Source organism: Chrysemys picta, chromosome 23 (genome assembly GCF_011386835.1).
Source record: "Chrysemys picta bellii isolate R12L10 chromosome 23, ASM1138683v2, whole genome shotgun sequence".
NCBI lineage: Eukaryota > Metazoa > Chordata > Testudines > Emydidae > Chrysemys > Chrysemys picta.
Genome location: NC_088813.1, coordinates 9,426,330 through 9,482,848, shown reverse-complemented (window position 1 = coordinate 9,482,848; position 56,519 = coordinate 9,426,330). Strand labels below are relative to the sequence as shown.

Here is a 56,519-nt window from a genome sequence, read left to right as displayed (position 1 = left end):
GCCTTCCTGGCCGAGACCCAAGTCTGTATGTTCCACCCACACCAGGCAGCCTGCGAGGTTCTGCCAAGCTCTCCGGCGTGGCCGGATCAAAATCTGCAGACTCCTCAATTAACTGACCCTCCCGGCCTGCTCCCCGGGGAGCAGGTTATTTCTGCCCTCTGACACAGGCTGCTTTTCCAGGTTGCATTGTTGTCAGCATATGTCAGAGCAGAATGCGTTCCACCACAGCTCACTCCCAGCTGTCCCGGGGAGCGTAGCGCGAACCGCCGCATACGGTTTGCCTGCAAGTCTCTGAGCGCGTGGGGGTGTGGGAGCCCATTACCGGAGGGGTGCAGCGTGTACCCACGCAGAGGGGTGGGTCTGCAGGCTGGCCCTGCAGAAGGGAGGGTGGCAGGTCATTCGTGCTGGTAAAATGCCTTGGATCTTCTATGGTCAGGGTCAGCAGAGCTCCCCGCCCCGTGCCAGCACAGGCTGGTGCTAGCGGCTGTTTTAGTTGGATTCCTGCTCCCTTTGCCCCCATCCATCCACCCCGCACAGGGGAGGCATCGCAACTGCCGGATCTACCTCTGACCCGCTCGGGCCCGGGAAAAATTCTCCCTTCCTGCCTGTACCCTTTGCCAGCCCGGCTCAGACTGACGCCCATTGAGAAATGGTAGAACAGGGCCTTTCAACAACCCCCTCCAGCTGTCACTCCTCAGCACCCCACCTGTGAGCAACCTGAGCAGGGGGTTAACCTCGAGAGTGCTGGTGATCAGGCAGGGCCTCTGCCCCCTCCCATCTAGCCCAGAGTCCTGCCTCTGGCTGCAGCCAGGAAGACGTGAAGGGAAGGCAAAACCGCCTCTCGCAGCTGACGCGGCGTGCTGTAGCTGGGGGAGGCGGCGTTCCTTCCTGACCCAGGGAGCGGGAGCTGGCTGCCCTGAAGCCTGAGAGTGGCTCCCTCCCTGCTCATAGAATTGCCCAGGCCTTCCCCACAGTTCCCTCTGCATGCACCTCTGAACCCTTCATCCCACAGATTCGCTCCTGCTCACGGAGCTCCCCAGCAGCAGCTGGTCTGGCTGCATCAGGTCGGCCTACCCCCATAGCCCAGCAAAGGCCAAACCCAAGCTCCCAGCAGCCACAGGGCCTCCCCTCAGGTGGCTGCTGCCTGCTGGGGGTAGGGCCCGGCAGAGGGGATCGGGAACACTCAGTCACACACCTCGCCGGGGAGTCTCCCTCTGCCGCAGCAACGGTGTTACCCACGCTGGCGGGGCTTTCAGCCAGGGCCACGCACCCTCCCAGAGCCCAGCAGAAGCCACCCTTGTCTGCAGCGGCTCCGCGCTTCGCTCCCTATTAGCGTTAGTGAGGCAGGCAAGCCCCTCCGGCGCCGCCGAGTGACGAATCCCCAGCGTGACGCGGTGACAGCCTCGCAGACACAGGGTGAGTCGCACACACGGAGCCAGACCTGGGGACTCGGCTTCCGAGCCTCATTACCGGGCCTCCCTTCCCTTCCCAAGCGCGGCCCGGCTGCTCCACTGCAAATTAGACTTTAATGAAAGCAGAAGGGAAATCAAGAGCCTAAGTGTGAGGTTTGCAGCATGTTGTTCCAGTCCGCGCTGCTCTCCCTCACTCCCCGCCACCAGGCCCTCTGCTCCATAGCCGTGGTTGAGGCAGGAGACCGGACACTCTTCTGCCGGGTGACCTTGGGCAAGTCTATGCCTCAGTTTCCTCTTTGGTTTTTGCATTGTAAGCTCGGTGGGGCTGGTTTGTCCAGCACCTTGTAAATAGTAACGATGGAGCTGGTACCCCTCTGCCACCCTACTATGCAACCGGCTGCTATCCTCCCTGGGGCTGTATCCATAAATGGGGCGCAGAGCTGGTGAGCACTGCTCCTTGCCAAGCCCTGGGGGACATGCCTGGCGCTTCTTGGTGTCCCCTGTTCATTAGGTCCTGGCTCCTGGTGCCAAGTTTGGCTCTGTGCCATGCAGCAGCAGCTGGGGCTGGGGCACTTAGAGGGCAGAGAGGAGCTGAGGGATTCTTTAATCAATAGAGTCCTGGGGCTGGGCCTGTAACTGGGACAAGAGATTTTTCAGGCCTTAGCAGAAGTCTCCCGTGATGTGAGCTGCCTGGGCCTCCAATAGCACAGAGTGCAGCCAATCGCAGCACCGCCTGCCTGGCACAGACCCAGCAGGGCCCGGCCCCCATTTCCTCCAGGACAGCAGCGATACCCTGGGCATCCGTGGCAACGTCCACCAGGACCCCAAAGCACTTTGCACATTTTGCTGCAGCTAGTTTCCCAGCCCCCGGGGAGGTGGGCATCACCCCCTTTACAGATGGGGAACCCAGAGGAACGGCTAAGGCACAGCGCCTCAAAGGGATTTAGGCACCTAAGTCTCTGATTTCAGTAGGATTTAGGCACTATACCATTCAAAATCTGGTCCTACGTGCCTGGCCCCTGGTCACCGCGTGAGTCCGGGGAAGAACTGGGAAGAGAACCATAAATCAGAGCCATGGAGATTGGGGGCCAGGGTACCAGGAAGAGGGGGAGGGGCCTTTCTATAACAGGGATCCCATGTGTCCTACTGAGAGACACAGCAGGGCCAGGGCCAGGTTGCAGGGGGGCCGTGCACACTGGGATTCCCAGGGCTCCTCCAGCCCCTCCCCTGAGCGCGGCATCCACACCAGCACTTCGGACGACCCCACCGGGGGACACCAGGCAGCGCGGCCTGTTCGTCCGGGAGCCAGAGAGAACCACAGGGTCCGACTGTGTCCGGCAGCCTCACCTCAGCATCCCTGGCATGCTCCTTCCAGCCCAGCCTTGTCTCTCAGCGCTGCATCTCCTGGACAGGCCAGGAGCTGGGCCAACAGCCGATCACTCCGGTGGGGGACACCCAAGTTGGCAGAGTGGGGGAAGGAGCACTCAGCGCCTGGGACAGCCCCTCCAACATTTGTCCTGGGCCCTGACACACAGTTTGAGGAAGCAAGAGACACCAGCCTGCTCCCTGGGAGCGGGGCAGCAGTCCGTCAAGGGGAAGGACCGCAGGCTCGGCCCGGCATCACCACTTCCCTCCCTCCAAGTCGTTTGCCCCGACCCGGGTAGCCACCATCTCCTGCGGCGTCAGCGCGGCTGGTTAGCGACGCTGCCTTCCCCAGAGCTGTCGCTGACAAAACTAACCCCACTGGGGCCTTGAACCTGGGACTCTTCAGATCTAAAGGCAGAAGCTGCTACCCTGGGAGCTACTAAAACAAGCCCCCTAGCTAGCAGCAGTGGTAGACTCCACCCTCTTCTGTGGCCCAACATCTCGAGGGGGACGAATGCACCCTCCCAGTGCATGCAGCCCCTGCATTAGGGAGGTATCCGCATTCCCCCTGGTAACCTGGCCTGGTGGCCGAGCTCACCACCTGCCAGAGAGCACCCCACGCACTAGTCAGCTCAGGCACTGGGGTTGGAACAAGCAGATGGAAATACAACTGGACCCGCCAGCCAACGGCGCCCTCAACAGGGGCTCAGGAAACACACAGCGCACCAGGAGCCTCCTCCAGGGAGCCCGGAGCCAACAGGGAGGCTGCATTAGCCATGCAGCCAACTCACTGACCCCGGCCCCTGGCTCAGACCCGCACCGGACTACAGATCCCAGCAAGCAACGACCAAGCCAAAAATAGCCTCCCGTCCCCTCCCCCTCGCGTCAGAGGCCGAGCTGGAGGGGGGCTGCGTGAAGCCTGCACTAGGGGAGAAAAACAACCTGGCTCCCCCCAGCAGCACCAAAGCGCTGGATTGACCAAGTTCATTCATCTTTTCTTCCAGGAGCCCCTTTTCCTGGCTTCCCCCCTTTTCTCTCCCCTCCCCGCAGCTCGGTCCCTCCCTTTCTGCCTTCCTCCAGGAGCAAGAAAGAGCCTTTCAATAGAAAGGTCTCTTTGAGGAATCTCTCACCGATTCCGTCTCTGGTGTGGAAAGAGAGTGTGTGCGCTTGGGAGGGACCCCAGCGGGATCCTCCTGGCAAAAGTGTTTGGCAGTCAGGGGAGGGGGCCCAGGCCTGGAGGAGGGGGTAGGGACCTAGGCACATGCTGTCCTCTTAGACTGACTTTTGTCCAGGTTACTGGTAAATTCTTCTCTCAGTTACACCAGGAATTCAAGTGAGGGGTGAAAGCCCCTGTGGACTGGGGAAGTGGTGTCATGCTGATTACCCTGTGCAGAGAGGTAGGGGGGCCTCGGGGTTCAAGCAGCAAGCTAAAAATGGAGGCGCTGGAGGTTGAATATTTGACTCTGTCCCAGCCTCCCTGCTTGCCCCTGGATCACTCTGGGCCTCAATGCCCCACGGTGCACTGGGATAACAATCCTTTCCCACCCCCCTTTGCAAGCTCAGCGAGTCACCCACTGTACAGCCCCTAGCGCAGGAGAGTCCTGCTCGGGGGGGGGGGGGGGGCTCTAGGTGCTACTGTTATAATCACCCACAGCACAGCCAAGCAGCAGCTAAATCTCCTCTCACAGACGTGAGAGTGACTGCAGAAACCTCCTCCACCTCCCCAGTCCCCTGCCCTGGGGCCAACGCAGGGCCACTTCCTTAGGTATATTTTCTAGCGCTTTAGCCACTCTGGTTTCCCGTTTCCCACGGGAAGGTGCCTCCAGACAGTCCCCTGGGGTTACTGATCTCCCCGACAGGCCCGAAGAACCAGCCTTCCCCTTTGTGCATTTCATCCCTCGGAGCAGCCGAAGCAGCTCGGCTCCCTCCTGGTTTGGGACACCCCTGCTCCCTTCCCACCCACGGCAGTGCACTCTGCTGGGTGCGGCAATATCTAGTCCTTCTCGTCTGCCCCCTAAGGCTCCCTCCCCCCACCCCCAGGCCGTGTGACTGATCTCCTGGCATCCCAACCCGTGTAGGGCCAAGCCACGTATGCAGCGTCCCCCGAGCTCTTTTGAAAATCCAGGGGCCGAGCACTTGGAAGTCTATCCCATCTCTCAATCTGCCTGGTAACCAGGGGCCCAGAATTAACGCTGCCTCTCTGCCCTGATTCATAGGCTGAGCCAGGTGTGAGTGGGGGCAGAGCTCAGCCCCCCTCCCCCCCTCCATTCACGGGCTGGCAATGGAACATGCTGTGCCCCTGGGAAAAGGGGAAGGGGAAAAGAGAGGAGGGGCGCTACGGATCCTCACCTGCTGGGAGGCAGGGCCTGCAGCAGCCAGATGCAAAGGAACCCCTGTAGGGCGGCATCTGGTTGGGCCCCAGCCCCAACCCCAGATTTAAAGGGCCAGCTGGGAAAGGTCCCTCTAAGAGAGTGGTCCCAGAGTGGAGAATTCTTTGGTGTTCAGGCACTTGTTGCATGGAAAACGGCTGGCAGGGAAAGGGGTTTTCCGCTCCCCTTGGAGATGCAGAGGGAAGATGGCTTGAGCAGGGGCCTTCCCCCAAGCATCAGCGACAGGGGTTCGAAGTGCCAGCGGCACAGAAAAACAGCAGGGTGTCCTGGAGAAACGCTGGATTAGGTCCCTGTACAAGGCCATAGCCGCTCAGTGGCTCCCGAGGCTGCGTCCGCACATACCCCCAAAGGCCCCCGCTAGAAAACCTTTCAGACCCTAGGACTGCGGGGCTTGCTGGACTCTTGCCCTCCGTCCCACTAAGACAACTGAGACCAGCTGTCCTGAGGTTCAAAGTGCATTGGCTCAGGGCTGGGCTGGCTTCATGGGGAGCTCTCTCCCCTTAGGGACACTTGCTCAGCCCCGCTGTGTCTGGAAAGCCTTCAGACTACAGGCACGTCAGCTCAATCATCCATCCAGCAGCCTGCCCTGCTTCGAGAACGGTGCAAGAAAATTCTCCCTGCAGATCTGGGACACTCTGTCCCCAAGGAAGGTTACTTCCGGACGGGCTGTGGGTACGGGTTGGCTCATGCTTCCTCTGTGGGTTGCTTATTTGTGTAACTCAGGTTCACATCCCTGCCTGAGGTCAGCAGCCGGCCCACAGGCCTCGCCTGCCCGAGGGAGCTGCTAATGGCTAATTAGAGAGGTGTCCAGGGTTGCCTTTGCCAGCCAGTGCCCTTTCATGGCTGTGCCTGGTGCCGGTGATTCTGCCTCAGTTTCTCCCACCAACAGTCATTTGGCCTCATGCCAGGTGGCTTTCCTCTTATGACTCCAGCCAAGTTATTGATGGTGTCTCCCCTTCCGGGGCCAGGAAGAGACCAGGAATCCAATGACCCTAGCAAAGGGTCGACAGCCCCAGCCCACCACAGAGTCCTGCCTTCTTTGCTCCAAGGGGTTTTACTACCCCCCTTTGCTAGGGATGGCAGGGGACCCCAGCCAGTCCTCTGGGTTCCAGCCCATACCCTGCATTAAGCAGCTAGGCTTAGGTTCCTCACAGTCCCTGCCTGCTTCCCACCCCCCTTTCTTATAAGCCATTTTCCAGACTCACTTTCTCAGCTGTCCAACTTCCTGGACCACATCTTACCACTCCGCTGCTTCAGGAGTCCCTCAGGCCTCCCTCTTTGATCTGCAGCCTTCTGATCCCCCTCGCTCTGGCTGGGCCAGCAATTAGCCACAGCTGCCGAGACAGCTAGCCCATCTGTTAACCCCTTAGTGGCCACGGTAGGACCGGGCTCTATATGGCAGGCCAGGTGGCATTACCCCATGAGCCCCATGCTCCACCCTGGCAGCCACACGGCTCCCTGGGTACCTTCCCCACAGCTCCTGGAAGCACAGGACTGTGGGAGATTTCGCCCGGCTGCCTCCGCAGTGACTGGTGCATTGTGGGAAGACCCTGTGCCATTGCTTGGGGCTGGTAAGCCATCCCACCCAGGCTAGCACTGACCGGCCCCCTGGCCCGTGTTTTAAAACTGACAATAAACACCATTTCAAACGTTCCATTGACGCTCATGAGACGGGCAGTGGAAATGGCCACTTGAGAGAGAAATCCACGATACGCCACGGGAAATGAGGTTTCCCTAAAACGTCCCTTCAAATAAAGCCGTGTCCCTTCTTTTCCACGCGGTTTCCCCTTATTTCCACTCAACAAAGGTGGTCGCCCTAGCCCCGGCTCAGCCTGACGCCCAGGTTTGCTTTGCTGGAAGCAAGTCCAAGCCAAACGGCGGCAGTACCCTGGAGGGGAGGGGGCTTCCGGGCCACCGCTGTGCCAGGGGCTGCTCACGGCGGTGTTAAGTCATCGCTGAGGGATAAAAGACCCACAGCTGGCCTGGGTTCAGCTGACACAGGATCGCGGGGTATGGGCTGGGGCCCCAGCTCTGGGACCCTCTCCCCTTGCAAGGGCCCAGAGCTCAGAATGTCTACACAGCTGTTTTTCAGCCCTGGAGCCTGGGCCAGCTGACCCAGGCCAGCCACGGGCTTTTTATCCCGGTCTAGACGTAACCTCAGCGCTTACGGACGGTGCTGCAAGAGATGGGCCTCTTTCTGCGGCCACGTCCACAACCCAGCCCTGCCCAGACTCACAGTCCCCAGTCCGATGCAGGCTTGCCCTCCCTAGTGTAGACGGGGCCTTCCTGTAAAGGGCAAGACACACACCCCGGGGAAGGCTAACTCACCACTGGCCAGATCGAAGGGAGGGGAGTATTAATTGAAAAAGCAGCCATGTGGAGAGCGGTGGTGGGAGGCAGAGGGAAGATGCTCTCCTGGAGCCAGGCCACTGCAGCGAGGGGAGGGAGAGGGTCTCTCCTAGGGAACGCACAGAGCAGGGTGCTGGCCAGACGACAGAGCTTGTGATGCCTTTGTCCTCAGCGTCCCAGCATCCCACCCTGGGATGGCCAGAGAGGATGGCATTGCCCATGGAGCAGACAGGAGACATGGCACTCTTGAGTCGGGTGGAGGTCCCTCCAGGGAAGGGGCTGAGGGCTTCCCCCGTCCATCAGGGGCTCAGACGCACCAGGATCTCAAAGAGCTTGGTAAATATTGACAAATGAACTCTGACAGCTCCCTCTGCTAGGCAGAGAAGGCTCCTTCCTCCCTCCCCCCTTGTCCCCCCAGCTTTGCAGATGGCAGAGGAAGCGGCTGGTCCAGATCACATGACGAATCCAGGAATAGCACCCGGCCCTCCTGAGTCCCAACCCTGCTGCTCTAACCGCTAGATCTTGCTCCCTTCCCCGAGAGTGGCGGGGAGCGGAGCTCAGGGTCCCCCCTGCCTGATGCAGAGGGTTGGACCGGGTGCCCCAAGAGAGGCTGTCTGAGAAAGCGGAGAGCGCGCGCCGCTTCTGATCAGGCGCGAGGGTTGCCCCTGGGGATGTGGGGAACGGAAGCAAACAGCACTGTTCCCCGCAGTGTCCTTCTGGAAAAGCAGCTAACCGCGTTCGATTTCACAGCTCCAGCCTCCAGCCCCAGCCAGCGGGCCTGTCGTTAACAGAAAATCAATCCCCCAAACAGCAGCGCTTCTGTGCAGTCTGGTCCGGGGGCAGTGGGGAGGCCAGGCCAGTTCCACGTGATTAAACCAAACCCTTTCATCCGCTCCTGCCTCTATCGGGGACTGGGAACGGGCTGGGCACAGGCCGTGCGCCAGGGATGGTGGCAGCAGGTCGGCGTTAATGCAGTGGCTGGCAGGCAGAGGGGCCTGGAGATCCTCCTGCCTCCACAGCCCGTTTGGCGTGGGCGGGATAGATGGCAGGCTGCATGCGTGGGAACCGCGGGGCAGTCACCCGTTCTCAGGGGGCTGTCCGAGAGCAAGGTCAAGGCGTGTCTGTATTCCCACGCCTGCTAACTGCTCTGCTGCGTGCTAGTTTAGTGCTTGATGTGGCTCCTGTTGCTGCCTGTGTGACAGTAGCGCCTACTGGGCGACAACTGAGATCGGGGCCTCGTGCTAGGTGCGGTACAGATGTAGCCCTGCCCTGTGCAGTCTCAATAGACAAGACAGACCAAGGGAGTCTGCGGCAGACCCAGGAACCTGAATCCCAGACTTAGCCACCCTCCTCAGGAGAGTTCACACGCTTGTACCCAGGGCTTGGCTGCTGGCGCTGATGAGGTGCGATTTTAAACCCGTTCCGTTCAATCGGTGCAAACCCCTGGGCGGAAGCTCAGATTTCAGGCTTGCTGGAGTTTAGATTCGGCCAACGGGAACAGGGTGAAGCTAAACGGAAACAAACTGCTTCAGCTGAAAGCAGAGCGTCCACACGGAGATTTACACTGGCTGAAGTAAGTGGGCGCCCCTACAAGTACAGACAGCCCACAGCTAGCTAGCATGCCTTCTCCCAGCGAGGCCAGTCGCATGCCTCCTCCCAGCGAGGCCAGTCGCATGCCTCCTCCCAGCGAGGCCAGTCGCATGCCTTCTCCCAGCGAGGCCAGTCGCATGCCTCCTCCCAGCGAGGCCAGTGGCATGCCTTCTTCCTGCGAGGCCAGTGGCATGCCTTCTCCCAGCGAGGCCAGTGGCACGCCTCCTCCCAGCGAGGCCAGTCGCACGCCTCCTCCCAGCGAGGCCAGTCGCACGCCTTCTCCCAGCGAGGCCAGTCGCACGCCTCCTCCCAGCGAGGCCAGTCGCACGCCTTCTCCCAGCGAGGCCAGTCGCACGCCTCCTCCCAGCGAGGCCAGTCGCATGCCTCCTCCCTGCGAGGCCAGTGGCACGCCTTCTCCCAGCGAGGCCAGTCGCACGCCTTCTCCCTGCGAGGCCAGTCGCATGCCTCCTCCCAGCGAGGCCAGTGGCACGCCTTCTCCCTGCGAGGCCAGTCGCACGCCTCCTCCCAGCGAGGCCAGTCGCACGCCTCCTCCCAGCGAGGCCAGTCGCATGCCTCCTCCCTGCGAGGCCAGTCGCATGCCTCCTCCCAGCGAGGCCAGTCGCACGCCTCCTCCCAGCGAGGCCAGTCGCACGCCTCCTCCCAGCGAGGCCAGTCGCATGCCTCCTCCCAGCGAGGCCAGTCGCATGCCTCCTCCCTGCGAGGCCAGTCGCATGCCTCCTCCCAGCGAGGCCAGTGGCATGCCTCCTCCCAGCGAGGCCAGTGGCATGCCTCCTCCCAGCGAGGCCAGTGGCATGCCTTCTCCCAGCGAGGCCAGTGGCACGCCTTCTCCCTGCGAGGCCAGTGGCACGCCTCCTCCCAGCGAGGCCAGTCGCATGCCTTCTCCCAGCGAGGCCAGTGGCACGCCTCCTCCCAGCGAGGCCAGTCGCATGCCTTCTCCCAGCGAGGCCAGTGGCATGCCTTCTCCCTGCGAGGCCAGTGGCATGCCTCCTCCCAGCGAGGCCAGTGGCATGCCTTCTCCCTGCGAGGCCAGTCGCATGCCTTCTCCCTGCGAGGCCAGTGGCATGCCTCCTCCCAGCGAGGCCAGTGGCATGCCTTCTCCCTGCGAGGCCAGTCGCATGCCTCCTCCCTGCGAGGCCAGTCGCATGCCTTCTCCCAGCGAGGCTATTTTATGGATTTGCATTTTTATCCCCGTTTCAGTGAATTTCACCTGGGCAAAGGTGCCGAACTGACAGCCCCTGGAGAGCAGGGGTCAGGTTCACCTTTCTGTCGCAGCAGGGTACGACTCTGCAGTGGAGTCACGGTGAATCTAGCCTGCCGCGAGGGAGAGCAGGATCCGGCCCTGGAAGTAGAACTGCAAAGCAGAAATGCAATTGAGTTAAGCCCGGGCGGCTGTGCCGACTGGTCCCTCTTGCCGGAATCGAAATAAGCTGTAACTAACTAGTCTTTCTGGTTCAGCTCCTTTTGGGCCAACCTGAGATCCCACAGTGCCTCAGGCTGTGACCACAAATGCCAGGGGCTGCAGGGAGATTTCAGCTACTGGCAACATCCCATCCTGCGATTTCTCCAGGGACCCCGGAAATGCCCGTTGAATTTCCTGGAGCAAATGTCTACATGGGAACCTGCATGATGGGAGCGCTCAGCCCCCAAATTGGTGAGGTACGTGTAGTCTCTCCTCTCATAGTTTGAGGGGAAGCTCTGTGGGGCAGGGGCCATCTCTGGGGGCTATGTCTGTACAGCGCCTGGCACAGCAGGGCCGGGGGCCCCTAGCCACTACCGCAATACAGAGCCATAATAATCCAAGTGTTCCCCTTTGTGCGGTGCAGTTCGCACTGAAGTGTGCTCTTACAGGTTTGGCCTCCGAGATGCTGAGTGCGGCCCCCCTGCCCCACAACTTGGGCCTGATTCTTCACTGCCCAGCACCTTGCAAGGGGCAGAGGAGAGTTTGGTCTGTATGGCCCAGCCACCCGTGGCCTCTGTGCTAAGAAAGGCATCGAGGCAACCAAAGAGTGCTGCTGCAGGGCCGGATGGAGGCACAGACATCGTGGGGCCCCAGCTCCCGGAGTCACGTGACTGCCTCCGGATTAAGGGTTTGTCTGCCCAGGAAAAATTAATCCAGATTAATGAAAAGTGTGCATTTAAACTGGGTTAGTTAAACCAGATTAAACCCCTCTGTGGACCCGCTCATTTGGAATAAAAGTGGCCTTAAGTGGTGTAGTTACTTCCAAAGCGAGTTAGACCTGGTCCACACTTGAAATTTAGGTGGACCTAACCCCAGTGTAGACGCAGCTAGGCTGACGGAAGGATTCTTCCGCTGAACCTAGCTCCTACCTCTCGGATAGCTGGATTTACTCCAGCAAAGGAAAAGCCCCTTCCATCCCTGTAGTAAGTGCCTATACTCCAGCGCTACAACGGCCTTTGTAGTGTAGACATACCCTGACACTGAACCGAATTAAAGCCACCGGGATTCCAAATGAGAATGTCCCCACGGGGTCTGAATCCAGTTGAATTAATCTGGTATAACTACACTGGTCTAGTAGCATCAGTACGTAACGTTTCTCCTGTGTAGACAAGCTCTAAGATTTCTAGCCCTCCAGCTGGCCTGTGCCTGACCCCTGGTTAATTGACAGAGCCGCATGTAGATGAGTCAGAGGTGTGGCCTGCCTCCTACATCTCAATGGGCATTAACCCCACACCCCGCTGCGCCGGGGGAGGGATGCTAACCCCTCCCCAGCTGCTTGGGTAAGTACGGGGGGAAGAGGGGAAGGCCCTACTGACACTGTCTCCCCAGGGGGAAGGAGAGACTCTCCTGGTGTGAGCAGGGGACCCCATGCTGCTGCCCTGGCCTCGCTCCGTGTGGGGGCTGAGGTCACGCTGAGGGTGGAGGTTCATGACAGCCCTTCTAAGCCTATGGTGCTATAATTCTATGATTGCCCGTGGGCTGCCGACAGGACGGGCCACCAGCTGGCTGGGCTGTGGGTTTTGGTCACTGCTGACAGGGGCGAGATCTGGACAGGGACAGTCCCAACGCACTGGGCCGCCCAGTGTCCTTGCAGCCTGCCCCTCCCACCTTGGGATCCCTAGCTGGGAGAGGCCCCTCTGCTTTGCTGGACACGGCCACGCAGCCACCGGGGACAGAGAGGCTGAACCAGGAGGAGTCAAGTCAGCAAGACCAGGGCGAGGGCAGTATAACCGCCCCTACCCCACCATTAGGCTGTGCTGTTACGCCGCCCCAGGCTTTGTCTCCCCCTGATCTCTCCCGTGGTGGGGGCAGAGCTAGGAGGAAGGGGCTGAAACTGACCAATGGAAATGCAGGCTGAATCTAGGGCGATGGGCCCGGCCTGAGCCCCTGTCTCCACCACCCCCATCCCGTCTGGGCTTTGGAGGAGTTCCAACGTGGCCATCGCTGGCTGGAACGCTCCCCTGCCCCTGAGATCCATGGGGCTGGGAAACAGTCTCCCAAGGGAGCAGCCGCCCCATAGCTGGGAACAATTCACGAGAGCCCTGCAGGCTGCACCATAGGGCAGGGTCCTGCCTGGGCTGGGCAGGCAAACCCAGCCAGGGCCTGTGATTGCAGGGCATGGTGGGCGCATGTGCAGACAGCACGCAGGCCTGGCATGCAGCCGGAGGAGCCTTCCCCCTCATCACCCGTTTGCTGCCTGAGCCCTGCTCCCTCCTTCCCATCTGCCTCCCTTTATGGCCCCTCTTTACAGGTGCCCTACATGGCTGCCTGGCCGGGGTACAGATGGGAACGACATCAATTTCCTCTGCCCCCTACCCTGGAAGCCAACCCTGCTCTATAAATTCCTCGGTGCAACAGGAAACCGCCAGCTGCAATTAAGCATCCCAGCCTGTTTGAGACTTCAAACAGCAGGGCTGAGCCCAGAATGGCTGCATGCCCACTCCCTCCCTCCGGGGCTGATGGGGGGTGGGGAGCAGAGAGGTCAAAGGTTCTCTTTGTTCTTCCAGGAGGTGATGAGAGGCCAAGGACTTGGCTGTGCAGAATTTTGAACGGGGAGGGGGGGCAGCTGCAGTGTGGGCTGAGGGGGGGGGCGCAGGCCGAGCTGGCAGGGAGAACTGGCAGTGCCCTGGATCTGCATGCCCCTGGGATGGGTGACCTCACCCTCTGGAAGGGCTGCTGACGTGGGGCGCTCTGTCTGACTGGGATCCTGGGAGGGCACACGGAGATTCCCTGGGTCGGCAAGCAGGGGCCGGAGGCCAGTGCCAGCCCATGCAGTGCGTCCACTGGTGGGGATGTGTGCAAGAGACATATGTGTGAGCATGCGTGAGTGTGCGCGCACGCCTGGGCACTGTGCGCTCGTGTGCATGGTGAACATAGGCATGCGCGCACATCTATGTACGGTCTCATGCACGGTCTGCGCATGTGTGAGTGCGAGTGTTTGCATGTACACGATATGTGCTTGTGCACCTCTTTTCTGTGCACACATGCATAGGGTATGGATATGTGGCTCTTCACGCCATGAGAGTGCAGCACACACCCGTGCAATGTGTCTGCACACGTGTAATATGTGACTGCGCCTGTATACTGCATGTGCCCATAACCATGTGTGTCTATGGTGACGATTACTCGGAGGCAGGCACACATCTGTATGCACAACCTGGATGAGAAGCTCTTTCCCACAGGGCCCACGTGCCCCCACGTGTATCCTAACACTCCGAGTACACTTCTGGCCCTCAGCAAGTCAGGAACAACAACAGTGCCGCTGTGTGCTCACCTGTCGTGTACACAGGAAGGTACGGCAGTGTGGGGAGGTGCACGTCGGAACGCCAGTGTGCGTGTGAGTGTGTCTTCGTGCACACTTGTGCTTACACACCTTCTGAGAGAGAGCCTGCAGACATGTACACAGGCTTGTGTCTGCCTGGACGTGTGCTCATGTGTGCGTGTGTTTGCAGCACTCCAGCCCCTCAGCAGAGCCGGCACGTTGGGCTTTGCCAGCCCGTTCCCCTCACTCCTACGGCCACTGCTGCCGTGGACCGGGGCAGTCCTTCGAGTTGTCCTTGCAAGACCAGCCGCTTTCCTAGCCCAGCCCCCTTGGCTCTAGGCCGTGCCCTGGTTCCATCACCGAGGCGCTGCCCTTGGGTGCTTTCGGAGCCTGCCTGGGCAACGCTGGCCCTGGGGAGCTGGGCGGGAAGCAGGGGCCGAGGCTGGGAAGCTGCAGGGATTTCATGTCTCTCCCGGGCCGCGCCCAGTGCCTGCTGTCCCTGGGCTTTCGCAGCGCAAAGCGCGCTCTCCTGCCTGCACTAACTCACGGCTGCCCTGCTGCCACCGGGCAGAAAGCAGGCGGGCGAGACGCAGGCAGGCTCGGGGGAAGTCTGTTTGCCAAACACAGCCCAGGGGGCCACGCCGCTCTGGGGGCGCCTGCTCACCGGTGGGGTTGGGCAGCCGTGGGGAGAGGCGTCTCCCCGGGCAGAGAGTCCCAGCCCAGCACCACAGCGATGCCCCTAGGAACTAGGCAGCCGTGTGCCCAAGGGGCAGTGAGAAGAGCTGTCCCAGCAGGAACGTCGGGGGGCAGGCGGCCCCTCCCTACAAGAGCATTGGAGCCCATTTTACTCAGTTACTCCTAGGAGGTCTCCCATTGAGACACTTTTCAGGGTTACCCGAGGTGTATGGGTGAATCGCTACCCCCTGCTTACAGCCTGGGGGAGTCTCGTCTGTGTCCGTATTTTCACCACCCGTGACAACCCATGTGGCACTCAAGGCTTCTCCTAACTCTGACCAGGGCTCATGGAGGAGGCCAGTGGGTCAGAGCTGGATTGACCAAGCATAATGATAGATGCCGGTCGTCGGGATCGAACCTGGGACCTTGGGAGCTTAGTGCATGCGCCTCTAGTGATGAGCTAAAAGCCAACTGCCTGTAGAGCAGACTCATTTAATTCTCTCTAAGTCCTCTTGGTGCCACTAGCTGGGCCAGCACACCCCACCCCGGAGGCGTGTGGGTTACACATGCAGGGCTGCCCAGGGGTCAAAGAGGTGGGTTTCAGTGTAAAGAAACCAGAACAAGATCCTGATTCCTGCTCGTTTCAGAGCCGGGGCCTGGGGTTTCTAGGGGTGTCTATTGAAGGCTGAAAGCCGCACAGGCGCTGAAAACCAGGCCAAAGTCCCCCTGGGCTTTCTCCAGCCAGCGACCCCCATAGCCAGCCAAGCTCGCTCCAGAGCCCCCCCAGCTGATCCTGCCAGATGCACCCTTTGCTCCTATGCTGGGGAATGAATTAACCGGCCACAGCTGGGCCCTGCAGCCAGGCCTGGCTGCACAACAGGTTAACCCTTTCCCCTCCCACCTCGAGACGGGGGACCTAGGGCCCCTTCGCTGAACGGTAAATGCTGCCACCCCATGGAAGGTGACACGTCTCGGCCTTTTCAATCCTCCCCACCAGGCTCTGCTCAGCGCCCCAGGCCTGGTTACCGGACCCCCCAACGGACACGCCCCAGGCCTGCTCCCCCTGCCCAATAAACCCAGAAATACTCCCCAGCCCTGCCCAGACCCGTAGGCTGACTCACCCCCGGAGAGGAGCAGCGCAAGGCCCGCGGGATGCCCTGGCAGCGAGCAGCTGTTTCCGGGTGCTGCTGGCGCTGCTCACCCCCAGCTCGTGACCTCACAGGCAGGTCGGGAATTAATCTAACGAGCCCACGGCAGGAAGCCTCCTGTGGGGAGCTGCACCGAGCCCACAGGCCTTGGCCAGAGCGGGGCTTAAGACGTGGCGTCAGCATGTGGAGGTAAACGGGGGCTGCCACGCCTAGTGGGGACGAGACAGGTGTTAACTCACGCCAGGTGATCCCTTCAGAGCCGTTGAGGGAGCCAGCCTAGCCCGTGGTAAGGCAGGGGCTGTGTCTACAGTGGCCAGCGACCATCCCACTTTGAATCCCCGTCTAAGCAGGGCCAGAGAGAGCCAGTGATTCCAGAGCGAGCGTACAGGCTGGGCCGGGGCCTGGCCTTGCTTCTCGTGGGCAGAGCCCTGGCCTGGGGGCAGGAACAGGGCCTGAGTCTGGTGTAACTGCTAAGCACCAGCATTCGTTAGCGCTTCCCTTACCCTGCCCTTGACACTCCCTGGCTCTTCAGAGCTTCCTACCGGGGAGCAGCGCCCTTCGGTCCTGCTCTGCGTCAGCAAACTGCCGCCAGCTCCCTCACGGCGCAGTCATGACACTCCCCGCCCTGCGCGTTACTACTGCGTTTGCTTCCGCTACAGCCTCCTCCATGAGGGAGAGAGAGCTCAGTGGTTTGAGCATTGGCCTACTAAACCCAGGGTGGTGAGTTCAATCCTTGAGGGGGCCACTTAGGGATCTGGGCCAAAATCAGTACTTGGTCCTGCTAGTGAAGGCAGGGGGCTGGATTTGATGAACTTGTGGGGGGGTCCCTTTTAGTTCTATAAGATAGGTATATCTCCATATATTATGACCCTTCTCCTGGGGGGGCTGCAGGGGATGCGAGTGACAGGGAAACAGGGGGTAGGTAGAGGCGTAACAGGGAAAGGACTGTGGCAGAGAGCTGCTGGGAAGGCTGCCAGAGAGAGGAAGGCAAGGGAGGGATCAATCCGTGCTGTGGGTAGCTGAGATCAGTTACCTCCTGTCTTTTAGACATCCCAGCCTGACAGCTCAGGTCAGCAGGAGGTTGCCCGTGCTGGGGATGACCCCATGGCTGCTGAATTCGCTGCCTCTTAGCCCTGTCTCTGATAAACCCAGCGTTTCCAGGGGTGCTTTCGAATGCCAGACCCTGCCTGAGGCCCCGCGGTCGCAAGGAGAGTTATTTATAGGGTGCCTTGTTTGCTCAGCCCTGGGCCTGCACAGCTCCCCCGACAAGATGGCCGTGTAATTCCAAGGATTAGAACTTCCTCCCTTACTTCCACAGCAAAAATACCAAACAGCTGCTCTGTGCCAGGAGGCAGCTAGAAAAATAACGTTTATGGTGCAAATCTGAGTAGGGCCACTAGGGGGAGCCTCCTGCCAAACAGGTGGGGGGCTGTAGCCTTCCACAACTCTCCCCCCACCGGCACAAACGCACACGAGCGTGCGTTGCACAGGGGCCGCTCTCTGCCGCAGGGTTGACTCCTGCCAGAAGGGAGGTCGCTGGGTCTTGGCCTCCGTTGGCCCAGCGGGCATAAATCGGTGTTCACTGCGCGGAGGGCGATGGCCCAGCCAAGGAGGGCCTAGGTTTAACCAGCGTGGCATTAACGAACAGTAAATGGGGGGTCTTTTTATTTCCTCGCTGGTGTTTGAGCGTTCCAGGGGAGAGAGTTACAGATTTTTGCCAAAGTCTGGAGGGCTAGAAACTTATTTAAAAAAATAATAATAATAAAGCAAGCGGCTGAGTGTCTCGCCTCTTCCCCTGACGGCAGGAGCTGGCAACGCCACCGGTGCAAGATCGATTTCCCCCCAAATCTCCCCCTGCGGCGAACGCAAAGCCCTCGGCTCAGAGGGGCAGCGGGTTCTGGCTGGGAGCACGGGAGCCCTGGTAGAGCGGCTAACCAGCCCCGCCAACCTGCCTGACAGTGCATGCGTCATTGTGCATGCATGTGGCTCCCGCCGTGTTAGGCAACTGCATGGAACATGCTCCACCACATTTGGGCCTGCTAGGAGCCAGGTGGTCCAGCTGTTTGCAGTGCACGGGGCCGGCTTTTCCCTTCGCCAGCCCCCACTGCTCTCAGCTGGGGCGCTAGCCATTTGTATTCGAGCCTGAGAACCGGCCCCCTCTCGCCCCAGCAGCAAAGCCCAGCTGTCTGGGGCGCGAGGGGCTGGTGTTAGCCGCGGCTCCCTCGGAAGCGTCTCTGCACCAAATGGCCTCTCCGCAGATGGTTTTTAGGGAGGATTTTAACACCCTGGCAGTTGGGGGAGGCGAGAGAAGTTTTAGGGCCTGCTCCTCTGAGTCACCAGCTGCCAGGCAGCAACCGCAGCCGGTGCCAGAGCGCAGCGGAGGAGATGGTGGCGGACCGGTGGTGGTGGGAGCCGCCGCTAGGAGGGGGAAAAGGCCGGGAGCTGGGACCACCTCGCTCCCAGCTTCCCTCTTACCGGTGCAGCGAATTGTGCCGTTCTGGGCGCAGAACCTCCTGCAAGCTGCTCCCTTACCCGAGGGGAACGGGCTGGCTGCTCCGGGCCTTGGGCAAGGGGACGGGGAGGCCGGGGCAGAGGAGGAGTTCAGACCCGCATTGCCACATCCCCAGCCTCTGCACTTCCAGCTGGGTCTGCACCTGCTTGGCTCTTCTGTCAATGTCCATGGGGCCTGCCAGCCAGCAGCCCTGGGCATCCCTCCCCAGCTTAGCCGCTGCCTCTCAACCAGGCCCTTCCAGCTCGGAGCCTCCCTGGGGCGGGGGGGCTGGTTTAGGCCAGAATCCCTTTCCTGCAACACAACCTATTTTAATCTCTGACTTAACCGTGAGCCCCTAGAGCCGACAGCCCGGTCCTTTAACCCCTGCGGGCTCGGAGCTCCCCGCTCCAATCCCCAGCAGCGCCGTACGCCCGCAGGGACCCCAGGGACCCACGCCATGCCCCACTTGTTAGAAAGGTTTATTTCTCTTTATTTACAGGATCAATTTTAAAAAAACATCGCAGCGGGGGCAGGGAGCCTCGAACGCTCTGTGTTGGAGCTGGGCGGCCGGAGAGCTGGGCCAAAGGCTGGCTCGGGGCCCCATGGCCATCTCCCGCTCAAGGGCCAGAGCCCCCCCCGGCAGGGAGCGAGCCCCCCTTGGCTGGATGTCATCAAAGGAGAATTAAAGTGAATGGTTATAAATTACGCCCTGGAATAAAGAGGGCTCCGGTACCACGGCGCCTGGCTCAGAGGGGCTCCACACCCTCTGGCCTCTCTGAGACTCAGGCCGAGTGGGTGGCACTTTCCCCCGCGCCAATCGCGTTCACATTCTGCTCCTGTCCCCCCAGCCCTCCATCGAGGCTGGTCCAGAGTGGAGCCTCGTTCCACCCTTAGCATGAGATGCAGGGGCTGGAGGGGAAATGACCTCCCTGCCCTGGAGTGCCTTCTGCTGGGAACAGGGCATGGGATTCCCGGGGGGGGGGGGGGGGGGGGGGGGGGGGGGGAAGGAAGAGAGAGAGTACACACCTGCCCCCCACAGGGCTAAATCCCCCCAGCCCAGCCTTGGGGTTGTTCCCCCCAGTTTAAGAAGCATTTGGCACTGCCTGCTCCCCTCCCCTGGGCAGCAGTTTATGGCTTTAACAATTTGGCTCTGGCTAAGGAAAAGAATCAAAAGCAAGAATTACAAGCGGGGACAGAGAGGAAAAACACAGAATATCCTCCACCCACCCCCCAGCTGGCTCCCTGAGCCCCAGGGAGCACTGGGACCCCAGGAGGAGGACAAAGGGATTTGTTAGTCTTATAAATAAACAAACAAACAGCTTGGGGGAAAGTTACATACAAAAGGGTGCAAGGCCCCGGGGGCATGCAGGCGGGAGAGGAGCGCCCCCTGCTGGTGCACTTGCTAGGGCAGAGCCACAGCGCAGGCCCCAGGGCCGCTCTGCTCAACGGGGGGCCACATATGGGGAACGGAGATGGGAGTATCTAGCTCCCCCCACCCCACCGCCGTGCTAGGGCAGAGAAGACATGGGGCTCGGCTTCCATCTGTCAGCAGGGGATGGCCAGGGGGGCTGGGGAACATGTGAAGGGCCAAGCGTCTCGGCAAAGAAATCGGCAACTCGGTCACCCCTCCGCCCCGTCCTTCACCTGTGCTAGCCATCTGCCCCACAGGCCCCCTGGGCAGAGGCACAGGACAGGGGCCACGCCCAGGTGGCCCTACATCCAGCCACCCCAAGAGCCCAGAGTACGCCCCTGGCCTCCGGTACGCCAATGGCGGGGTGGCACGTGCTAGTCCCTGCCCCAGGAGATGATTAGACGAGCCAGCGGGGGGGTGCTGCCTCCACCCGGGAGACACTTCCTGACCCCCCGGCTTTGTAATGCTACTGGAGGAGGCTTGAGGACTGGCTGGGGGAGCGGCCGGCAATGGGCTTCTGCCCCCACAGCACATTAGGACTAGCAGCGAGGGGCGCACAGTGGTGGCCCAGGCTGGGCAACAGCCTCCCCAAGGCCCCACGTGAGACATGGGCTCCTAGAGATGGAAAGCCCCCACCCCCCCCAAACCTGTCCCCCCCTCCCAGGGGTCAGGGCACATGGCTGGGCTGCGAGAGGGAGGGGGGGACTAGTTACCTTCCACCCATCCCCTCTCCCAGCCTCCATCCAGGCCTTGCATGGCCGGTGGAGAGCATCCCGTGGCCTGGGCACCCTACAGCCCCCCCATACTGAGTCAAAGACTCTCTCCTCCGCCCCAGGCACTTGTGGCAGATGACGGCACCAACTCCAGGAGGGGGGCACCAGCAGCCGGGCGGGGGGAGCGGGACGACGCTCAAGAGCAGGGGGGCCGGAGACGGGGCGCAACCGTCAGCCCCAGGAGAGAACGGCCTGACGGACACGCTCCAAAGCTGCTGCAATCCAGTTGGGGGACGATAGGCCTGGCCCCGTCCAAGGCCACTGAGGTGCAGCGGGCCTGGCCACTGCCACCTCCGAAGCCCAGGGCACCCACATTGGCCCCCTGAGGTTGGAGAGACGCTCCCAGATGCTCCCTGCAGGCTGGGCTGGCCCCTGCGGGCAGCATGGCCTCATTGCTCCCCAGGGAAGAAAAAAAAAAACCCACATCTCTCAGGTTAAGAGCTAGGTGTTGAAGGCAGTTGGAAAGGGGCGGGGAGGGGATTTCTCCATGTGGGACCAACAGGGGGGCTGCAGGGCAGCCTCACTCAGGCCCCCCCCCCCGAGAATGGCCCTGGGCTGAGATCCTCATTAGAATAGGAGGCATTTGTGCAAAGCACCCCCCTCCAGGGCAGAGTGAGGGGAGCGCAGATGGCAGGAAAGTAACAAAACCCCCAAAAGGGGACTGTAAAAAAGGGATCTGGCCCAGATTGTACAAAGAGGGAAGTCCTGGCCTGGGGCCGGCTGGCATGGCAAGTCCTGGCCCAATGCCGCCTGGGAAGTCCTGGCCTGGTGCAGCCGCTGCAGGGAAGGGGCCCTGGGCACGGCTGGCCGGCTCAGAGAGCGGGGCTCACTGGTTGTCCCCCGGCTGGTACTGAGGCTCTGTGGCAGTGAAATAGTCTTCCAGGAAGGACTGGAGATATTCGAAAGTGGGGCGCTCCTCGGGTTCCTTCTTCCAGCACTGCACCATCAACTCGTGCAAGGATGGGGGGCAGCTGCTGGGGCACTGCATACGGTACCCCCGCTCCACCTGCTCCAGCACCTCCCGGTTATTCATGCCTGCGCAACAAGGACAGCGGCTGAGTCGGGGCTGCGGCTAGGAGGTGCTTTGCGGGCATTAATGATGGGTATTTCCATGGGGAGGGGGGACTTGCTATGGCCCCACCCTGCTGAGGCATGAGGGAAGTGGTCACATCAGTAGTGTCAGTGATGGGAAGAGAACCCAGGAGTCCTGACCGGCAGGCCCCACTGCTCTAACCGCTACTAATGCTGCCTAGTTCCTCTATAGAGCTTCTCATCAGTAGCTCTCCGGGCACTTCCCAACAGAGTCAGCAACATTATCCCCGTTTTACAGATGGGGAAACTGAGGCACAGAGTGGGGCTGTGAGTTGCCCAGGATCACCCCACAGGCCAGTGGCAGAGCCAGTCATAGACCCCAGTGCGCTACCTGCTAAACACCACTCCCCTCCCAGAGCTGGGAATAGACCCAATGCCTAGACTGCTGCTCTAACCACTAGACCCTGCTCCCTCCCCTGGACCAGCACAAGCCCCAGCAGCCCCCACTAACGAACACAACCCCAACAGGAGGGGGCAGAGCCAGCGGCTGCCTCCTGGTGCTAGACAGCTGTACCTGGGTAGGGCACGCGGCCCTTGGTGACGAGCTCCGTCAGGAGGATACCGAAGGACCACACGTCTGACTTGATAGTAAACTTCCCATAGAGAGCAGCCTCCGGGGCCGTCCACTTGATGGGGAACTTGGCACCTGCGGGGAGACGAGGTAGATGAGATGGGGCAGGGGATGAGACCACCGCAGGGGGCAGGTTCCCCTGGGGCAGCATGCCCACCGCCAGCTAGGGCGCAGGGCTCCTCAGGTCTGATGTCAGCGGGGGATCCGTGGCCCCTTTGCCTCCCCCAGTGTTGACACGTGGGTGCTGCGGGAGGATGGGGTTGGGGAGGTCACTCTGCCCCATGGTCCATCTGGGGCAAAGGAGAGCCCAGCCACTCCCAGCCCTGGGCACAGCCCGAGAGCCCAGGCCCACCTTGGCGTGCCGTGTACTCGTTGTCCTCGATGAGGCGGGCCAGGCCGAAGTCCGCGATCTTACACACCAGGTTGTCACCCACCAGGATGTTGGCGGCACGCAAGTCCCGGTGGATATAGTTCATCCGCTCGATGTAGGCCATGCCGGCCGAGATCTGTGGGCGGGGAGCACGTGGTGAGAACGCCGGTGCCCTGGGCAAGCCCCTATCCCCTCTCCGCCCCCTCCCCATGGCTGGCTGGGGTGCAGACCCTCCCTCACCTCCTGGGGGTTAGTTCCAGCCCCTCCCCACCCAGGACATGGCTGTGCTGGGCAGGTTGCAAGGAGCCCCCTCCCCCGGCCAGTTGTTGGCTCTCCGGCCCTGGCGATTCCCGCTTCCCGCCCGCTCCGGGACCCATCAGCCGGTACCTGGGCCGCCATGTCCACCAGCTGGGGCAGCTTCAAGAACCGGCCATCCCCGTCCTTCAGGAAATCCAGCAAACTCCCTGGGGAGGGGAGAGGGAGCATCAGGACGTGAGCCTCCAGCCCTGCCCCCCACCCCCGGCTAGAAGTCGCTGTGTTCTCCAAGTCCCTTGCCCTGGTGCAGACACAGCTGGGGCAGGAAGCCAATCAGCCAATCCCCTCCCCCCGCCCCCACACCGCCGCCCCCGGTTCTCACCCTGGCTCATGAACTCGGTGACGATGTAGATGGGCTCCTCCGACACCACGGCGTAGAGCTGCACCAGCTTGTCGTGCCGGAGCCGCTTCATGATCTGGGCCTCCTCCAGGAAGGCCTCCGGGGACATGGTGCCCGGCTTCAGCGTCTTCACCGCCACCTTGGTGGTGCCGTTCCACGTGCCTGGAGCCAGCGGGAAGGGGGACAGCGTCAGGGCGCGCCCGCCCCGACCGGCAATGGCGATGCAGGTGGGGGGCAGTCAGTGCCAGCTCCAGGGAGGGCGGGGGGGGAGGGGGAGAAAGGGGGAAATGCCTCCAGGATGAAGAGCCCAGTAGAGAAGCCCTTGTCACTCCCAGGGCAGGTAGCAGACCCTGAGTCACTCGCACCCCTTCCCTGCAGAGATCCCCAGGTCAGCCCCCGCTCCCCCATGGGATGGGCAAGGGATGCCTGTGTCTCACGCCCCCACCCCCCACAGGACAAGCAGTGGGTGCCCATGTCTCACCCCATTTCAGGGACAGGGGTCTGAAAGTCCCCCCCACCCCCCCGAGCCTCCCCCCAGTGTAGGAGCCCCACTTGGAATGGGGCAAATTCCCTTCCCCCACTCCCATATGGGCTGGAAAACTTCAGAGAGGCTTCCCTGAGACCCCCTCCCCACATCTGACGGGCAGGGGCCCTCAGTCCTGCCCCTATGTAAATAATCAGAACCTGTGGGTTTGGTGGGGACCAGATGGATCCACCCTCCCTCCCACTCCCCGGCCTCTCCCAGCCCTGCAATAATCAGCCTCTGGCCCCGGCCCCATCCTCCCGCTGCACGGTGCCCGCCTTACCCATCCACACGTCTCCGAAACAGCCCATGCCAAGCTTCTTGTCCAAGCTTACGGACTCCCGCGTTATTTCCCAGGCGTCTTTAGACAGGCTCATAGTCTGGGGCTTCATATTGGGGCATACCCGGGTTAGTAGATGGCACAGACCGTCATTGAACTCTGCAGGGGATGGGATGATGGGGAGGAGGTGGAAGAGAGGAAGGGGGGAGTGGAGAATGGGATGAATTCGGCATGCACATGCACAAGGGCTGAGAGGCGGAGGAGGGGAGCCCAGGCTTGGATTGATCGCCTGCCTTGGCGCCGGCTGACTTGTCCACCAGCTGGCGCTGTTCACCTGCGTTCCCGGGATGCAACGGGTAGGATCATAGCAGAGGTGGGTTTGTCCTGCCAGGGCAGGGTCTCCCCGTGGGTACACGGGTCCGGCCTGGATCTGCCCTGCAGCCCCCACCTCCCCGACAAGAGGACGGGTCAGTTATGGGTGCCCAGACCCGCCCTCCAGACAGGTGCACAGAGAGGAGTTACTGGCTGCCAGGTCTGGCTGCTTAGTGGGGCAGAACCAGGCGCAAATGGCAGTGCCATGCAGCCAGCTTGGAGGCCAGGCTGAGTCTGGATTAATTGATTCATTTGTTCCCTCCCTCCACAGATTCGCTGTCCCGGGCCCTAGAGCCAGCAGAGAGCGGTTAGACTCCGACAGAGCAACCCAGAGCAGGCGATCAGGAGCTCCCCACCACCAGGGGAGGGGTGGCACTAGGCTGGATCCAATGGCAACTCCCCTGCTGTGTAGAAGGAACAGGCCTGATGGCTTTCAGCAGCACGTTTCCTTGAGCCAATTCCCATGTGCGCGAGCAAGGCGCTCGTGCTAGAGAGAGTCTGGGGAGGGAAGCCCCCCTCCCTCCCATGCATCCACAGCAAGGAAGTGGCCCCCCCCGCACCCCAGGCCTGGCCAGCCCGCGGGGTAAGAAGCGACTTCAGTCCCCAGGGCTCAGTCAGTCCTGCTGAGATTGCTAACCAGGAGACCCTGCGGATGGCTCATGAAGTCTCCCGCCAATAACAAGCCTGGTCTCTTCCCGCCGCGTCCCTGGGATGCCCTGGATGGATCCAGTTGGTGGTGTGCCTCCCCTCGCCCTGGCTGGTCGCCGGGCCTGGGGTTCTCCCCTCCCCTCCTGGCTCAGCCCCCCCGCTCGCCTGGAGAGTCCTACCCATCCACACTTCCCCAAACTGCCCATTGCCCAGTTTCTTGATCAGCTGCAGCGACTCTCGCGGGATCTCCCACACGTCTTTGGTTTTGACAGACAGGTCTGCCAGCTTGGGCATCCCCTTGTGGCACGGCACGGCCAGGCGGCAGCACAGGCCCGCAGCTCGCTCTTGCGGACAGAGCCGAGGGAAGGAAGGAGCGAGAAGAAAGAAAGAGAGATGAGAGCACAGACGGAGAGACGAGGCACTCGAGGGCAGGGAGAGAGAAAACATCCCTGCCAGCCCCAGGGGGCAGCACAGCCACGCCTCTCACCTGCCCCACACAGGGGGGCACGCCGGGGCCCTGCTCACGGGGCAGCAGGCCGGTCCTGCAGGAGAAGCAGCGGCAGGTGGCAACGCTAGCCAAAGCGGAGGGCAGGAGCTGGGGGGCTCGTTGCAGGGGATCCCCCTAAGGAGTCACGCCTGGGCTTTGCAATCGGGAGGATCGCGCGGGGGTTCAGTGGAGCTCCTTGGGTGCGCGTCGTGGGGAGGAGCCCGCCGGAGCTCTGTACCCGATGGGCCCCTTCTACCCGCCAGTGGGGCCTGCTAAGCTCGCGCTGCCCCAGTCTGAGCCCGGCCTGACTCCCTGGGCAGTCCGGCCCCGAGCAGCGGGTTTCCCAGCCATCCTGGACCTGGCACGTTGGTCAGCACTGAACAGCGACTGCGGAGCTCGGCCATCTCCCAGCCGGCGCGCGGTTGCTGGGGGGCCCTCACTGGTCTGACCCCCTTGGTCCGTGTATTGCTCCCACGGGCTGGCTTCTGTGATTGGTGCTGGGGTGGGGTGGGCAGTGACCAAAGGAGCCACCCCACCCCCCCGCTGCTTTGGCTGGTATAGGATGCCAGGGGGTGGGGGGTGCTGCTAGACGAGGAGGGAGGGACGGTGGGAGGAGAGGGGCTGCGGTGAGCCTGAGCTCGGCAGCTCCAGCCGGGGAGAGTTTCATTGCAGCACAAGGAATTTGCAGAGGCCCATCAACCCGGGCACAGGTTCCCCAAGGGCTCCTCCCGCGCAGGAAGGAGACGTCTCCCAGAGCCCCCGCTCTGGGGCATCCCCGCTCCGCTCCGAGCCAAAGCCCCTGCTTCTCCGGCTGCCACAGGCTGGGATCCCCCCAGCTCAGATTTGGGGGCTTCTCTCAAGGGCTGGGGATGGGCCGAAGGTGTCTCGGGAAGGCCAGGCTGGTGGATTTCATTGCAGCTGCTGGGCAGGGTGCAGAAAGGCCAACGGCATCTCCAAGACACTCAGCAGGCCCCCTCCAGCTCACCCACGTCCCTACTTCGGTCTGCACAGGCCAGCCCCACAACTGCCCCCCTCAACCTCCCTAGGGCCTGGGGGCTCCAAGACCCAATGGAGCCCTCTGGCTGAACCCATCTCCGCACGCCACGCTCCCTCCGGTGCCATCCCTGCCCAGCCCTGGCTCGCCCTCCCCTTACCTATGTAATGGTGGACCAGCTCCTGGATGGTCTCGAACTGGGCCCGCGTGGTGATGTAATAGCCACCGTTATCCAGCTTCCGGATCTTATAGTGCTTCACGTGGTCGCCCTTCATCTCGTCCCAGTCCCGGATGGACAGGGAGTAGGCACCTGGGGAGGGACAGCAAAGGGGTCGGGCCGGAGACAGACACAGGCAGGGAGTGGTGGGAGCAGCTAGTGGACACCAGCAGGGGGCACGGTGCTGCTGCATGGGAGAGCCACGGGGGATTCAGATGGGGGCTATTCCCCAGGCACGCGGGGCTGGGGGCAAAAGAAATCTCTGCTGCTGCGTGCTGGGAAGCGCATCCCCCCAGCTGGCTGCCGGTGTGGAGAAGCATCCTGGCCCCTGCTGCCTCTCCCAGAGCACCCCCGCTCCATACACACACCCCCCGGGTTGCTGAAGGGCGCGGCCGCTACCTTTGGTGGTCTCGCTCTCACGGATGAGGAAGGTCCCTCGGGGGTTGCCCTGACACAGCAGCTGCCTCTCAGCGTCCTTTCGCCCCATCTTCCCAAAGTACCACCTGGCACGGAGGGCAAGGAGAGGGAGGGTTAGTAACGTGCCCGGGGGCACCTGGCAGCCACGGCTCACCTACGCCCCGCCTGCCGCGGGGATCCCGAAAGGGGAGGGAAGGATTTGGGACTCTCAAACGAAGACAGAGGGCCAGGGGAAGGATGTTACGGCCCAGCCGTGAGAGACTCAGAGAGCTGCGTCGGCTCCTGGCTTCCTGAGAGCACTTGGGAAGATCACCAACTCCCCCGGAGCCTCAGTCTCCCATCTGTAAAATGGGGAGAATGTAGCGTCTGTTCTCCCAGCCTTTGTCTCTCTGCAGCTTCTCTGGGGCGGGACGCTCTCTTACTTCAGTACATACAGCACCCTGCATAGTGGGGCTTTAATCTCGGCTGGGGCCTCTAGGTGCAATTGAAATAGACAGAATATGGTAGCTGGGCAGCTGATGTACACACATGCACAGGAGGTACTGGGTGGGGCAGTATGTTTGAGACTTAGAACAAAAATCAGGGAGTCAGGACTCCTGGGTTCTATTCCTGGCTCTGCCCCTCAGAGTGACCTTAGGCAAGTTGCTGAGGCCAGATTTTTCAACGTTGGTCCCTGCCATTAAATACGAGTTCAGGTGCCCGATCACAGGATGGAAGCCTTTTATCCTCTCTCTGCCTCAATTTTCCCTTCTACAAACTGGGGATAATAAACCTTACTTACCTTACCTACCTCCCAGCAGGGCTGTAGGGATGAATTTACTAATGGGTGCAATGCGCTTGGGGATCTGGGAGCAGAAGGTACTACAGCAATATTTATCTAGGTTAAGCTAGGGGTAATCCACTCTCATGCTTCAGGGCATCAGATGACATTACAGAGGTCAGGAAGGAAACTCCTCCCACTTGCCAGCAAGGTGCATCACGGGAGATTTCACCACCTGAAGCATCAGGCACTGCTGGAAGCAGGTTACCACCGTGTGACCCAGCTGGTTTGATATGGAGAGGCAACTCCTAGAGCTGGGGTGCCTTGGTACAGATTGTGTGTGTGTGTGTGTGTGTGTGTGTGTCGGGGAGGGATTGGCTAGGTGTCTGCAATGCCCCAAGGGTGCTGGCGGGGGAGGGGATGGAGCATCTCTTGGACGTCCCTGGGTCACTGGCTCCCTCCTCTGCCCCCAGCCAGTACACCGGGCTCTGGCGGTCAAATGGGCTCCGTTCCCCAGTCAGCCCAGGGCTGCCCTACTCACTCTTCCGCCTGGATGGAGTCCACCGGGGCCACGTAGTTGCTGGGGACGTAGCCCGTGGCCCCTGTGTTCAGGGACCTCGCCTCCCACCAGTCGCCCTCGCTGTGGAACCAAAGAGACGGGGTGAGAGTCTGCGAGGAAGCCCCACCCCTCGAAGGCAGGCATGCAGCCCATCTTGGAGACCCCGCTGAGCCCCTCTGTCCCTCTCCCACGTCATGTGGCATCCAGCATTCATGCCAGAGGACGAGCCACTCCTCAGCTGCTCCCAGCCTGCCCCACCAGGGCTAGCCAGCTTAGACCTGGGAGCAAGGTCTTCCGCAGAAAGCAACAGGCTCAGGCCTGGGTTTGTCACCTCTGCCCCCTGCCCGGTCCCCAATGGGTTTAACTCGGCCTAGCTGGTTAGCTGGGCTTGTGGTGCAAACGCCAATGGGCTGTGAAATCCCCCAGCCAAGCTGCTCTCGGAGCAGGGCCGCGTGAGGCAGGGAGCCCCAGCCAACATCAGACCCGGGTGCGTTTGCACTTCGTCGTGGGGGGGAGGGGGGCAGGGTTCCTGGAGGAGAGGGGCCCAGCCCCGAATGGGACACTCACGTATTGTTGATAATGTGGAATTTCTCCCCCTTCAGGAACGTCAGGTCATCCTCCGTCCGGGCTTCGTAATCGTACAAGGCAATGAAGAGGGTCACGCCCCCGCCTGCGAGACACAGGGACAGGGCAGTGAGGAATCTGCCATGGGCAGGAGAGCCTGGGCAGGCTGCTGTGAGCTGCCACTGTCACTCTATGTATTACAGTCGTGGCTTGAGGTCACGTCGCGCCAGGCACTGCCCCTGCCCCGAAGAGCTCACAGTCTGATTGATGCAGGGTGAGAGGGGAAACTGAGGCACGGGGCAGGGAAGTGATTGGGCCAGGTCACCCAGCAGGCCAGGGAATAGAAACCCAGCCCGGTGCTCCATCCACTAGAGCCCCACGGCAGGGGCACCACGGAGACTGACCTGTGATCCCCCCTCCACACAAGGTGCTGTTGGGATAGAGGCCGGGGCCCATGAAGGCGGGGGCGCCGGCGGGCGTGCTGTGGAAGTTGTTAAAGTCGGGGATGCGGGTGAAGCTGCTGGAGGGATTCTGCTGCGTCGGGTCGGGGCCGTAGCAGGATTTCGATGCCGAGCCATCGATGTTCTCCGTCTGGCCTTTATTCGACTCCTTCTCCTTGCAATACACACAGCCCATTCTGGGCAAAGCCTGCAGGGGGAGGAGAGAGAGCGCAGGGTCAGCCACGGGGCAAAGAGACCATGCCCTTCCTCCAGGAACTCCGCTAGCACACGCCACGGACTGTGCACCGCTGCCCATCAGCGACTCCGGTGCGCTGCTGGACTAGAACGGACCCATCACTCGGAGCGGAACCACGATCCTCCCAGATGGAACTGGACTGCTCCCTCCTCCTGCACTGGCCAGCAGCCCGGTGAGTCCACCCCCCCCCCCAGCAGCCCACCCCACTGCTCCTCGCCAAAGCAAACCAATGCCCCCTTCCTGCCCCACCAGATGCACCCCGCCAGAGAGCCCCACCTTCCTGCTGCGCTGCCGCAGAGCAACGGTCCATGCAGCCGGGCCCCACCCGCCTCTTCCTTGCACATGGCTGCCCGTGCGGGCAACTTGGTGCCTCTCCCGCCTGGGAGTGCATGTGTCTGGCTGCCTGTGACGGCACATGTGTGACCACACAGCTCCATGTGTGTGTGTGGGGGGGGGGGGGGGGGATATGGGGCGCTCACTGACTTCGCCCTCCTCCCCAGCTGTCAAACTCCACTTCCTTCTCTCGCCATCTGCCACATGCTGGTTGCCTGGCAATAAGGTCAGTGGGTCAAGTTGTAGGAGGAGGGGGACAGAGGTGTGCCCAGCTGCCAGGGGGTTAGGGAGGGCACAGGAGTCCGGCCAGCAGAGGCAGGGAGCTGGGCTGTGGGAGGCCAGGTTGGGTGCCTTTAATCCATGAAGCTGGAGCTAGTGGGCTGGGGGCGAACACACAGCATGGCTGGTGCCCAGGTACTCTAGTGATGGGTCTGGCAGAGCGGGTAGAAATTCACTCCCCCAGCCCCCAGGCCAGCCCTGATGGGGCTGTGGCAAAGCAAGGCCGGGGATCCTGGTGGATTCCCAGCAAGGCTGGTGAGATCCCTGCTGCTCAAGGTGAGCAGCTCCCAGCATCCCGGCTTGTCGCCGGCCCGTGTTGTTCACTCTCCCTTCTGCGGGGACTGCAGCCCGTGCCAGCCGCAGCGTTTCTCCCACAAAGCGCGGGACTTTGCCCTGGAGCAGGCAAAGGGCAGAGCCGGGCTGGTGTAGATCAGCACTGACGGCAGTTTGCACCAGCTGCGGATCCGGCCCAGGTCCCCAGCGGAGGCGTTCGAGAGGCTCAGCTCCCTCCCGCGTAGGGCAGGAGCGAGGAGCAGCAGGTCAGGCGTGGGCGGACTCATGCCTGGGGGAAGGAGAGGCGGTGGGTGCATTAGGAGAACTGTGCCAGGCCAGGACTGAGACCCATGGGCAGAGGCAGGCATGGGGAGCCTGGGACGGGCAGAGAAGGGCGTCAAGGGGATGCAGGCCAGGAGCGAGGTGCATTGCTAGAACGACGCAGATACTGACTTGGTTTCTACAGCGTCTGCAGGCTCAGCTGAGCGCCCTCCCCTGCAGCCACGGAAACAGGAAGAACCCTGCGCAGCCGTGGTCAGGCTGCGGCTCCCAGCCTGCGTCTAGTCGGGGGCGTCTCTGCTGCTGGGTGGCTGCCAAGGGCCTGCTCGGTTGTAACCACATGTGCTGGGCTGAGCTCAGCACCGAGGCCTCGTCTACATGGGGGACGTTTCTGGAAAGTCTCCCCAGAGTGGCTAGCGCAGGCCCGGCTCCTAGCACAGATGGGCCCAGGTCTGGACTCTGCAGTGGGATTCTCTGCTGGCCAGATCAGCCGGAAAGCGGCTTCAGAGGCAGAGAGCTCCCTGCGCTAGTCGACACCCTGTGCCACGCGGGTAGCAATGCACGCCTCGGGCCGGGGCATGACACAGGGTCAGATCTAGAGACGCTGCCTGCCTGGGGACGCCCTGCCTTGCGGAACTCAGGAAGGGCCGGGCCATTCAACTTCAAAGAAAGCAGGACCCCGCCCTTCTCCTGCGTCCCGGCTGAGGTCTCCGGCTGTGGTGGCGCTGAAGGGGAAGCAGACGCTCATGCTGGCTGTACCCGATAGTGTGCAGCAGGCATCCTGGCCCCCGCTGTAGCCGGCACGGCCCATTCCCTCCCCAGCCTCTCCACATCCCCGTGCAAGAGCGTCACATCACATCCAGCCCACGTGCGGCCCAGCAACAAGATCGGCTGAAGTAGCATCGTCCTCCGGGCCCAGCGCCTTAGACCCACAGGCCCAGGAGGGACCCTGCTCAGTCTGTGTTTCATTCAACGTGCGACTCAGCTGCACTCGAGTGGGCTCCCGGGGAAGGAGACACCTCCCAGCCGCCGGGCCCCACTGCGGCCTGCCCTAGCTCGAGCCCCGGGCACGCTGGAGAAAGGCCCAGTGCTCCTGCCCAAGCGGCCAGTCTTAGGGCCTTGATGGCATGGCTGACGGGGACCTGGCAAGAGGGATCTCTTGGCAGGGGGGTAGGGGGTGCTGGCTGGAGGGTGGGCTCTGGGCATGCTTGTTATTTTCCCTGCTTTCGGGGGGAGGGGAGGAAAGTAAGAGGGAACATGGCTGCGTCTCCCCCCGCCCGCCCGTCAGTCCGAGAGCACAACTGCACTGTGTGCACGCGGGGAGCTCCGGAGGCAGAGCTGAGCAGCGGAGGCTGGTGCCCGGAGCGGTGGCGGCGGCAGGAGATTGGTGGATGCGGGGGGCGCGCAGGCTGGCGTCTCTTAATGCGGAGCGACAGAGCCATCCCAGACACCTGCCACTGGCAGCCCTGGGTTAGATGGATGGCAGAGAGAGTGGGGGCGGGGGAGGAGGAGGAGGAGGAGGAGGAAATACCAAACCCCATTGAAGCCAGCGAGAGAGAAGAGACCCTCTGTGAAATCCTGCCCACGCACAGACTCAGGGCCGCAGCAGCAGCCCTTGCTGGCCATCTTCTGCCCTCTCAGCCATTGACCCACTGGCCGGGACACGCTGCAGCAGGCAGCCAGCGAGGGGGGTGAGAACTACCTCCTGCAGGGGCCGGAGGAGGCCGTGGGGTGGCCGGTGCGCTGTGCTGTAGGGGAGCGGGGGGGCTGTACCTTCAGAGCCTGTCTGGACTTTGGTGGTTCCATGCAGACGCAGAACGTCGCAGGGAGCAACACACTGCGCTCTCCCTCTCGAAGGGGCTCTGCATTTGCTCTGCCCCTTAGTCACATAGGTTCTGCATGAGGGGCAAACAACTCTCAAGGTGCAAAACCTTTCCATTGACTCACCAATGTGACCGCCTGTCCCTCCCCCCCACCACACAGATTGACACTCACTGGGACGGCTCCTCAGGTCAGTTCAGCTGCTCCATGTTACCTGCCCGAGGAGAACCAACACCTGGAGGACACAAGAGAGATAGAGAGAGGTGGTGAGATCCCTTAGGACAACCCCCCCCTCCTCGCAGCCACCTGCGCGATCCAGCGGACGACAGGCCATCCCAGCAGGCCACCTCAGAGCAAGGCCTAACTCCGTGCCCTTCCCCAGCCCAGCCTTGCTCACGTGGGTCGTTCCCTTGCCATGTCCATAAAGCACACGCCGCTCCTCAGCGGAGTGGTGCTGCAGACAGCCGAGCCAGCCCTGCACTCTGACGGACACCCAACCCTCTCGCAAGCCAGTCCTGGGCAGGAGCGCCTCCCCGGGACACCCTATCAAAGGCTGGTCCTGCTGTCATGGGCTAGGCGCTGGGTAGAGACTGAGGGCGGAATTTTCAAAAGTCACCTAACGGGTGTGATGCACCCAACTCCCCTAGGCTGTGAGAGTTGGGAGCCTCAGCCCTATTGAAATGCTCACCTTAGAGCGGTGTTTGGGGAGGGTATGGAGGTGGGGGTGTCTCTTGGTGGCACTGGGGTAATTTGTGTTTAATAAAAGGTACAAAGTGGAATAAAGCGTATCCAACGGGTTAAAACCTTCGCAGGAAGTGGGGAAAGGCCAACAGAAATACACGCATGTACGTGCACACAGGGACACACACACACACCCACACACCCACACACACCCACCCCCACTTTGTGGTGATCTGCTGGGGTTCCCAGAATTGTGACTTACTGTCACTCCCTCAGTAGAGTTTTGCTACTGCTAAGCTGTGTGACAACCCCCTTCCCTGCGCTGGCTCGTCTGCCTTGCCAGCAAACTCACCAGGACCCAGCCAATCCAAACCTGGCCTTGCTGGTAACAAACGGCGAGCCCCAACTCCCGAGTTCCCCAGAGACACCCAGCCCCGCCTCCTGAACACTCCCAGAAGTGATTACGTAGGTTGCTCCTTTAAAGAGACAATACCCTGTGGCCTGTTAACTGGGGTTCACATGCCCTGCCTTTCCATCACGGCACTGAATAGTAAAAGTAAAACAGATTTATTTAACAGCAGGACACAGGAACCAGTGATACCAAGTATAAGGAATAAAGACAGAAAGGGCTACAAGCAACCAACAGTAGAAAGTACACTTCTAAAGACTAAAATTTAACCAGCTCTAGTTCTTGTTCCAGATGGTTTCCTCACTTACAGCAGCTTCTCCAGTGTGACTGGTTCTTCCAGCCAGAAGCCACCCTTGCAGCATCCAAAGGCTGGTTTCTTTGATCACCCAAGAGATGGATGGCTTTTCCCTCTCACCTTCTCTTCCCTAAGGCCACTGACCCTCCATCAAAAGGCAGGAAGACTTCCTGGGGGTGCAGCATCCTCCCCCTCCCCCCCGAGATTGTTATGTGGTCCCTTTTTGTCCACTTGCTCTCCTGAGGACTTTGTTTACCTTGCATGTAAATGTAACTTCATGATCTCTGCCTGACGGCCAGGCTGGCTGGACAAGCAAATACACATTCCTCAGTCTAGGGCAGGCTGGGTTATGCATTGCTTGTCAAAACACAAACAATTTTCTAGATCATATTTATAACTCTTCATACACACCCATACACACACAGTGCTTTCAGGACCAGCGTGTTATCACTTTGTATATAATACCTTACAGGAGACCTTGTGATCCAAGCCCATTGCCCCCCATCCCAGCAGCAGGGACATGACTACTGTCCTGTCCCCCCCCAGACTCAGCAGCCGGGACAGAACACTCCTCCCGAGCCAGCATGTTAGTAGCCATCTGCCTCGGTGTCCTGACTGAATTCCAGCCAAACGGCCGTCTCCCCACATCCTCATCTCCTGCCGACTGGGCTGTGAAATGAGGGCGGCTGAGCACAATAGGAGCGAGAGACAATGGCCCCGGACATGCCCCAGCTCAAGGATGTGCCATGCCTTTCACGGCAACTCCAAGAGGGATGGGAAGCCTTTATTTGGGTCGGGACCAGCCGAGCCCCCCCGGCTCTTTAACCCTTTACAAGCTGGCCTTGCCCAGGCTGCCAGCCAACCAGATTCTTTAGCAGGTGGCCTGTGTGTCTGCAGCAACCAGCAGGTGGCACAGGGACACCTCAAGAGCCACAACACTGGGGGCTGGGTGGATCAAAAGAGCCGCAAGAGAGAAGCGAAGCGGAGAGAGGTGGAGTTTCCCCAGGTGCAGTCTATGGGAGCAGGGTCCCTTTAGGGGCTGAAATACACAGGATCCACACCCTGTCTCCTGCTCCACAAAAACTCCAACACACACACACACACACACACAGTGTGCAAATTCAGAGGGCGCAAAACAGAGTCTTCCCCCACCGAGCTACCCCTCAGTCTGAGGCATTATTGGTCTATAGTCATTATAGTAACAACTGGAATCGGACACCCAAGCCAAGCCGCACTGGACTGGTTTTGATGCAACGAGGCAGCGCGTGTGTCTAAGGCACAAAGGGGGTCCTGGCGATGGTGCATTGGCCGCGGGTGATGCTGATCGTACCGCACGGGAGCCAAGCGTGAGGACGACGGGGTGTTAAGCACAGGGTGCAGGCTTTGTGTACGCCAAGCAGTGGGGTTTCGTGGCCTGGGCGTGGGAGTGGGGGGGTCAGGCGACCTGGTCCTCTTCCTGGCTCTGCCCTTGGCACATCACTTCCTCTCTCCGTGCCTCTGTTTCTCCTGCCCCCATCTTGTCCATGGAGAGCCTCTCTCGCCCTGTCTGTCTGTCCAGCGCCTAGCACAACGTGGCCGGGATTTGCTTGGGGCCGCCAGGTACTTGTGGGCTACGAACATTAAATACGCTTGAAATGGGCATCGTGCCTTAACACCGCAGGTCCTGAGTTCACTCCCCAGGACGACGGCCAGCGGAGTAGTCACCAGCAACACGAGCAGGTCAAGCTTCTCCCCCGGCCGCCCTGCCAACGTGCTCCAGCCTTGGCCAGGTCTCACCCGAGAGCGGCGGCCCAAACAACCCTCGGCCCAGCGCTGGAGCTGCCCACAAGGGAGAGCGTCAGGTGGCGACAGGAAGAACCACGCTGGGTTCCACCAAACTCACTGGACCCCGGCCACCAAACAGCCTTGGCTTTGGTGATCTAACTAGCCCAGCTGGGCGATGCCAGGGCTGAGGGTCCCCCATAGCCCATTCCAAGCCACCCTCTTCACTGAAATCGGCGTCTCTGAATCCCTCACTGGCAGCAACAGCCAACTAAGAAGGGCAGAGGCATCCCCAGGCTGAGATCTCGGACTCTTGGGCATTAACCAGCCATCTCCTCACCTGGGTCCACGCATCAGCCGTCTGGTGAGGATCCGTTCCCAGGGGCCGGATGGATCCCTAGTGTCACTGCACCAAGGCTGGTGAAGCAACACAGGAAGGGGCAGTGACCACGGGGGTGGCTCTCCCCTACTCACATGGAAAGTACACTTCTCCATTCCCCAGCCCTCCCCGCACGCTTTGCGTGTTCCCAAACTCTACAGAGAAGTCACCACCAATCAGCCTTACAGGAAGGAACCAGGAGCAACCCAGACTGTGCCCTGGGGAAAATCAGGGATTGCAACATGAAAGGAGAGTCACCACTCTGGTCCCACTTGCTGCCTACGTTGTGTAATGATCCCACGGCCCCTTTCACAAGACAGGGGCAGCCCTGGCGGAACCCCAGCAGAGCCGTTCCACGCTGCCGGGTCTGACCCTCACTTTCGTTTCCGGGCCTGAGTTGTTGCACCGCATTGCTGCATGTTAAACAACTGCCATGCTCCACCCTAGAGCTGGCTGCATTTCCACGATGGGTGAAGCAATCTCTTCCTGCTGCCCCATCCCCAATTCCAGCCCCTTGCACTCCACCCAACGCCAGCAACATATTCCAGGATGATCCCGCCCCGATTCCCGGGCACGCCCTCCCACGCCACCCACTCCTCTGCGGCCAGAAAGCCTCTCCGACCTCTGCTTCCCCACTCTGCCAGGAACCCTCCCCAGTGCTTCCTCACACTACTGCTCTCCCAGTCCTTAGCATGGTCCACTCACAAGTGCCACCCCTGGGAAACAGGAACGCCGGAAGCTCCCTAGAAGTGGGGTAGGAGGGGGCCACTGGCGCCCAGACCAAGGCCCCACCCCTGTTCTGCCTAAGGCCCCGCCCTCTTTCCCTGAGGCCCCACCCACCACTCACTCCTCTCCACACCCCAGGCACTTGCCCTAAGGCAGGAAAAAAGGGGTGGGCAGAGCTTTCAAAAGCAATGGGACCATGGCCTCCCCCGCTGAGAAGCCGTCCGGTGCTTACAGAAGTCGGCAGCTGAGAGGGAAACAGGAGCAGCTGACACTACCCAGACACTTATTCAAGCTTCTCCACTGTCCCTGAACACAAGGCATCTCCCTCTGAGCCTGACCCCACCCCGGCTCATGCCAACACACTGGCTCCGCACGGTTCGTCCCTAGGGACGGCCGGCAATTAGGGTGACCAGACAGCAAATGTGAAAAACCGGGACAGGGGTTGGGGGGGTAATAGGAGCCTATATAAGAAAAAGACCCCAAAATCGGGACTGTCCCTATAAAATTGGGACATCTGGTCACCCTACCGGCAATAGAAATACCCGCTCAGCCTACACGGACACCGCGTCGCCCTAGCAGCATCAACACCGACTACGCCGCTGGCGGAGGTGGAGTTAAGACAGCGGAGAGGGGCAGTTACGTCCGCGGAAGCGAAATTTAAGTGTAGACACCTGCAGAGTTAGGTCAGCGTCAGCCCACTCTGCAACGCAGACCAGCCCTTGGGCTCGCTTGGTGGGGACTCTCCGGGCTCTGAGCTTTGGGCTGATGGGTGCCATAACATGCTCCCCCCGCCATAACACCCCACTACAAATCCAGGCTGCCTGGGTTACCAGCCAGCCTGGAGATCCCACCCTGTGCGTGGGGGGCACAGGGCAGGTTCCAGGACAGTTTCAGAGCGGTCCTCTCGCCAGTGATGGGGGATCAGACCGAGGTTACCACGGCCCTGAGCTGGCCGGGTCTTCTGCTCTCAAAGGCAGCATGGGGTGGGTGCATGTGGAGTCAGGCCTCCAGGGGAGCGGCGTGGAGCCCTTTCTTCCTGCTGGGAGGAAGGCATCCTGCCAGGGGAGCCCCGGGGGTGCCAAAGGGAGCAGCTTCCCAGCAGCACCATGCCAACCACCCTCATCCTGGGACTCACCGCTGACCCCCACCAGTGATCCCCCAAGGCCCAGCAGATCTTGGGCTGGTTCCTGCCGACCCTCTCATGGACCATCTCGCTTCTGCAGGCCACAGCCTAACCATCTCCTGGGGAAAGGGAGGCAGATAACAGCAAGGGGCTTTCTGAACCCACCCGCTCTTCCCTGGCACTGCCCTCAGCTTACCTATGGCCCAGACGCATCCTAACCCAACTAGAAGGCAGGGAAGCCACCCCCTTGGTAATCTGCCTCTGGCCCTACAGTGGAGAGTGAGGGGGACCAGGCCAGAAGTGGGGAGCAGGAGGGAGAGGAAAGAGAAGCACAAGCATCAGATGATTTAGTTGGGGATTGGTCCTGCTTTGAGCAGGGGCTTGGACTAGATACCTCCTGAGGTCCCAACCCTGATAGTCTAGGATCAGGGAGCACAAGAGGCCCCATGAGAGGAAGAGAAGGGTCAGTGAGGGAGGGGGGAGTGGATCTGGCCATGGGGAGGGACTGCCAAGGGAGAGCATGCCCAGGGCATGAGCTCTGGCGAAGGGAAGGAGACTGGACACGTATGGGAAGAGGAGCAGGAGAGGGTGGCAGGGGGCAGGCTGGGGTGTCCTAGGCATGCGTTTTGGAGATAGTGGGGCAGGGGGTAGGCCCAAGGCACGGTCTCTGGGGCAGGGAGAAGCAGCCAGGTGTGAGCAGAGGGCTGAGAAAGGGGACGCAGGCCTTGGACATGGCCTCTGAGGGACCGGCCCATGTCGACATGCTGCACTGGGGGTGGGTATTTATTTCCCAGCTATGGCCCTGTAGTCATCGCTGTCTTCTTCCTCCCCAGGCTATTTTCTTGCCCCCCTCCCATGCCAGACAACAGAGAGGACCATGCAGGGCCAGCTGCAAAGCAGGAACACTTCAGAGCCGGGAGGCAAGGAAAACATTGCGGGGAAGAGGGGGAGCAGGGGTGCCAGCCATCAAAGCCCCTGCGGGATGCTTGTCTGGCTCCCCGCTTGGTTACTCATCCCCACCCTCGAAGCTGCTCCCTGCCTATCCAGCCTCCCCACCGCGGCGACCAGCAGCCGGGGAGGCTATGGGACAAGCACTGGAATCTGTCACCAGTGCCGGCCAGGAGGGGGAAGCCTCGACCAAGCGGAAAGGCCTTGCCCTCAAGAGCAGAGATGGGGGCACAGCTCAGCCCCCGCCCCCAGACTCTAGGCCACAAACTCTAAAGACTGGGAACAGAGGAGAGGTACCTAGGCCAGGCCCTGCCACGCTGCTCTGGGCGCCTCTATCCTCAGGACACCCCTGTGAGGGAGGGGTTGTACTGATGGCACAGAGACTGAGTGACTTGTACAAGATCATGGTGGATCAGGGATTTGAACCTAGATCCTCCCAAGCCCCAGGCTGCACCTCTAACCACTAGGCCATCTTCCCGCCCACAGTCTGGGAAGCAGACTTTTCCCTAACTGCAGCCGACTTCGGAATCTCAAGCTCCTGCTCCCAACAGAGAGCCTGCCCCCAACCCAGCGCAGCCAGGCCTCAGCTGACGTGACATGGCAAGAGGAGGGTGGCCTTCGGCCTCTGCCGTCACTCATTCCCGCATTCAGGGGACGTAAAGCACCATCCCCCACGTAGGGGCCCAGCCAGAGCCAGCTCCACATGTGGACATACCACCCATTCCCCACACCTAGAACATTTCAACAGCAGCCCCCGTCGTATGAGACAACGACCACCTCTTAACGGAGTCCAGTCCGGCCCTCCTCGGCTAGGACAGGCAGCGTTGAGGGGGAACATGGTACGGCTGGACTCTGGCCTGAATCAAATGACCTGGATCCAAAAAACAAGCCATTGGAGCGGGTTCAGAGGAGAGCCCTGGGGAACCATTACAGCGATAGCCTTAAGGAGTTCAAGCTACGTCACTTAAAGAGACGGTTAAGGAGTAGGGAAAAAGTTTTGATAAGGGGCTCTCCTGTGTGCAGCCAAACCTCTGACAAGATAGAGCGGCTGGAAGTTGAAGCGAGCCGGATTCAGATGGGAAATAAGGCGTACGTGTTTTAACAGTGTGGGTATCTATCCGCTGGCTTGGCTTTCCAAGGGTGGATTCGCCATCGCTAGCCATTTTTAAAACAGGATGGGACCTCTGTCTAAAAGATCGGCTCTCATTCGAGCCGGAGTCCATTCAGGGCAGTCCTCCGGCTCGTGTTACGGAGGTGGTCAGAGTCCATGAGCCCAGGGCTCCGTTCCGGCCTTTGAGATCTGGGGGAATCCGCACTGGTGAAAATGAAGGGGCCCATCCCCCAAGCACAGAGCACATCCCTTGTGGTGGAGGAAGCAGCTAAACACACACAGCTGACCCGACAGGACTCGCCTTGTGGCTGGGCTCGGGGCTAGCACCTCTCTGCACCTCAGCTCACTCATCTGAGGCAGGAGCTTTCCATGTCCCCATAGTGCAGCGGCGTCAGGAAGCCCCCAGAACTAACCGCCGGTTTATTCCGGCTCCCACTTCTGCACGCCCGGTGCGGCAGGCTGCCCAGCGGCTGTTCTCAGAATGGAAGAGGAAGGGGAGGCGCGGCTCATCGGCCTGATGCTGCGAGATACTGAACCTGCAGCGGGGGTTATGGGGAACCTGCTCCTCGCCCAGGGATGTTCCCAGGCAGGTGAAGCAGGAAGGGAGGTGCTGAAATTTCTTTCCCCTTTCTTCCCCATCAGAACGCTCGCTGCATTGCTGCCTACAGAGGGGCTGGGGCTGCTTCTTGGGAGAAAGGGCCCTCTCGCAGGTTGGGTTGAACTTTTCTGGCCCGGTCTACATGAGACTTCCCTCCCCCACCGATAGCCCTACAGCACTCTGCAGTGTGGACACTCCCCCTCTCCATTATCCTCGTGATCAAAGGCCTCCCTTCTATCGCGTCTCATCTGGTGCAAAACCACCTGGGCTGGTTACTGGCTGGGAGGAGCCGCTACCTCACCAAGAGGGTGCTGGAAGCGAGCCCAGAGGCACAGCGAGAAGGTGGCGAACAGCAACACGTGGGGCACGACTCTCCAATGTCCCGGCACCTTGCCCTCCAGAGCATTACTATTAGCTGTATTACAGAAGTGCCTAGAGACGCCAACTGAGATCAGGGGCCCACCGCGCTAGGGCTGCACTGCACACATATTAAGAGACGGTCCCTGCCCTCAAGAGCTTATGATCTAGACAGACAAGAGGTGAGGGGGGAAACGGAGGCACACAGCAGGGTTGTGACTTGGCCAAGGTGACGCAGCAGGGCCATGTCAGAGCTGGGAAGAGAACCCAAGCCTCCTGGGTCCCAGTCTGATGCCTGATCCACGACGCTGTGAATAGTAGTTGTGAGACACGACATGTCTGTATTGCCCCAGGAACCCAGAACGGCTTTGCGGAGAATACACTGACAGGCCCACTGAAATGCAGCCCCTTCTGTGGTGGGGGATGGCAGCCACCTGCCCACAGTCCAGCACTGCCAGGAGGGAGAGGTCAGGTCAAGGGCACCATGCTAAGCCCCTACTGAGAAGGGCCAGGGGTCTTTAGCAGAGGGGGCCTGGGTTCCCAAGGGCTCATGCCAAGCACTGTTCACCCACCCTGTAAGGAGGAAGGCCGAGTTACCTCTGAACCTGCCACCCATCAGCCCACACCTCGGTCCCTAGCGTCTTGTCTAAGATGCAGGGAATTGTTATAGTAAAGGCCCATCCTGCGCTGGGGGAAAAGGCTGTGCCCCCTGCCCACCCTGTGCCCCACCCCTGCCCTGTGCCCCCTGCCCACCCTGCCGCCTTGGGCCCCCTTCCCACAGGCAGTGAAAGTCCCCGCTGCCAAGGTGGCGCCCCCGCCCAGCCCGCCATGAATATGTAAGCGGGAGCTGGTCCCAGGAGCCGCACAAGGGCCGCTATTGAGCTGTGAAGATGCCGTCTGCCCTCATGCGCCCGCCCCCAGCTGTGCCAGTGCAGGGCTGGCCCGGTGCCAGACCCACTGCACAGGAGCACCCATTGTTGGGGAGGGCCCCTCTAGGGCAAGCCGGCTGGATCCCCCCCCTCAGCGTTCAGTTCCGGCAGCTGAGCCGGGGAGGGGAAGCTGGTCTCCCCACCTGCCAGGGGCACAGTGAGAGAACGGCTGAGAAGAGGAACAAGAAACCAGCTGTGGTTGGGCTGGGGAAACACGGGGGTAAGAGATCCTTGCATGGAGCATCCCTCTGAGCTACCTGAGCTAGGACAGGGCATTGCAAGCAGCAGCTCCAGTGCCCCAAGCCTTCCCCTCGCCCGCCCCCCCCAGCCCCAAGCCCTCGCCCGCCCCCCCCCAGCCCTCCCCCACCACACGAGCGCATCCAGAGCTAGACCTTCCCACTGCGCCCCTCCCCTCCCCATCAGCATCCTCTCCTCAGGGGCTTCAGGCAGCCAGCTCCGGTCACTGGGCAGGAACGAGACCTGTGCCTGTGGTTCTGTGCCCGCTGCCGACGGCTGCCTGTCATGCCAGTCCTGGACCCGTCTGCTCCCCCACACCTAGCCAGCGGGGATCGCTTGAATGCCGTGGGCCTTTTATTGCAGTGCAGACATCGAACTCCTCCGTCTCCCTCTTGCTACAGCAGCGTCCACACGGGAGCCAGAGGCAGCCGTACCAGCTCCACCAGACATACCCACGCTAGCTCTGAACGAGCCAGTGTGCTAAAAATAGCGGCGTAGCCGTAGCAGGCTAATACAGCCCCGTCTGAAACCCTGGGGACCTACTTGGGCTGCTAGCCCGTCCCGTCCCTCGTGTTGCCGTGGGCTAGTACGGGTTCACGAGCTGGAAATTCCACCTCCACTGCAGACTTACCCAGTGTCTGTCCAGCGCGCAGCACAGCGGGCCCTGATCTCAGCTGGGGCGTGAGGGGTTACTGTCAGACAGATCACACCTCCCCCTGGCCTGCACCATCTTCAGCACTGTAGAGCCCACAGTCCCTACTCTGGTGTTTCTAAGGTGCCCACTCCCATAGGATCCAAGTGACAGCCCTACTCCAGGGCAGAATTATGGGATGAAACATATACAACAGGGACTGGTCGTTTATACAGCCGGATGGATCCAAGCCTGCTTTGCAGGCAGCGGGGCAGACTCTGCTCTGTGTCCCCGGTAGGCCCCGGTTCCTACAGGGCTTTGCTCCCCCGCAGGTGAGCTACAGCCCTTCCTAGGTGAGCCACCTCCACCATCCGGTTCTAGTGACCTCACCCAATGGTGGGAAAGGGTAGAATTATTCCTCCACTTGGGCACTCAGGTAGTTACCGCCGCCCAGACGGGGCCAGGACTAGTGCCCCTCTGTGGGCAAGGGGCCAGGAGCTTTTTCAAAGTATAGGACCTTTGTTTAGATCGATCGGTAAGACTGACTTGTAAGAGCAGAAGAGCATCCTACTCGGGCACTGGTCCAGGAGAGACTGGGGGGAGGAGAGGGGCGTGCTGTGGGCTGGGTCACCAACGCTTCCGAGATGACCTTGGGTTCCACTCAGAGACCTCCCAGCCCAGGGAGAACCAGCCCAACCCCATTTAGCTCGCGAGCTGCCAAGAGCGACCGCAACAAGCGGGTCATCTGAGCGCCGATGCAGATGGCGCCCCCTTTGAAACCACCTCCGCACCTTTGGCGGCTTTCTCTGCGGCCGATCCCGCTCGCTCACATCATCTTTCCCTTTAAACCACGACTGACCCCTTACCAGCTGTGCTCGCGCACCCTACCCCAATGCTCAGGGCCTCGGGTCAATCACCCCACCCACACAGTTCCTTACATGGAGAGTGGTACCCCCACCCTATGCCACACGCATTGCGAGGATCACACCATTAGCCTCACGGTGCCAGGACTGGGAACTGACCGGGGAGTTTCCTGGACAATGGCCTGGAGCAAGCTCTGCCCAGTCGCTCTCACCTTTCTGGGCCAGAAGCATCTTGCTTGCCAGAGGATGTGGAGCAGGGGGGACGCTGATGAAAGCATCTCAGTATGGCTGGTAAATAGCCCATCAAGGTTTCTTTTCCTGCCTGGGTTCAGGGGGATTTCAGGTTCGGATACCTGCCAAATCGCCAGGCTCAGAAACTCCTGCTGAGCCTGATAGGCCAGGCTGGGCCCGGTTCTTGCTAAGCAGCCCCCTGGCTCACAGTCCGGCCATCTCTGCTCTAGGGCACGAAGCTTTCGGACATAGTCGTGGGCCGGGCAGGGAAAACCCACCTCCCGGTTTGAAGGCGACACGCCGGCTGGAAAGTAAATGAGATCCTCTTCCCCCAGCCCCCGCTGGGAAGGGAGGGCCCTGCCGGCCTGTGGCATTGTGCTGCCGGACGGGGATTGCTATGCACAGAGGATGCCGCGCTCCAGTCCCGCCGTGCCAGAGGAGAGAACACCCCGCAGAGGCACATCTTGCAGGGAGGCAGAAATCATTCCTCGGACTCCGGCTCTGCCGAGCGCCGTGGCTGACAGCGCATCCTGCCGTCACGGCCCCTCCACACGCTGCTAATCCCCCTGCCAGCGGCTGGGCTTGCCCAGTAATTAAGGTAACAGTAATTGGAATCCTATCGAAAGCACCAGAAGGCTTAAACTAGCCTATTGTTTGCACTGCAGCCACGATGGGAGGAGGGCCTGACTTCCATGCCCTCCCTCCGCCCACCTATCGCGCTCCCCTTTGAGAGATCCCACCAGGCCTGCTGTGCCCGGCGCGGGCTGCACAGCCACGGTATGTCATGGGCACTGCCTTGCACAATGGCTGGGGAAGGACTGCTCAGCCTAGGGGGTGAACTGGGTGCAGTAGCCACTAAGAGGCAGCCCGGGGCTGCGGCTAATCCTCATGCACCCAGCTCCCCCCAAGGGGCTTCCAGGCCAACGAGGACAAGGCTGGCGCTTTGCCTTCCTCCGCGTCCCAAGGGCGACGGCTCAAGGGACAGGAGGCAGAGCCTTTCAGCTCAGGGCCGCTGATTGAAATCCAATTCAGCCCTCGCTATAAGCTGGCGTCACTGGGTGCCTGCTCAGTGGCATGAGAGAGAGGAGTCTCACTCCAGTGGAAGCCAGAGTCCCACGGGGAGGTGCACCATCCTATCGAGCCACTGAGCAGAAGGCAGCTCAATCGGCACAAGCCATTGCCAACGTGACCTAGAGGGACAGCCCGTAGGGGTGAGCGCAGAGCCTTCACCCTCCAGCCCATCCCGCTCTTGGCCTCGGGGCTGCACCGTTTGTAGCACGCACATTGGCCATTCATCCAGGGACCTGTGCGGAGACGCACCTGCCACAGCACCACCGCTGGCCTTGAACCAGTCAGGCGGCCATGAAAAGCCCTATGGAGTCCATCGCCAGCCCAGGCCCACTGGTCTCTTGGTTTGGATTGTCTTATTCGTTGGGAGAAGCGGTCCTGAGCCCCGCAGCGAAAAGGCAGAGCGCAGGGGAACTAAGCAGCTACAGTTCAATCAGAGAGGAGCGTTGATCTCTGGGGAAGAGACCCTGCCCCCACACACACTTTATGCACTACGCAGTGCGCTGCCCACAACACACCCGGTGATGTTCTGTCCTCGAGCCACTTCTTGGAATACAGCTTCAAACTAAACTCGTCCCTTCCGCCTTATGTGGTAGATAACTTGAGTTCCACGCATTGTATGGGGCTGTCTTTTGAATGAGATCTTTAAAAATTTATATCTAGGTCTTGTCTGCCCTGCGTGGATTTTAAAATTCTGGTGTCCTGAATTGGATTTCTCCTCCACTTAGTACCACACAACATTTAGCGGCTGTCCTCCACCCCAGAGATGGCTGCATGGTATGGATGCTGAATAGTTTGCGTAGTTCACGGCATGTTCAGAGATGAACAGCACTATCTTTATACATTTCAGCATAGCCACACAGTGTGGAGGGGAAATAAGGACATTTTCTCTCTGTAATTTAAAAAAGGGGGCACTGGTAGGCTAACAGTGTAATATAGCTTTTAAAAACCTCACATTTCAGCCGCTACATTACCAGTAATGACACCTCCCACAGTGAAAGTAGCCTAGTCACTTTCAGTTTTCTTTATAGTCAATTTCTGGTCAGTTTCCTTTTCCGTTCTCATGCATTGGACTTGGGTTTGCATTACTACAAGATAAGGCTAAAGTATCCATTTAACTCCAACGCCGATGCCCAACAAACACTTGGCAAAAAGCACAGCTTTGTTAAAGAATCATCCCCTCCCCTTCCTTCAATTAAGGTAGGAGAACTCGCCTCTGAAACCTCCAGGGTGTCCCGCCATTAAAGCAGGCCTGGTCACACGTAACATTCCTAACGTATCAAAGGTAACATACAAGCAACAAAACACAAAAGCCTTAAAAGATGCGTGAACCTAAACTGCCTGACACAGTGTCTCTTTAAGAGAGGATCTAGCCGTGATTTTTAGACCTTGACATGGTGCTGACTCCAAGAAACACTTACAACCAGAAGTTGGGAACCCGCAATCAGGGCACCCGCAGATACTGTCAGAACAACTTGGCATAAGTGACTTCCTCAAATCAGTTGCAGAATTAGGACAAGAATTCAGGAGTCCGGATTCCCAGCCCCCCTGTCAAATTCCTGGAAGTACTAGAACAAATACTTGTCTCATCTGTGATGTTGGTCTAGGCACAGCGTGACGTCACCAAAAAGTCAGTGGAGTGGCTTCAAATTGACACCAGTGGACTGGGTATTTCTGGGTTCTAATCCCAGCTCGGACGCGGACTTGCTAGGTGACACTGGACAGGTTACTGCAAATCCTTGCCTCAGTTTCCCCATCTGCCAGGTTAATGATGCTCTGGAGTGCTGTGAGCAGGAGTTAATGCTTGAGAGTACTAAGTGTTCTGGGGTCATGATTTGCAGAAGGTCAGAGGCCGTGTGCAACCGTGCAAGCAAATCTGGCATTTGCACATGCAAATGGTTATTTATCCACGCTTACGGTAATGCCTAGGATCCCAGGCATGGACCAGGGTCCCGTTGTGCTAGGTGCTGTACAAACACAGAGCAAAGAGATGGTCCCTGCTCCAAAGCGCTTACTCCAATGCGGAAGCTGACTGCGTGTTTGCAGGCAGACCCCTGGGCATTTCTGTGCACAGCCCCAGGCACGTGACTTTTTAAAATGGGACTTCTCCTCCTCAGACAGGAAGCTGCAGGCTCCCTGCAAGGCTTGCCTTCCAGCGCTCGAATGCTGACCAGTGACACTTACCACCCGCCGCCGCGGTGAGCGAAGCAGTTTGTTTCCTGCTGGGGGACGAAGGGGGCTGGCTGGCAGCTCCGATTCCAGGGCAGGGGGAAGGAGCTGGCTGAGCTCTCAGACAGGTGCGCGGCCAGCCAGCGAGGCAGCTCTCGGGAACCGCTCCAGCATCCTGAGCTGAGACGGCAGCTCGGGCTGCAATCTGTGCACGCAGGCGGCCTGCTCCGCCGAGAGCTGGCCGGGCGGGGAGCTGTCACAACTCCAGCAGGTCTCACCTCCCACCGTTGCACCCTGGCTCTGTGAGCTGAGTGCGAAGTCGAGAGCGTAGCGCTGTGAGAAAGGGAGGGTGCTGGCGGGGGGGGAGGGTGCAGAGCCTTCCCAGAAGCTGCCGACTGAGTTTCGTCTCCTCCGTGCAAGAGGCTCACCAAGCTCCATTCTCTTTGGGGGAAGCGTCCGGACAATAATTCAAGGAGATGCTTCCCGCAGTGCCCAGTGACGTCAGGGCAGGGACCATTCCGGGGCTACTCAGGGTGCAGGAAGAGTACAAGTACAGGGGGCACTGAAAAGCACCAGGCTTCCCCCTCCATCCAGAATGCACCATTCTTGCCCCTTATTGAACAGCCCATCGGCTTCTCAGCCACAACGCACTGCCCCAGCAGGTCACGCCGCGGCCACGACCCCAGAATGCACTGTGCTGCCCGAGGCCGCAGCAGGGCGGTGCTAGCCCTCAGCGACTCGCTGGCTTACCCAGAAAGGGGTGAGGTCGGGGGGCGGAGGGACGCAGTGGAGAGTGGGGGAGCCCAGTGAGTCTGTGCGAACAGCGCTCCTTGCTTCGCAAGAGGAGAGCTGCCCGGGAGCCAGAGCAGACGTGGGGTGGGAAGGTTTTGGCCCGTGAGCTGTGCCTCTGGGTACAGAGACAGCCCCCCTCTCTGGGGCAGGGGCGCCCAGAGACACTAGGGCATTCCCCTCCACTCAGCCATGAGGACGGGTGACCCAGGGCGACCGGAAACGGCGCAAGGGCCCGTGTAGACAGGACCGAGCCGATTCCACGGCTGGCTCAAGAGGAGATGCTTGCGGGGGGGGGGGGGGGGGGGGAGGGAGGTTTGTAGGCGAGGGGCCAGTCACCTCCCAGTGCAAAGAGGCACACAAAGTGAAAGTGGGTCCGTGGCGCGCGGGGGGGGGGGGGGGGGGGCAAGTGCTGTCGCTGCAGCACCATGGGACAGAGGAAGCCACACCATTCCGGTCCATGCTCAGCTCAGGGAGGAAGTTGGGTGGGAACCAGTAAGGGGGTGGGGGAGGGAAGGCTTCAGAGCTGCCCGCAGAGAGGAATCCCAGGGCTGCCTTGAGAGCCAAGCTCTGAAGGGGGGGTGGGGAGAAGAGAGGTGATTTAGGGGAGATCACAGCTTGGGTTGCGGCTGGAGGGCTGGACGTGGGGCCTCCTGGGCCAGAAAGCCCTTCCTCATAGCCTTTGGGGGAGCGACTCTCGGGGCACCAAGAGGGCTCTGGGGTACACTTCTCCCCACTTGGCTGGTTCGTCTGTTTTCCAGGCACAAAAGCCGACACGCTCAGCGCCCATCTGCGCTGGGAACAGAGCCCCCCGCTACCTCTCCGCCAGCCACAGGGAGGCAGGAGCCGACAATGGAGATGGGACCAACAGCAGGGGAGCCCCACCCTGCACCCCTAGCAGTTCAGCTGGCCGAGTAGCTATGGGGCTTCCTGCCCAAAGGGGAGCGGGGGTAGGGAAGGGGATACATGGGGGGGGGCCACGAAGGGAAACCACACACAGAGAACTCACCGCACCCAAAGCGTATCAGTTTGGCGGCCCAGGGGCTGGGGTCAGGGCCGGCTCCAGGCACCAGCCCAGCAAGCAGGTGCTTGGGGCGGCCAAGGGGAAGGGGCAGCACATCGGGCTCTTCGGCGGGTCCCTCTCGGAGGGAAGGACCTACCACCGAATTGCCGCTGAATTAGAAAGCGGCACGGTGGAGCTGCCGCCGATCGCGGCTTTTCTCCCCCTCCCCCCTTTCTCTTTTCACCGCTTGGGGCAGCAAAAACCCGGCCCTGGCTGGAGTCTGGCTATCATCAGCCCAGGTCTCGCGCTACCAGGGCAGATAGGGCCAAACACTGCTCTCAGTTACACCAGCGCAACCCCACCAAAAGTCAACACAAGAGCAGGAGGGATTGTGCCACGCTTGGGGGATGAGGGGCATGCTGGCAGGACAGTCCCTCCCCCACAGCCCACTCCCCACACAGCCCGCACTGTTTGGATCTGGATGGGCGGCTGGTGCCCCCAGGTATGCCAGCACTACCGCAGGGCAGAGCGGGGAAGAGCTCATGCAATAAAACCCACAGGCTGAAATCAACATGCCGCACACATCTTACCCAACGTCCAGAGCACCCACACACACACACCAAACAGCCCCATGATAGCGTTATCACCCCACACACACCCCACGCCTGCCTCGCCTCACGCAGTCACATCCGGGCCCAGAGGAACCGAGAACGCCGATGCATACGGGAGCCGTGTCACTGCTCAACTCAGAGCCCACCTGGCTCCCTACCGCCCCCCCGGCCGTGGAACAGAACCCATCATCCGGTTACCCTCCCCTTTCCAGGGCAGCTAGGAAAAATTATGGGGCTTTATGAATAGCTGTTAGGGTTTCCTTCCTGGCATCAAGGACCTGTTTCTCCAGGCTTCACAGCCCCCAGTGCCACATTCAGGACACATTAGACAGCTGTCTGGGTGGGTGGACACAGCCACATGGAGAGTGAGTGTTATGTGAAATAGTTAGCGAGAGAAATGGACGGGCAGCGCCCTGTGCGCTCAGTACATGGGAGCCTGGTGCCCTAGACGATTCCAGCATATAGATCTGGCCAGTGGCTCAGGTCGCAAGGGCAGATACGTCCATCCCGTAACCAAGGGAGTTAGAGAACGGAGCAGCAGGCTGGAGGCCAGACCAGGTCCTTTCCTGCAGGGCCTGCACACCTCAACGGCAGGAGGGTGTCTCCTGCTGCCAAGTGTCCCAGTCTGAACCCAGCCTATAGTGACAGCATCCTTGGCCATCAGACGGCCACGGTGGTCACGGGGTCTCCAGCTGGTCCCTCGTGGGCATGGGCCCCTATTGCATCCTTCGGCCTCTTGCTGAAAATCCCCAGCAGAAAGACCCAAGGGCTGGCTAGCCACGAAAGCTGCACTGACCTCCCATTTCCCCAGCCTACTGCGGAGGAGACATCTAGGGACAAGCCATGGTTTTACCAGGGATTCCTTCTCATGGGCTGCTCTTCGTTCCCCAGGAGATGGAAATGCAACCTCCAGCCCCTGGGGGAGGCGATCACCTCCCTTCGTGCGCTGGGAACAGGGAGAAGAAAAGCTAGACCCACTCCCTGCCTCCCGCTTCCCCCTTGCTCCTAAACGGCCTGGCGAGGTCTATGAACGTGGCCCACCAGGGACGGCTGCAGGTTACGGTCACTGCGCTGCTGCGTTGCGTCAGGCCCTGCCGTTAAGCGCGGGCGTTAATGTAGCAGAGTGCGGTACAGATCCACAGACATGGCACAGGGGCCTGCTACTGCACCCAGCTATTGGTGTTGGCCCTTTAGCTCAAATACCAGAGGCCCGTGCTTTGGGGCCAGACGTCCCAGGTTCAGTCCCGGCCAGCAACGGAACCATAGGGTCGCGGCATAGAAACGAACGCCCCTTCAGAGCCTGCCTTGCTCTGCATCTTGCCGAGCCCTGGCTGGCTGTTCGGGAAATGCCTAGGTGCGCACTGGGGGAGGCCATTCCCTGCTGGTGCGGGCAGGGACAATCGGTCACGGCCTCATTCCTAAAGACCCCGCTCAGCACAAGCCTCAGGGCTGGGAGTGGGCTGCTGGCACGAGCTCTGAGTTCAGATCGACAGGTGGGTGGGACTCAGCATTTACCTGTGAGGAAAAGAAGGGGGAAATTGTCCCCAAAACATCAAGAAGGAAGGGGGGGGGGGGGAGGAAAGCAGAGCTTGAGAAATAATGGTGTGTTTCTCTGAGTTTAAGACACATAGGGAGTTTTACACAGGCCAGCCCTGGCTTTCTTGTCCCTCTGTCCCAGCTAAACTGCATGGTAGATGCCTAGGACCCAGCACTGCGCTCAGCGAGTTGTGTGCACACAGCTACTTCCGCTCCCCCCCTCCCCCATATAAATACAGCGCACTCGTGCGACAGACCGCAGCTCAGCAGAGCCCACAAATGCTTTTTCTGCTGCAGAACTCCCCAGCCCTCCCGCACCCCCCGACTGACCCAAAGCTCTCGCACCATCCCGGCTTGGGAACGGATTCTTAGTTTTAGCAGATCTGAGACAGCAGAGTTTGAATCCAGACCACCCCAAAGTCTGGGGTGTCCGTGTTGGGGACTCATCTAAGGAAGCCGATGGTGTCCCCCAAATGGGGAGGAAGCCTTGGTCTCGCTAAAGCCCACTGCTCCTTTAAGGCAGGAGAATTGCTGGGCTTCCCATCACCTCACTGCCCTCAGGGTCTCATGCCACACCTGGGCCTGAGCACCCAGTCCAGGCTAAACTCCCCCCGAAGTCCAGAGGGACTGTGGCTGAGTACGAGGTGCGGGACAGAGGCCTTTACGTAGAAGGCAGCAATCCCTTCCTTAAGAAGGAGGCAGGCCTAGTGGTTAGGGCAGGAGACAGGGAGTCAGGACCCCTGGGTTGTGCTCCGACCTCTAACAGCGGCTCACTGGGTGACTTTAGGCAAATTACTCAACTTCAGAGACTTGTTCCCCACCCCCCATGAAATGGATTCAATAATCCCTGCACACCCCGCTCCCAGAGGGGCCTGCATGGCTCCATCACCGAATGTCCCTAAAGCGCTTGGAGCTCCCTGCTCTCAGCAGGTGCCTTTCCCACTCTGGCCCAAGTCAATGCATGATTCTGTTCGATCTAGATCCTCACACCATGCTCAGAATATCAGAGTATCACAATTACCCCTTCCCTGGGGATCGAGCCGTGTGACCACCATGATTCATGCACCTGCCTTTGTTGTTAGCTTGTCCTTCCACCCTCTATTTAGTCACCTGTTGCATATTCACTAAACCCTAGATTGTGAGCTCTCTGGGGTGGGGACTGTCTTTTTTCTTATTTGTTTGCAACTGCTTAGCACACCAGGACCCTGATCCCTGACAGGGTCCTAAGCCCTTACTGCAAAAGCAACAACAAAAGAAATTATCAGCAAGGTAACAAAGTTCCACTTAAACCTTCCCCCTCCACTTGGTTGCTCCTGGAGTTCCTCCCTCTAGAGTGCTCAGCCCACACCCTGGATCATCTCTGTAGTGAACCCCTTGGACAGGAAGTAGGACTTTGTGGTTAAGGCACTGGATTGGGACACAGGAGATTTGGGGCCAGTTCCCTGCTCCGCCAAGGACTTCATGCGTGACCCTGACCAAGTGAGGGAATCACTCTGTGCCTCAGCACCTGATCTGTAAAATGGGAAGATGTTACCTTTCTTCCACTCCTGGCCTGTTTAGATGGTGGGCGCTTTGGAGTCTGTCTCTGTGCATCTGACACAAAGGGGGCTCAGTCTCCGATGGAGCCCCCCACGTGCTACCATCCCCCTTAGATCTGAATGCACGAATGAGGAATCTGCCCCAGTGAGTCTCCACTACCCACTTTGCCCTTCATCAGCCAGAAGGGCACCTGCTACCGGCGTGGGAGGTTTCAAGCAGACTCTGCCAGCCTGTTCCAGTCAGCAGGGAAGTACTAGCCACCCATCTATTAGTCCACAGACGCTCTGTTGTGGGCGTGGGGAAGGGGAAGATACCAGGCGGAACAGGGATAAGGATTTTTGAGCGAGGCGGGAGTTCATTCAAAACAGCAGCATATCGAATGAGCAAGGGGGTCCAGTGAAAGGCGTGGGTGAAACCCGGGAAAGGAGGAGTTGGCCCAAAGAGGAGTGGAAAGAAGTTAGAGCTTTACTAATGGGCAAAGGGGCTCCCCACGGCCAGTAGTTCCCCTCCCAGCCCTGGCCTCGGGCTGTACCCCTCCGACCCAGCCGGCCATCACCACCTGACAGCTGTTCCATGACCTCTGTAGGAAAGAAGGTGGCAGGTTCCACCCTTGGCCTGGCATCACCCGCAGCTCTTGTTCGCAGCCTGAGCAGAGCAAACGGGTCATAGGGACGTCCCCCTTGGCGCTCCTGGAGGGCATCCGACTCAGGTCAGGGAGCCAGAAGCCCACCCTGTCCCTAAACAGGCAGGGAGCGGCTGCAGTGTAAACAGAGCGACTCCAGCGGAGTCAATGGGGCTACCCTAGCGTATCCGAGGGGCCGGAGGTCTCCTTCCATCCTGGACGCTGCCAACAACTGTTCCCGGCGTCGCAGCCCCGAGTCGCCACAAGCCCGCTGGCTCCAAGGAGCGCCCCTTCTGCGGGCGAAGGGGACAAGTGCAGGGTGGCGTCATCCCCAGGATCACGGCCCTCCCCCGGGGGACCGATTGGACGTACATCAGCGTATGAGCGGAGCAGCCGCAAAAGAGACCAGCCTCGGCCGCCCAAGGTCAGCACCGGAGCCCCTCCAACTTCGGCCCTTTGCTCTGAGCATCTGAGCCGGGCCCATTAAAGGCAGCCCTGTGACACAGAACAATCCACTGGCGCACACCCTTCCCACAAGAAAGGGGAAGTGCACTATTAGTAACGGCCTAAAGGAAAAGCACATTACAGGGGTAGCCATGGTAACCTCTTGCCACCACCGCCCCCCATCCCTAGCTCTCGCCTGCTGGCTGGGAAAAGCAGGATTTCCGCTGGAAGACGAGCAATTCCCGGATCTGAGGGGCTACGAAGGAGGAGGAAGTCAGGCTAGGGGAGCAGGGGACACACAAATACAACCCAGAACCGGGCCCAGAGCAGGGAGGGGAAGCGAGCCCCCTTCCCCACAGGCGGGGGGTGGGGGGGGGACTTAGACAGGAAGCTGCAAGTTCCTGCTCCCAGCTGAGCCACGCCAGGAGTTAGCGCAGAGAAATCAACTCAGAACAAATGGGACCAGGACTGGGCTGAAGGCCCCTTTCCCAGACACTGTCAGCATCCCTGCTGGGGGCCCTTGGGACAAGGCTCCCAGAGCGAATGCCCACCCCACACTCAGCCAGGGGACAGTGGTGCGTAGGGTTGGCTCCAAGGACCAGTCGTCTCAGTGGCTGGGGATGGGTCACCATGCATTTTCCGGGGGGGGGGGGGGGTTGGGTTGGAGATACAGCCCCCCCCCCCCGGAAAGGGCAAAATCATCTGAATTGCGAGGACTACAGGGGTGTCCCCTGCCCGCCCCTCCCCGGACATAGCCAGAAATAACAGAGCTGCCACCCGAATAATGTCTGGAAGGAAAGTGACACCTTCTTCTGCCCCCCCCCGGTCCAGACCAGGCAGGAAAACAAGCCGCTAGCTTGTGCAACATCCTTTTGTTGCTGCCGATTAATGCCCAGCAAAGCGGAGCGGGGGCTTCGCTCCCCTCTGGGCCAACCGCGCCGGGGGGAGGGGGTTACGCCGGATTGACACGGGAATGGAGCGAGCCTCGTTTGTTTCACCCGGGGAGAGCCCCGGGTCGCCTTCCTTCCCCGCAGCCACGAGCGAGAGGGGCGCCTCGGTCAGAGGGGCGGCAGCCCCCCGGAGAAGGCGGAGACACCAGCCCCCCCCACACCGCGATCCTCATCCCTCCATCCGCCCCCCGTCGCGCCGCAGCTCCCGGAGCGCGATGCCCAGAGGCAGAGGGGGATTCAGACAGATCATCCACGCCTTGTGCGGGGAACCAGAGCGACCCCATTCCCCAGCCGGCTGCATTCAAACACACGCAGCCCCCTCCGCGCCCCCTCGGCCCTGCATCCCACCCCAGCGCCCCCGACCCCCGCCGCCAGGCGCGCACCTGCCCGCCCAGGACTTGCCTTACCTTGCGCGTCTTGCGCCCGGCTCCAGCCTGCGGGCACGGGGCTGAGCTGGCCTCTGGCGGGGAGGCGGGCAGGGCACAGCGCGCCGGTGGGGGCCTGCGTGTTTCCCTGTCTCTTCAGTTCTTCTTACTGGTGTACAGCCCTCAGCCGGCCCCCTTCTGCTCTTCCCCCCCCCTTAGCAAGGCTTCATTGTGCGAGTGGGAGCCGGAGAGAGCTGGGCTGGGAGCTTACGCATCCCAGCAAATCCCCATCAGCTGGTGGAGACCCCGCCGCTAGGTTCCACCCAGTCATTGATTGCTGCCGCCTGGGGTCCTGTCAATCAGGAGCTCCTCCGGGAGGGGGGATTTGAAAGCCCTTCCTGGGCACACCCCACCCCAATCACACAATCAATCCCACAACATCGGGCTGCCCAGGCCAGGGGTAGATTGCAGACCTACCAACCCCTTCCTCCCCCACATCTCCCCTGACCTGCAGCGGGTCACTAGGGTCCTGCAGACCTGGCCTGGTCGGTATCTTCTGAGGGAGAAGGGAATCCAGGCGACCTAGCTCTGGGCATTGGCCACAGCTAGTGGGGGCGGGGGGAGGGCCTGCCAATCAAACCATTCCAGGGTGTGGCTATATCAAAAATGAATCGGTAGGAGGGGGGCTGAGGAAATCCCTAGTACCACCTGTTAATGCGACCTCTGGGCACCCAGCTCCTCAAAGGGATCCAGACCCCTAACTCCCATTGATTTCAAACGCATTCAAAAATCCCACTGATTTCAATGGGTGTTAGGTGGGATCAGACTCTGAATAAATAAATCATAGAATCTCAGGGTTGGAAGGGACCCCTCAGATCATCTAGTCCAACCCCCTGCTCACAGCAGGACGAATCCCCAGACAGATCTTTGCCCCTGATCCCTAAACGGTCCCCTCAAGGATTGAGCTCACAAACTGAGGTTTAGTAGGCTAATGCTCAAACCACTGAGCTATTCCTCTCCCCCTCTTGCCTGTTGCTACTAGGAGCTCCAAGAAACCCCCAAATGAGCAACTGTGAAATAACCCACTCACAGGGTCCTTCCTAATGCTAGCTAGTTAGTGGCTGAGAGGTGAAGTGACTCCCCTAAGATTGCGAGCAGGTCAGTGACCCCCATGATTCCCGATTCCATGCCCAACCCACCTGGCTTGACCCCTTGTGAGAGTACGGGCTGAAAGAACTAAGGGGGCTGCCCCCTCCACTTCTTGCTAGAGGACACACCGCTGGCGCAGTTTTGAGGCACAAGAGCGGGGGCAGCACCTGGCAGGAACTTGCCCAGGTGTGGTGCCCGTCCTGTAGAGAGCTGGGTAAATAACAGATCTCTCAGTTCACTTGCCATTCAAAAGATTATTTTTTTAAAAAGTTTCAGGTTGAATCAAAATCAAAAGTGTTGGAGATTTTCGGCAAATGGAGGAGTAGAAAAAAAATGTCAACTCAGGTCAAACCAAATGTTTTGTTGGACCCGAAATGAAACGTTTTGTTTGGAGTTTGAGCATTTTCAACGATCAACCATAAAATGGAAGGACATTTCAAAGCACAAAGTCACCTTGAA

General features: G+C 60.4%; 2 protein-coding genes across 6 annotated transcripts; one reads left to right on the top strand and one right to left on the bottom strand.

Annotated features, from left to right (window-relative positions):
• Positions 1–9,135: 9,135 nt before the first annotated feature.
• On the top strand, positions 9,136–10,356 carry LOC135977269 (putative uncharacterized protein ENSP00000383309). The gene has a single exon (XM_065577197.1). It carries the CDS (start codon positions 9,136–9,138, stop codon positions 10,354–10,356), a length of 1,221 nt encoding a protein of 406 aa, XP_065433269.1.
• Positions 10,357–18,628: 8,272 nt separating this feature from the next.
• On the bottom strand, positions 18,629–55,439 carry FGR (FGR proto-oncogene, Src family tyrosine kinase). 5 transcript variants are annotated; one of them, XM_065577206.1, is made up of 13 exons: positions 55,420–55,439; positions 32,711–32,771; positions 29,260–29,503; positions 28,859–28,961; positions 28,274–28,372; positions 26,955–27,058; positions 26,499–26,648; positions 25,037–25,201; positions 23,017–23,196; positions 22,767–22,843; positions 22,362–22,515; positions 21,953–22,084; positions 18,629–21,381 (listed from the first exon to the last, which is right to left on the bottom strand). In XM_065577206.1, the coding sequence occupies exons 3-13, from the start codon at positions 29,489–29,491 to the stop codon at positions 21,173–21,175; spliced, it is 1,605 nt and encodes a 534-aa protein (XP_065433278.1). In that variant the 5' UTR covers positions 29,492–29,503; positions 32,711–32,771; positions 55,420–55,439; the 3' UTR covers positions 18,629–21,172. The 5 variants fall into 5 exon arrangements, with proteins under 5 accessions (XP_065433278.1, XP_005302045.2, XP_005302044.2 ...); XM_005301988.5 differs by lacking the exons at positions 25,037–25,201; positions 55,420–55,439 and adding exons at positions 23,841–23,996; positions 54,954–55,210; XM_005301987.5 differs by lacking the exon at positions 55,420–55,439 and adding an exon at positions 54,954–55,093.
• Between the last annotated feature and the right edge of the window lie 1,080 nt (positions 55,440–56,519).

Bases quoted from the DNA above. Each gene is read 5' to 3' on its own strand.
- LOC135977269 (XM_065577197.1), top strand. From the start codon at position 9,136: ATGCCTTCTCCCAGCGAGGCCAGTCGCATGCCTCCTCCCAGCGAGGCC.
- FGR (XM_065577206.1), bottom strand. From the start codon at position 29,491: ATGGGCTGTGTGTATTGCAAGGAGAAGGAGTCGAATAAAGGCCAGACG. The intron at 28,373-28,858 runs GTGAGTGTCCCA...TTGGTTCCACAG, and splicing joins TTCCACATTATCAACAATAC to CGAGGGCGACTGGTGGGAGG. The intron at 26,649-26,954 runs GTAGCGGCCGCG...GTCCCTCCCCAG, and splicing joins TGAGAGCGAGACCACCAAAG to GTGCCTACTCCCTGTCCATC.